General features: G+C 33.6%; 2 protein-coding genes across 2 annotated transcripts; both read left to right on the top strand.

Moving 5' to 3' along the window:
* The first annotated feature begins 34268 nt into the window (after nucleotides 1-34268).
* Nucleotides 34269-38876, top strand: LOC139847115 (UDP-N-acetylmuramoyl-L-alanyl-D-glutamate--2,6-diaminopimelate ligase MurE homolog, chloroplastic). Its single transcript, XM_071836726.1, has 6 exons — nucleotides 34269-34781; nucleotides 35923-37312; nucleotides 37532-37648; nucleotides 37740-37915; nucleotides 38257-38402; nucleotides 38502-38876. The coding sequence occupies exons 1-6, from the start codon at nucleotides 34320-34322 to the stop codon at nucleotides 38518-38520; spliced, it is 2310 nt and encodes a 769-aa protein (XP_071692827.1). The 5' UTR covers nucleotides 34269-34319; the 3' UTR covers nucleotides 38521-38876.
* A 1715-nt stretch (nucleotides 38877-40591) lies between these two features.
* Nucleotides 40592-62417, top strand: LOC139850574 (signal peptide peptidase-like 2). The gene is made up of 14 exons (XM_071840136.1): nucleotides 40592-40951; nucleotides 41533-41691; nucleotides 41809-41920; nucleotides 42061-42180; nucleotides 59349-59500; nucleotides 59592-59774; nucleotides 59883-59917; nucleotides 60043-60199; nucleotides 60279-60332; nucleotides 60413-60505; nucleotides 60596-60738; nucleotides 61540-61610; nucleotides 61717-61800; nucleotides 62049-62417. The coding sequence occupies exons 1-14, from the start codon at nucleotides 40811-40813 to the stop codon at nucleotides 62165-62167; spliced, it is 1623 nt and encodes a 540-aa protein (XP_071696237.1). The 5' UTR covers nucleotides 40592-40810; the 3' UTR covers nucleotides 62168-62417.
* The last annotated feature ends 9672 nt before the right edge of the window (nucleotides 62418-72089 follow it).

Here is a 72089-nt window from a genome sequence, read left to right as displayed (position 1 = left end):
ACTCCAAATCTCGTCCTTATTTAAGTATGCGACAGCGGAAGCTCTTAATAATCACCTGAGAATAAACATGCTTAAAACGTCAACAAAAATGTTGGTGAGTTATAGGTTTAACCTATATATATCAAATCATAATAATAGACCACAAGATTTCATATTTCAATACACATCCCATACATAGAGATAAAAATCATTCATATGGTGAACACCTGGTAACCGACATTAACAAGATGCATATATAAGAATATCCCCATCATTTCGGGACACCCTTCGGATATGATATAAATTTCGAAGTACTAAAGCATCCGGTACTTTGGATGGGGTTTGTTAGGCCCAATAGATCTATCTTTAGGATTCGCATCAATTAGGGTGTCTGTTCCCTAATTATTGAAATGTCCCGTTCTTATTGATTAAAAACGTTCCATATTAATTGATTTCGTTGCGAGGTTTTGACCTCTATATGAGACGTTTTTCAAAGACTGCATTCATTTTAAAACAAACCATAACCTTTATTTCATCAATAAAGGTTTAAAAAGCGTTACGTAGATTATCAAATAATGATAATCTAAAATATCCTGTTTACACACGACCATTACATAATGGTTTACAATACAAATATGTTACAACAAAATAAGTTTCTTGAATGCAGTTTTTACACAATATCATACAAGTATGGACTCCAAATCTCGTCCTTATTTAAGTATGCGATAGCAGAAGCTCTTAATAATTACCTGAGAATAAACATGCTTAAAACGTCAACAAAAATGTTGGTGAGTTATAGGTTTAACCTATATATATCAAATCATAATAATAGACCACAAGATTTCATATTTCAATACACATCCCATACATAGAGATAAAAATCATTCATATGGTGAACACCTGGTAACCGACATTAACAAGATGCATATATAAGAATATCCCATCATTCCGGGACACCCTTCGGATATGATATAAATTTCGAAGTACTAAAGCATCCGGTACTTTGGATGGGGTTTGTTAGGCCCAATAGATCTATCTTTAGGATTCGCATCAATTAGGGTGTCTGTTCCCTAATTCTTAGATTACCAGACTTAATAAAAAGGGGCATATTCGATTTTGATAATTCAACCATAGAATGTAGTTTCACGTACTTGTGTCTATTTTGTAAATCATTTATAAAACCTGCATGTATTCTCATCCCAAAAATATTAGATTTTAAAAGTGGGACTATAACTCACTTTCACAGATTTTTACTTCGTCGGGAAGTAAGACTTGGCCACTGGTTGATTCACGAACCTATAACAATATATACATATATATCAAAGTATGTTCAAAATATATTTCAAACACTTTTAATATATTTTGATGTTTTAAGTTTATTACGTCAGCTGTCCTCGTTAGTAACCTACAACTAGTTGTCCACAGTTAGATGTACAGAAATAAATCGATAAATATTATCTTGAATCAATCCACGACCCAGTGTATACGTATCTCAGTATTGATCACAACTCAAACTATATATATTTGGGAATCAACCTCAACCCTGTATAGCTAACTCCAACATTCACATATAGAGTGTCTATGGTTGTTCCGAAATATATATAGATGTGTCGACATGATAGGTCGAAACATTGTATACGTGTCTATGGTATCTCAAGATTACATAATATACAATACAAGTTGATTAAGTTATGGTTGGAATAGATTTGTTACCAATTTTCACGTAGCTAAAATGAGAAAAATTATCCAATCTTGTTTTACCCATAACTTCTTCATTTTAAATCCGTTTTGAGTGAATCAAATTGCTATGGTTTCATATTGAACTCTATTTTATGAATCTATACAGAAAAAGTATAGGTTTATAGTCGGAAAAATAAGTTACAAGTCATTTTTGTAAAGGTAGTCATTTCAGTCGAAAGAACGACGTCTAGATGACCATTTTAGAAAACATACTTCCACTTTGAGTTTATCCATAATTTTTGGATATAGTTTCATGTTCATAATAAAAATCATTTTCTCAGAATAAAAACTTTTAAATCAAAGTTTCTCATAGTTTTTAATTAACTAACCCAAAACAGCCCGCGGTGTTACTACGACGGCGTAAATCCGGTTTTACGGTGTTTTTCGTGTTTCCAGGTTTTAAATCATTAAGTTAGCATATCATAGAGATATAGAACATGTGTTTAGTTGATTTTAAAAGTCAAGTTAGAAGGATTAACTTTTGTTTGCGAACAAGTTTAGAATTAACTAAACTATGTTCTAGTGATTACAAGTTTAAACCTTCGAATAAGATAGCTTTATATGTATGAATCGAATGATGTTATGAATATCATTACTACCTTAAGTTCCTTAGATAAACCTACTGGAAAAGAGAAAAATGGATCTAGCTTCAACGGATCCTTGGATGGCTCGAAGTTCTTGAAGCAGAATCATGACACGAAAACAAGTTCAAGTAAGATCATCACTTGAAATAAGATTGTTATAGTTATAGAAATTGAACCAAAGTTTGAATATGATTATTACCTTGTATTAGAATGATAACCTACTATCAGAAACAAAGATTTCTTGAGGTTGGATGATCACCTTACAAGATTGGAAGTGAGCTAGCAAACTTGAAAGTATTCTTGATTTTATGTAACTAGAACTTGTAGAATTTATGAAGAACACTTAGAACTTGAAGATAGAACTTGAGAGAGATCAATTAGATGAAGAAAATTGAAAAATGAAAGTGTTTGTAGGTATTTTTGGTCGTTGGTGTATGGATTAGATATAAAGGATATGTAATTTTGTTTTCATGTAAATAAGTCATGAATGATTACTCATATTTTTGTAATTTTATGAGATATTTCATGCTAGTTGTCAAATGATGGTTCCCACATGTGTTAGGTGACTCACATGGGCTGCTAAGAGCTGATCATTGGAGGGTATATACTAATAGTACATACATCTAAAAGCTGTGTATTGTACGAGTACGAATACGGGTGCATACGAGTAGAATTGTTGATGAAACTGAACGAGGATGTAATTGTAAGCATTTTTGTTAAGTAGAAGTATTTTGATAAGTGTATTGAAGTCTTTCAAAAGTGTATAAATACATATTAAAACACTAAATGTATATTCATTTTAACTGAGTCGTTAAGTCATCGTTAGTCGTTACATGTAAGTGTTGTTTTGAAACCTTTAGGTTAACGATCTTGTTAAATGTTGTTAACCCGATGTTTATAATATCAAATGAGATTTTAAATTATTATATTATCATGATATTATCATGTATGAATATCTCTTAATATGATATATATACATTAAATGTCTTTACAACGATAATCGTTACATATATGTCTCGTTTAAAAATCATTAAGTTAGTAGTCTTGTTTTTACATATGTAGTTCATTGTTAATATACTTAATGATATGTTTACTTATCATAGTATCATGTTAACTATATATATATATCCATATATATGTCATCATATAGTTTTTACAAGTTTTAACGTTCGTGAATCACCGGTCAACTTGGGTGGTCAATTGTCTATATGAAACATATTTCAATTAATCAAGTCTTAACAAGTTTGATTGCTTAACATGTTGGAAACATTTAATCACGTAAATATCAATCTCAATTAATATATATAAACATGGAAAAGTTTGGGTCACTACAGTACCTACCCGTTAAATTAATTTTGTCCCGAAATTTTAAGCTGTTGAAGGTGTTGACGAATCTTCTGGAAATAGATGCGGGTATTTCTTCTTCATCTGATCTTCACACTCCCAGGTGAACTCGGGTCCTCTACGAGCATTCCATCGAACCTTAACAATTGGTATCTTGTTTTGCTTAAGTCTTTTAACCTCACGATCCATTATTTCGACGAGTTCTTCGATGAATTGGAGTTTTTCGTTGATTTGGATTTCATCTAACGGAATAGTGAGATCTTCTTTAGCAAAACATTTCTTCAAATTCGAGACATGGAAAGTGTTATGTACAGCCGCGAGTTGTTGAGGTAACTCAAGTCGGTAAGCTACTGGTCCGACACGATCAATAATCTTGAATGGTCCAATATACCTTGGATTTAATTTCCCTCGTTTACCAAATCGAACAACACCTTTCCAAGGTGCAACTTTAAGCATGACCGTCTCTCCAATTTCAAATTCTATATCTTTTCTTTTAATGTCAGTGTAGCTCTTTTGTCGACTTTGGGTGGTTTTCAACCGTTGTTGAATTTGGATGATCTTCTCGGTAGTTTCTTGTATAATCTCTGGACCCGTAATCTGTCTATCCCCCACTTCACTCCAACAAATCGGAGACCTGCACTTTCTACCATAAAATGCTTCAAACGGCGCCATCTCAATGCTTGAATGGTAGCTGTTGTTGTAGGAAAATTCTGCTAACGGTAGATGTCGATCCCAACTGTTTCCGAAGTCAATAACACATGCTCGTAGCATGTATTCAAGCGTTTGTATCGTCCTTTCGCTCTGCCCATCAGTTTGTGGATGATAGGCAGTACTCATTTCTAGACGAGTTCCTAATGCTTGCTGTAATGTCTGCTAGAATCTTGAAATAAATCTGCCATCCCTATCAGAGATAATAGAGATTGGTATTCCATGTCTGGAGACGACTTCCTTCAAATACAGTCGTACTAACTTCTCCATCTTGTCATCTTCTCTTATTGGCAGGAAGTGTGCTGATTTGGTGTGACGATCAACTATTACCCAAATAGTATCAAAACCACTTGCAGTCCTTGGCAATTTAGTGATGAAATCCATGGTAATATTTTCCCATTTCCATTCCGGGATTTCGGGTTATTGAAGTAGACCTAATGGTTTTTGATGCTCAGCTTTGACCTTAGAACACGTCAAACATTCTCCTACGTATTTAGCAACATCGGCTTTCATACCCGGCCACCAAAAATGTTTCTTGAGATCCTTGTACATCTTTCCCGTTCCAGGATGTATTGAGTATCTGGTTTTATGAGCTTCTCTAAGTACCATTTCTCTCATATCTCCAAATTTTGGTACCCAAATCCTTTCAGCCCTATACCGGGTTCCGTCTTCTCGAATATTAAGATGCTTCTCTGATCCTTTGGGTATTTCATCCTTTAAATTTCCCTCTTTTAAAACTCCTTGTTGCGCCTCCTTTATTTGAGTAGTAAGGTTATTATGAATCATTATATTCATAGATTTTACTCGAATGGGTTCTCTGTCCTTCCTGCTCAAGGCATCGGCTACCACATTTGCCTTCCCCGGGTGGTAACGAATCTCAAAGTCGTAATCATTCAATAATTCAATCCACCTACGCTGCCTCATATTCAGTTGTTTCTGATTAAATATGTGTTGAAGACTTTTGTGGTCGGTATATATAATACTTTTGACCCCATATAAGTAGTGCCTCCAAGTCTTTAATGCAAAAACAACCGCGCTTAATTCCAAATCATGCGTCGTATAATTTTGTTCGTGAATCTTCAGTTGTCTAGACGCATAAGCAATCACCTTCGTTCGTTGCATTAATACACAACCGAGACCTTGCTTTGATGCGTCACAATAAATCACAAAATCATCATTCCCTTCAGGCAATGACAATATAGGTGCCGTAGTTAGCTTTTTCTTCAATAACTGAAACGCTTTCTCTTGTTCATCATTCCATTCAAATTTCTTCCCTTTATGCGTTAATGCAGTCAAGGGTTTTGCTATTCTGGAAAAGTCTTGGATGAACCTTCTGTAGTAACCAGCTAGTCCTAATAACTGGCGTATGTGTTTCGGAGTTTTCGGGGTTTCCCACTTTTCAACAGTTTCGATCTTTGCCGGGTCCACCTGGATACCTTCTTTGTTCACTATGTGACCGAGGAATTGAACTTCTTCCAACCAAAATGCACACTTTGAAAACTTAGCGTACAATTCTTCCTTCCTCAATACTTCTAACACCTTTCTCAAATGTTCACCGTGTTCTTGGTCATTCTTTGAATAAATAAGTATGTCATCAATGAAAACAATGACAAACTTGTCAAGGTATGGTCCACACACTCGGTTCATAAGGTCCATGAACACAGCTGGTGCATTAGTTAAACCAAACGGCATGACCATAAACTCGTAATGACCGTAACGTGTTCTGAAAGCAGTCTTTGGAATATCATCTTCTTTCACCCGCATTTGATGATACCCAGAACGTAAGTCAATCTTTGAATAAACAGACGAGCCTTGTAGTTGATCAAATAAGTCGTCGATTCTCGGTAGTGGGTATCGGTTCTTGATGGTAAGTTTGTTCAACTCTCGATAGTCGATACACAACCTGAATGTACCATCTTTCTTCTTGACAAACAAAACAGGAGCTCCCCATGGTGATGTGCTTGGTCGAATGAAACGACGCTCTAAAAGTTCTTGTAATTGGCTTTGCAGTTCTTTCATCTCGCTGGGTGCGAGTCTGTAAGGAGCACGAGCTATTGGTACAGCTCCTGGTACAAGATCTATTTGAAATTCAACGGATCGATGTGGGGGTAATCCCGGTAATTCTTTCGGAAATACATCGGGAAATTCTTTTGCAATGGGAACATCATTGATGCTCTTTTCTTTAGTTTGTACTTTCTTGACGTGTGCTAGAACAGCATAGCAACCTTTTCTTATTAGTTTTTGTGCCTTCAAATTACTAATAAGATGTAGCTTCGTGCTGCCCTTTTCTCCGTACACCATTAAGGGTTTTCCTTTTTCTCGTATAATGCGAATTGCATTTTTGTAACAAACGATCTCTGCTTTCACTTCTTTCAACCAGTCCATACCGATTATCACATCAAAACTCCCTAACTCTACTGGTATCAAATCAATCTTAAATGTTTCGCTAACCAGTTTAATTTCTCGATTCCGACATATATTATCTGCTGAAATTAATTTACCATTTGCTAATTCGAGTAAAAATTTACTATCTAAAGGTGTCAATGGACAACTTAATTTAGCACAAAAATCTCTACTCATATAGCTTCTATCAGCACCCGAATCAAATAAAACGTAAGCAGATTTATTGTCAATAAAAAACGTACCCGTAACAAGCTCCGGGTCTTCCTGTGCCTCTGCCGCATTAATATTGAAAACTCTTCCGCGGCCTTGCCCATTCATGTTCTCCTGATTCGGGCAATTTCTAATAATGTGGCCCGGTTTTCCACATTTATAACAAACTACATTGGCATAACTTGCTCCGACACTACTTGCTCCGCCATTACTCGTTTCGACACCATTTGTTCCTTTCGTTCTATTAACCCCTGGTCCATAGACCTCATACTTCGCCGAGCTATGACCATTTCTTTTACACTTGTTGCAAAATTTGGTGCAGAACCCCGAGTGATACTTTTCACACCTTTGGCATAGCTGCTTCTGATTGTTGTTGTTGTTGCGGTTATTATTGTTGTTGGGATGATTGTTGTAGTTGCTGTTGTTGTTGTTGTTGTTGTTGTTGTTGGGCCGTTTGTTGTAGTTGCGATTGATGTTGCGATTGTTGGGATAATTGTTGCGATTATTGTTGTAATTGCTGTTATTGTTGTATTGGTGATTCTTATCACCGTTTTCCTCCCACTTTCTTTTGACTTGCTTCACATTGGCCTCTTCAGCCGTCTGTTCTTTAATTCTTTCCTCAATCTGGTTCACTAGTTTGTGAGCCATTCTACATGCCTGTTGTATGGAGTCGGGCTCGTGTGAACTTATATCTTCTTGGATTCTTTCCGGTAATCCTTTCACAAACGCGTCGATCTTCTCTTCCTCATCTTCGAATGCTCCCGGACACAATAGGCACAATTCTGTGAATTGTCTTTCGTACGTGGTAATATCAAATCCTTGGGTTCGTAACCCTCTAAGTTCTGTCTTGAGCTTATTGACCTCGGTTCTGGGACGGTACTTCTCGTTCATCAAGTGCTTAAATGCTGACCACGGTAGTGCGTACGCATCGTCTTGTCCCACTTGCTCTAGATAGGTATTCCACCATGTTAACGCAGAACCTATGAAGGTATGCGTAGCGTACTTCACTTTGTCCTCTTCAGTACACTTACTTATGGCAAACACCGATTCGACATTCTCGGTCCACCGTTTCAATCCGATCGGTCCTTCGGTTCCATCAAATTCCAAAGGTTTGCAGGCAGTGAATTCTTTGTAGGTGCATCCTACACGATTTCCTGTACTGCTAGATCCAAGGTTATTGTTGGTATGTAGCGCAGCCTGTACTGCGGCTATGTTTGAAGCTAGAAAAGTACGGAATTCCTCTTCATTCATATTCACGGTGTGTCGAGTAGTCAGTGCCATTTCCTTCAAAATAGTCAAATGGAACAAGTTAATCATACAGAATATTAAGAGTAGTTAATAGTATTTCGTAGCATAATATGAACTCATTTATAAAAGCTTTTTCTTCATATTAGCGTTTTATAAGTTTAAATTCGGGTAGTACCTACCCGTTAAGTTCATACTTAGTAGCTAATATACAATTCAACTACTACAATTCTATATGAAAAACTGATTATAATAATATTTCACGTTCAAACTTTTACACAATATTTTACAAACTTACAATACCGCTTATTTTACATATAGCATGAAATATAGCACACAATAAATTTGATACAAGATGGTTGTGAAGATAATTCTAGCTAGTACACAAGTCGTTCAGCAAAGGCAATAAAGACACGTAATTCATACGTCCAGAAACAACTCATGCATTCTGGTTTTACTAGGATTACTTCCCATCCTTGGTCTTGTGGAACATAACCGTTATGGTCGTTGATAAGACAGCGTGTTGTAACGTCGTCAAAGGGACGAGGGTTACGTAATGTCCAACAGTCCCGTAACAATCTAAAAACCTCATTTCTTAGCCCAATTACCGACTCCGTCACTTATGGGACCGTTTTGTTTAATAGTTGTAGCCCGATGTTCTTGTTCTCACTTTGGTGAGAAGCGAACATTACTAATCCGTAAGCATAACATGCTTCTTTATGTTGTATGTTAGCCGCTTTTTCTAAATCACGAAGTTCAATATTCGGATATATTGAGTCAAAATAATTTCTTAACCCATTGCGTAAAATAGCATTTGGGTTCCCCGCAATATATGCGTCAAGGTAAACACATCGTAACTTATGGGTTTCCCAATGTGATATCCCCCATCTTTCGAATGAAAGCCTTTTATAAACTAAGGCATTCTTGGAACGTTCTTCGAATGTCTTACAAACTGATCTCGCCTTAAATAGTTGTGCCGAAGAATTCTGACCAACTCTAGACAAGATTTCATCAATCATGTCTCCGGGTAGGTCTCTTAAAATATTGGGCTGTCTATCCATTTTGTGTTTTTATACTGTAAAATAGACAAGAGTTAGATTCATAAAAAAAATACTTCTTAATACAAGCAATTTTTACATATATCATAAAGCATAAGCACACTATATTACATATATTACACCACACGAATACAACTATCTTATTCCGACTCGCTTGTTTCTTCTTCTTCGGTTTTGGTTCGTTTTTCTAAGTTTCTAGGGATATATGATGTTCCCCTAATACGAGCCGTCGTTTTCCACATTGGTTTAGAAAAACCTGGTGGTTTAGAGGTTCCCGGGTCATTGTTACAACTTAAGGACTTCGGGGGTTGACGATACATATAAAGTTCATCGGGGTTGGAATTAGATTTCTCTATTTTTATGCCCTTTCCCTTATTATTTTCTTTTGCCTTTTTAAATTCAGTTGGGGTAATTTCTATAACATCATCGAAATTCTCGTCGGAATCCGATTCATCAGAGAATTGGTAATCCTCCCAATATTTTGCTTCCTTGGCGGAAACACCATTGACCATAATTAACCTTGGTCGGTTGGTTGAGGATTTTCTTTTACTTAACCGTTTTATTATTTCCCCCACCGGTTCTATTTCTTCATCCGGTTCTGATTCTTCTTCCGGTTCCGATTCTTCTTCCGGTTCCGACTCTTCTTCCGGTTCCTCTTCGGGAACTTGTGAATCAGTCCACGAATCATTCCAATTTACATTTGACCCTTCAGTATTATTAGGTGAGTCAATGGGACTTGTTCTAGAGGTAGACATCTATCACATAATATCAAACGCGTTAAGAGATTAATATATCACATAATATTCACATGTTAAAAATATATAGTTTTCAACAAAATTTGTTAAGCAATCATTTTTCAAATAAACACGGTCGAAGTCCAGACTCACTAATGCATCCTAACAAACTCGATAAGACACACTAATGCAAAATTCTGGTTCTCTAAGATCAACGCTCGGATACCAACTGAAATGTCCCGTTCTTATTGATTAAAAACGTTCCATATTAATTGATTTCGTTGCGAGGTTTTGACCTCTATATGAGACGTTTTTCAAAGACTGCATTCATTTTAAAACAAACCATAACCTTTATTTCATCAATAAAGGTTTAAAAAGCGTTACGTAGATTATCAAATAATGATAATCTAAAATATCCTGTTTACACACGACCATTACATAATGGTTTACAATACAAATATGTTACAACAAAATAAGTTTCTTGAATGCAGTTTTTACATAATATCATACAAGCATGGACTCCAAATCTCGTCCTTATTTAAGTATGCGACAGCAGAAGCTCTTAATAATTACCTGAGAATAAACATGCTTAAAACGTCAACAAAAATGTTGATGAGTTACAGGTTTAACCTATATATATCAAATCATAATAATAGACCACAAGATTTCATATTTCAATACACATCCCATACATAGAGATAAAAATCATTCATATGGTGAACACCTGGTAACCGACATTAACAAGATGCATATATAAGAATATCCCCATCATTCCGGGACACCCTTCGGATATGATATAAATTTCGAAGTACTAAAGCATCCGGTACTTTGGATGGGGTTTGTTAGGCCCAATAGATCTATCTTTAGGATTCGCGTCAATTAGGGTGTCTGTTCCCTAATTCTTAGATTACCAGACTTAATAAAAAGGGGCATATTCGATTTTGATAATTCAACCATAGAATGTAGTTTCACGTACTTGTGTCTATTTTGTAAATCATTTATAAAACCTGCATGTATTCTCATCCCAAAAATATTAGATTTTAAAAGTGGGACTATAACTCACTTTCACAGATTTTTACTTCGTCGGGAAGTAAGACTTGGCCACTGGTTGATTCACGAACCTATAACAATATATACATATATATCAAAGTATGTTCAAAATATATTTAAAACACTTTTAATATATTTTGATGTTTTAAGTTTATTACGTCAGCTGTCCTCGTTAGTAACCTACAACTAGTTGTCCACAGTTAGATGTACAGAAATAAATCGATAAATATTATCTTGAATCAATCCACAACCCAGTATATACGTATCTCAGTATTGATCACAACTCAAACTATATATATTTTGGAATCAACCTCAACCCTGTATAGCTAACTCCAACATTCACATATAGAGTGTCTATGGTTGTTCCGAAATATATATAGATGTGTCGACATGATAGGTCGAAACATTGTATACGTGTCTATGGTATCTCAAGATTACATAATATACAATACAAGTTGATTAAGTTATGGTTGGAATAGATTTGTTACCAATTTTCACGTAGCTAAAATGAGAAAAATTATCCAATCTTGTTTTACCCATAACTTCTTCATTTTAAATCCGTTTTGAGTGAATCAAATTGCTATGGTTTCATATTGAACTCTATTTTATGAATCTAAACAGAAAAAGTATAGGTTTATAGTCGGAAAAATAAGTTACAAGTCATTTTTGTAAAGGTAGTCATTTCAGTCGAAAGAACGACGTCTAGATGACCATTTTATAAAACATACTTCCACTTTGAGTTTAACCATAATTTTTGGATATAGTTTCATGTTCATAATAAAAATCATTTTCTCAGAATAACAACTTTTAAATCAAAGTTTCTCATAGTTTTTAATTAACTAACCCAAAACAGCCCGCGGTGTTACTACGACGGCGTAAATCCGGTTTTACGGTGTTTTTCGTGTTTCCAGGTTTTAAATCATTAAGTTAGCATATCATAGAGATATATAACATGTGTTTAGTTGATTTTAAAAGTCAAGTTAGAAGGATTAACTTTTGTTTGCGAACAAGTTTAGAATTAACTAAACTATGTTCTAGTGATTCCAAGTTTAAACCTTCGAATAAGATAGCTTTATATGTATGAATCGAATGATGTTATGAACATCATTACTACCTTAAGTTCCTTGGATAAACCTACTGGAAAAGAGAAAAATGGATCTAGCTTCAACGGATTCTTGGATGGCTCGAAGTTCTTGAAGCAGAATCATGACACGAAAACAAGTTCAAGTAAGATCATCACTTGAAATAAGATTGTTATAGTTATAGAAATTGAACCAAAGTTTGAATATGATTATTACCTTGTATTAGAATGATAACCTACTGTAAGAAACAAAGATTTCTTGAGGTTGGATGATCACCTTACAAGATTGGAAGTGAGCTAGCAAACTTGAAAGTATTCTTGATTTTATGTAACTAGAACTTGTAGAATTTATGAAGAACACTTAGAACTTGAAGATAGAACTTGAGAGAGATCAATTAGATGAAGAAAATTGAAGAATGAAAGTGTTTGTAGGTGTTTTTGGTCGTTGGTGTATGGATTAGATATAAAGGATATGTAATTTTGTTTTCATGTAAATAAGTCATGAATGATTACTCATATTTTTGTAATTTTATGAGATATTTCATTCTAGTTGCCAAATGATGGTTCCCACATGTGTTAGGTGACTCACATGGGCTGCTAAGATCTGATCATTGGAGGGTATATACCAATAGTACATACATCTAAAAGCTGTGTATTGTACGAGTACGAATACGGGTGCATACGAGTAGAATTGTTGATGAAACTGAACGAGGATGTAATTGTAAGCATTTTTGTTAAGTAGAAGTATTTTGATAAGTGTATTGAAGTCTTTCAAAAGTGTATAAATACATATTAAAACACTACATGTATATACATTTTAACTGAGTCGTTAAGTCATCGTTAGTCGTTACATGTAAGTGTTGTTTTGAAACCTTTAGGTTAACGATCTTGTTAAATGTTGTTAACCCAATGTTTATAATATCAAATGAGATTTTAAATTATTATATTATCATGATATTATCATGTATGAATATCTCTTAATATGATATATATACATTAAATGTCTTTACAACGATAATCGTTACATATATGTCTCGTTTAAAAATTATTAAGTTAGTAGTCTTGTTTTTACATATGTAGTTCATTGTTAATATACTTAATGATATGTTTACTTATCATAGTATCATGTTAACTATATATATATATCCATATATATGTCATCATATAGTTTTTACAAGTTTTAACGTTCGTGAATCACCGGTCAACTTGGGTGGTCAATTGTCTATATGAAACATATTTCAATTAATCAAGTCTTAACAAGTTTGATTGCTTAACATGTTGGAAACATTTAATCATGTAAATATCAATCTCAATTAATATATATAAACATGGAAAAGTTCGGGTCACTACAATTCTTAGATTACCAGACTTAATAAAAAGGGGCATATTCGATTTCGATAATTCAACCATAGAATGTAGTTTCATGTACTTGTGTCTATTTTGTAAATCATTTATAAAACCTGCATGTATTCTCATCCCAAAAATATTAGATTTTAAAAGTGGGACTATAACTCACTTTCACATATTTTTACTTCGTCGGGAAGTAAGACTTGGCCACTGGTTGATTCACGAACCTATAACAATATATACATATATATCAAAGTATGTTCAAAATATATTTACAACACTTTTAATATATTTTGATGTTTTAAGTTTATTAAGTCAGCTGTCCTCGTTAGTAACCTACAACTAGTTGTCCACAGTTAGATGTACAGAAATAAATTGATAAATATTATCTTGAATCAATCCACGACCCAGTGTATACGTATCTCAGTATTGATCACAACTCAAACTATATATATTTTGGAATCAACCTCAACCCTGTATAGCTAACTCCAACATTCACATATAGAGTGTCTATGGTTGTTCTGAAATATATATAGATGTGTCGACATGATAGGTCCAAACATTGTATACGTGTCTATGGTATCTCAAGATTACATAATATACAATACAAGTTGATTAAGTTATGGTTGGAATAGATTTGTTACCAATTTTCACGTAGCTAAAATGAGAAAAATTATCCAATCTTGTTTTACCCATAACTTCTTCATTTTAAATCTATTTTGAGTGAATCAAATTGCTATGGTTTCATATTGAACTCTATTTTATGAATATAAACAGAAAAAGTATAGGTTTATAGTCAGAAAAATAAGTTACAAGTCATTTTTGTAAAGGTAGTCATTTCAGTCGAAAGAACGACGTCTAGATGACCACTTTAGAAAACATACTTCCACTTTGAGTTTAACCATAATTTTTGGATATAGTTTCATGTTCATAATAAAAATCATTTTCCCAGAATAACAACTTTTAAATCAAAGTTTATCATAGTTTTTAATTAACTAACCCAAAACAGCCCGCGGTGTTACTACGACGGCGTAAATTCGGTTTTACGGTGTTTTTCGTGTTTCCAGGTTTTAAATCATTAAGTTAGCATATCATATAGATATAGAACATGTGTTTAGTTAATTTTAAAAGTCAAGTTAGAAGGATTAACTTTTATTTGCGAACAAGTTTAGAATTAACTAAACTATGTTCTAGTGATTACAAGTTTAAACCTTCGAATAAGATAGCTTTATATGTATGAATCAAATGATGTTATGAACATCATTACTACCTCAAGTTCCTTGGATAAACCTACTGGAAATGAGAAAAATAGATCTAGCTTCAAAGAATCCTTGGATGGCTTGAAAGTTCTTGAAGCAGAATCATGACACGAAAACAATTTCAAGTAAGATTTCCACTCGAAATAAGATTGTTATAGTTATAGAAATTGAATTAAAGTTTGAATATGATTATTACCTTGTATTAGAAAGATAAACTACTGTAAGTAACAAAGGTTTCTTGATCTTGGATGATTACTTGGAATGGATTTAGAAAACTTGGAAGTAAACTTGCAATCTTGGAAGTATTCTTAATTTTATGAAACTAGAACTTTTGGAATTTATGAAGAACACTTAGAACTTGAAGATAGAACTTGAGAGAGATCAATTAGATGAAGAAAATTGAAGAATGAAAGTGTTTGTAGGTGTTTTGGTCGTTAGTGTATGGATTAGATATAAAGGATATGTAATTTTTTTTTCATGTAAATAAGTCATGAATGATTACTCATATTTTTGTAATTTTATGAGATATTTCATGCTAGTTGCCAAATGATGGTTCCCACATGTGTTAGGTGACTCACATGGGCTGCTAAGAGCTGATCATTGGAGTGTATATACCAATAGTACATACATCTAAAAGCTGTGTATTGTACGAGTACGAATACGGGTGCATACGAGTAGAATTGTTGATGAAACTGAACGAGGATGTAATTGTAAGAATTTTTGTTAAGTAGAAGTATTTTGATAAGTTTCTTGAAGTCTTTCAAAAGTGTATGAATACATATTAAAACACTACATGTATATACATTTAACTGAGTCGTTAAGTCATCGTTAGTCGTTACATGTAAATGTTGTTTTGAAACCTTTAGGTTAACGATCTTGTTGAATGTTGTTAACCCATTGTTTATTATAACAAATGAGATGTTAAATTGTTATATTATCATGATATTATGATATATAATATATCTTAGTATGATATATATACAGTTAAATGTCGTTACAACGATAATCGTTACATATATGTCTCGTTTCGAAATCATTAAGTTAGTAGTCTTATTTTTACATATGTATTTCATTGTTAATACACTTAATAATATATTTACTTATCATTTAACATAATTAACCAAGTGTATCAATATCTTAATATGATTCATATGTACCTAGTAAGACGTTTTTATAACGATAATCGTTATATATATCGTTTTCGAGTTTCTTAAATTAATAGTCTCATTTTTATGTATATAACTCATTGTTAAAATACCTAATGAGATACATACTTATAATAAAATCATGTTAACTATGTATATAACCATATATATGTCATCGTATAGTTTTTACAAGTTTTAACGTTCGTGAATCACCGGTCAACTTGGGTGGTCAATTGTCTATATGAAACCTATTTCAATTAATCAAGTCTTAACAAGTTTGATTGCTTAACATGTTGGAAACACTTAATCATGTAAATAACAATTTCATTTAATATATATATATATAAACATGGAAAAGTTCGGGTCACTACACATAAGGTCCATGAACACAGCTGGTGCGTTAGTCAATCCAAACGGCATAACCATAAACTCGTAATGACCATAACGCGTCCTAAAAGCAGTTTTTGGAATATCATCCTCCTTTACTCGCATTTGATGATATCCAGAACGTAAATTGATCTTCGAATAAACCGACGAGCCTTGTAGTTGATCAAATAAGTCGTCAATTCTCGGCAGTGGATAACGGTTTTTGATGGTAAGTTTGTTCAACTCTCTGTAGTCAATACACAACCTATATGTACCATCCTTCTTCTTGACAAACAAAACAGGAGCTCCTCATGGTGATGTGCTTGGTCGAATGAAACCACGTTCTAATAGTTCTTGCAGTTGGCTTTGCAGTTCTTTCATCTCGCTGGGTGCGAGTCTATAAGGAGCACGAGCTATTAGTGCAGCTCCTGGTACAAGATCTATTTGAAATTCAATAGATCGATGTGGAGGTAGTCCCAGTAATTCTTTCGGAAATACATCGAGAAATTCTTTTGCGACGGGAACATCATTGATGCTCTTTTCTTCAGTTTGTACTTTCTCGACGTGTGCTAGAACAGCATAGCCACCTTTTCTTATTAGTTTTTGTGCCTTCAAATTACTAATAAGATGTAGCTTCATGTTGCCCTTTTCTCCGTACACCATTAAGGGTTCTCCTTCTTCTCGTACAATGCGAATTGCATTTTTATAACATACGATCTCTGCTTTCACCTTCTTCAGCCAGTCCATGCCAACTATTACATCAAAACTCCCTAACTCTACTGGTATCAAATCAATCTTAAATATTTCGCTACCCAGTTTAATTTCTCGATTCCGGCATATATTATCTGCTGAAATTAATTTACCGTTTGCTAATTCGAGTAAAAATTTACTATCCAACGGCGTCAATGGACAACTTAATTTAGCACAAAAATCTCTACTCATATAGCTTCTATCCACACCCGAATCAAATAAAACGTAAGCAGATTTATTGTCAATAAGAAACGTACCCGTAATAAGCTCCGGGTCTTCCTGTGCCTCTGCCGCATTAATATTGAAAACTTTTCTGCTGCCTTGTCCATTCGTGTTCTCCTGGTTCGGGAAATTTCTAATAATGTGGCCCGGTTTTCCACATTTATAACAAACTACATTGGCTAACTTGCTCCGACACTACTTGCTCCGCCATTACTCGTTCCGACACCATTTGTTCCTTTCGTTCTGTTAACCCCTGGTCCGTAGACCTCACACTTCACCGTGCTATAACCATTTCTCTTACACTTGTTGCAAAATTTGGTGCAGAACCCCGAGTGATACTTTTCACACCTTTGGCATAGCTGCTTCTGATTGTTGTTGTTGTTGCGGTTGTTATTGTTGTTGGGATGATTGTTGTAGTTGCTGTTGTTGTTGTTATTGTTGTTGTTGTTAGGCCATTTATTGTAGTTGCGATTGATGTTGCGATTGTTGGGATAATTGTTTCGATTATTATTGTAATTGTTGTTGTTGTTGTATTGGTGATTCTTATCACCGTTTTCCTCCCACTTTCTTTTGACTTGCTTCACATTGGCCTCTTCAGCCGTCTGTTCTTTAATTCTTTCCTCAATCTGGTTCACTAGTTTGTGAGCCATTCTACATGCCTGTTGTATGGAGGCGGGCTCGTGTGAACTTATATCTTCTTGGATTCTTTCCGGTAATCCTTTCACAAACGCGTCGATCTTCTTTTCCTCATCTTCGAACGCTCCCGGACACAATAGGCACAATTCTGTGAATCGTCTTTCTTACGTGGTAATATCAAATCCTTGGGTTCGTAACCCTCTAAGTTCTGTCTTGAGCTTATTGACCTCGGTTCTGGGACGGTACTTCTCGTTCATCAAGTGCTTGAATGCTGACCACGGTAGTGCGTACGCATCATCTTGTCCTACTTGCTCTAGATAGGTATTCCACTATGTTAACGCAGAACCTGTGAAGGTATGCGTAGCGTACTTCACTTTATCCTCTTCAGTACACTTACTTATGGCAAATACCGATTCGACCTTCTCGGTCCACCGTTTCAATCCGATCGGTCCTTCGGTTCCATCAAATTCCAAAGGTTTGCAGGCAGTGAATTCTTTGTAGGTGCATCCTACACGATTTCCTGTACTGCTAGATCCAAGGTTATTGTTGGTATGTAGCGCAGCCTGTACTGCGGCTATGTTTGAAGCTAGAAAAGTACGAAATTCCTCTTCATTCATATTCACGGTGTGTCGAGTAGTCGGTGCCATTTCCTTCAAAATAGTTAAATGGAACAAGTTAATAATACAAAATATTAAGAGTAGTTAATAGTATTTCGTAGCATAATATGAACTCATTTATAAAAGCTTTTTCTTCATATTAGCGTTTTATAAGTTTAAATTCGGGTAGTACCTACCCGTTAAGTTCATACTTAGTAGCTAATATACAATTCAACTACTACAATTCTATATGAAAAACTGATTATAATAATATTTCGCGTTCAAACTTTTATACAATATTTTACAAACTTACAATACCACTTATTTTACATAAAGCATGAAATATAGCACACAATAACTTTGATACAAGATAGTTGTAAAGATAATTCTAGCTAGTACACAAGTCTTTCAGCAAAGGCAATAAAGACACGTAATTCATACATCCAGAAACAAGTCATGCATTCTGGTTTTACTAGGACTACTTCCCATCCTGGGTCTTGTGGAACATAACCGTTATGGCCGTTGATAAGACAGCGTGTTGTAACGTCGTCAAAGGGACGAGGGTTACGTAATGACCAACAGTCTCGTAATAACCTAAAAACCTCATTTCTTACCCCAATTACCGACTCCGTCACTTGTGGGAACGTTTTGTTTAATAGTTGTAGCCCGATGTTCTTTTTCTCACTTTGGTGAGAAGCGAACATTACTAACCTGTAAGCATAGCATGCTTCTTTATGTTGCATGTTAATCGCTTTTTCTAAATCATGAAGTCCTATATTAGGATACATTGAGTCAAAATAATTTCTTAACCCGTTGCGTAAAATAGCATTTGGGTTCCCCGCAATATATGCGTCAAAGTAAACACATCGTAACTTATGGGTTTCCCAATGTGATATCCCCTATCTTTCAAACGAAAGTCTCTTATAAACCAAGACATTCTTGGAACGTTCTTCGAATGTCTTACAAACTGATTTCGCCGTAAATAGTTGTGCCGAAGAATTCTGACCGACTCTAGACAAGATTTCATCAATCATGTCTCCGGGTAGGTCTCTTAAAATATTGGGTTGTCTATCCATTTTGTGTTTTTATACTGTAAAATAGACAAGAGTTAGATTCATAAAAAAAATACTTATTAATACAAGCAATTTTTACATATATCATAAAGCATAAGCACACTATATTACATATATTACACCACACGAATACAACTATCTTATTCCGACTCGCTCGTTTCTTCTTCTTCGGTTTTGGTTCGTTTTGCCAAGTTTCTAGGGATATATGATGTTCCCCTAATACGAGCTGTCATTTTCCACAACGGTTTAGAAAAACCTGGTGGTTTAGAGGTTCCCGGGTCATTGTTACAACTTAAGGGCTTCGGGGGTTGACGATACATATAAAGTTCATCGGGGTTGGAATTAGATTTCTCTATTTTTATGCCCTTTCCCTTATTATTTTCTTTTGCCTTTTTAAATTCGGTTGGGGTAATTTCTATAACATCATCGGAATTCTCGTCGGAATCCGATTCAACAGAGAATTGGTAATCCTCCCAATATTTTGCTTCCTTTGCGGAAACACCATTGACCATAATTAACATTGGTCGGTTGGTTGAGGATTTTCTTTTACTTAACCGTTTTATTATTTCCCCCACCGGTTCTATTTCCTCCTCCGGTTCCTCCTCTTCCGGTTCTGATTCTTCTTCCGGTTCTGATTCTTCTTCCGGTTCTTCTTCGGGAACTTGTGAATCAGTCCAATATATATTCGACTCTTCGTTATTATTAGGTGAGTCAATGAGATTTGTGCTAGAGGTAGACATCTATCACACAATATCAAACATGTTAAGAGATTAATATATCACATAATATATACATGTTAATAATATATAGTTTCCAACAAAAATGTTAAGCAATCATTTTTAAAGAAAATACGGTCGAAGTCCAGACTCACTAATGCATCCTAACAAACTCGATAAGACACACTAATGCAAATTTCTGGTTCTCTAAGACCAACGCTCTGATACCAACTGAAATGTCCCGTTCTTATTGATTAAAAACGTTCCATATTAATTGATTTCGTTGCGAGGTTTTGACCTCTATATGAGACGTTTTTCAAAGACTGCATTCATTTTTAAAATAAACCATAACCTTTATTTCATAAATAAAGGTTTAAAAAGCTTTACGTAGATTATCAAATAATGATAATCTAAAATATCCTGTTTACACACGACCATTACATAATGGTTACAATACAAATATGTTACATCGAAATCAGTTTCTTGAATGCAGTTTTTACACAATATCATACAAACATGGACTCCAAATCTTATCCTTATTTTAGTATGCAACAGCGGAAGCTCTTAGTATTCACCTGAGAATAAACATGCTTTAAACGTCAACAAAAATGTTGGTGAGTTATAGGTTTAACCTATATATATCAAATCGTAACAATAGACCACAAGATTTCATATTTCAATATACATCCCATACTTAGAGATAAAAATCATTCATATGGTGAACACCTGGTAACCGACATTAACAAGATGCATATATAAGAATATCCCCATCATTCCGGGACACCCTTCGGATATGATATAAATTTCGAAGTACTAAAGCATCCGGTACTTTGGATGGGGTTTGTGAGGCCCAATAGATTTATCTTTAGGATTCGCGTCAATTAGGGTGTCTGTTCCCTAATTCTTAGATTACCAGACTTAATAAAAAAGGGCATATTCGATTTCGATAATTCAACCATAGAATGTATTTTCACGTACTTGTGTCAATTTTGTAAATCATTTATAAAACCTGCATGTATTCTCATCCCAAAAATATTAGATTTTAAAAGTGGGACTATAACTCACTTTCACAGATTTTTACTTCGTCGGGAAGTAAGACTTGGCCACTGGTTGATTCACGAACCTATAACAATATATACATATATATCAAAGTATGTTCAAAATATATTTACAACACTTTTAATATATTTTGATGTTTTAAGTTTATTAAGTCAGCTGTCCTCGTTAGTAACGTACAACTAGTTGTCCACAGTTAGATGTACACAAATAAATCAATAAATATTATCTTGAATCAATCCACGACCCAGTGTATACGTATCTCAGTATTGATCACAACTCAAACTATATATATTTTGGAATCAACCTCAACCCTGTATAGCTAACTCCAACATTCACATATAGAGTGTCTATGGTTGTTCCGAAATATATATAGATGTGTCGACATGATAGGTCGAAACATTGTATACGTGTCTATGGTATCTCAAGATTACATAATATACAATACAAGTTGATTAAGTTATGGTTGGAATAGGTCGAAACATTGTATACGTGTCTATGGTATCTCAAGATTACATAATATACAATACAAGTTGATTAAGTTATGGTTGGAATAGATTTGTTACCAATTTTCACGTAGCTAAAATGAGAAAAATTATCCAATCTTGTTTTACCCATAACTTCTTCATTTTAAATCCGTTTTGAGTGAATAAAATTGCTATGGTTTCATATTGAACTCTATTTTATGAATCTAAACATAAAAAGTATAGATTTATAGTCAGAAAAATAAGTTACAAGTCATTTTTGTAAAGGTAGTCATTTTAGTCGAAAGAACGACGTCTAGATGACCATTTTAAAAAACATACTTCCACTTTGAGTTTAACCATAATTTTTGGATATAGTTTCATGTTCATAATAAAAATCATTTTCCCAGAATAACAACTTTTAAATCAAAGTTTATCATAGTTTTTAATTAACTAACCCAAAACAGCCCGCGGTGTTACTACGACGGCGTAAATCCGGTTTTACGGTGTTTTTCGTGTTTCCAGGTTTTAAATAATTAAGTTAGCATATCATATAGATATAGAACATGTGTTTAGTTGATTTTAAAAGTCAAGTTAGAAGGATTAACTTTTATTTGCGAACAAGTTTAGAATTAACTAAACTATGTTCTAGTGATTCCAAGTTTAAACCTTCGAATAAGATAGCTTTATATGTATGAATCGAATGATGTTATCAACATTATTACTACCTCAAGTTCCTTGGATAAACCTACTGGAAATAAGAAAAATAGATCTAGCTTCAAAGGATCCTTGGATGGCTTGAAAGTTCTTGAAGCAGAATCATGACACGAAAACAATTTCAAATAAGATTTCCACTCGAAATAAGATTGTTATAGTTATAGAAATTGAATTAAATTTTGAATATGATTATTACCTTGTATTAGAAAGATAACCTACTGTAATTAACAAAGGTTTCTTGATCTTGGATGATTACTTCGAATGGATGTAGAAAACTTGGAAGTAAACTTGCAATCTTGGAAGTATTCTTGATTTTATGAAACTAGAACTTTTGGAATTTATGAAGAACACTTAGAACTTGAAGATAGAACTTGAGAGAGATCAATTAGATGAAGAAAATTGAAGAATGAAAGTGTTTGTAGGTGTTTTTGGTCGTTGGTGTATGGATTAGATATAAAGGATATGTAATTTTGTTTTCATGTAAATAAGTCATGAATGATTACTCATATTTTTGTAATTTTATGAGATATTTCATTCTAGTTGCCAAATTATGGTTCTCACATGTGTTAGGTGACTCACATGGGCTGCTAAGAGCTGATCATTGGAGTGTATATACCAATAGTACATACATCTAAAAGCTGTGTATTGTACGAATACGAATACGGGTGCATACGAGTAGAATTGTTGATGAAACTGAACGAGGATGTAATTGTAAGCATTTTTGTTAAGTAGAAGTATTTTGATAAGTGTCTTTAAGTCTTTCAAAAGTGTATGAATACATATTAAAACACTACATGTATATACATTTTAACTGAGTCGTTAAGTCATCGTTAGTCGTTACATGTAAATGTTGTTTTGAAACCTTTAGGTTAACGATCTTGTTGAATGTTGTTAACCCATTGTTTATTATAACAAATGAGATGTTAAATTGTTATATTATCATGATATTATGATATATAATATATCTTAGTATGATATATATACAGTTAAATGTCGTTACAACGATAATCGTTACATATATGTCTCGTTTCGAAATCATTAAGTTAGTAGTCTTATTTTTACATATGTATTTCATTATTAATACACTTAATAATATATTTACTTATCATTTAACATAATTAACCAAGTGTATCAATATCTTAATATGATTCATATGTACCTAGTAAGATGTTATTATAACGATAATTGGTATATATATCGTTTTCGAGTTTCTTAAATTAATAGTCTCATTTTTATGTATATAACTCATTGTTAAAATACCTAATGAGATACATACTTATAATAAAATCATGTTAACTATATATATAACCATATATATGTCATCGTATAGTTTTTACAAGTTTTAACGTTCGTGAATCACCGGTCAACTTGGGTGGTCAATTGTCTATATGAAACCTATTTCAATTAATCAAGTCTTAACAAGTTTGATTGCTTAACATGTTGGAAACACTTAATCATGTAAATGACAATTTCATTTAATATATATATATAAACATGGAAAAGTTCGGGTCACTACATAAATCACTCAAAACGGATTTGAAACGAGAAATGACGGGTAAAACAAAATTAGTAAAAACTACTCATTTTAGCTACGTGAAAATTTGTAACAAATCTATTCCAACCATAACTTAATCAACTTATATTGTATATTATGTAATCTTGAGATACTATAGACACGTATACAATGTTTCGACCTATCATGTTGACCCATCTATATATATATATATATATATATATATATATATATATATATATATATATATATATATATATATATATATATATATATATATATATATTGCGAAACAACCATAGACACTCTATATGCAAATGTTGGAGTTAGCTATACAGGGTTGAGGTTGATTCCAAAATATATATATAGTTTGAGTTGTGATCAATACTGAGATATGTATACACTGGGTCGTGGATTGATTCAAGATATATATTAAGTTATTCATGTATGACAAATTATGAACTACTAACATTGGACTGCTAACTGAACAACTAAAAATCATCAACACGTAATAAAGAAAATATTGTGAATATATTTCGATCATATTTTAATATATGTATATATATATTGTTATAGGTTCATAAATCAACCCGTGGCCAAGTCTAATTCTCGACGAATTAGTAATCTGTGAAAGCGAGTTATAGTCCCATTTTTACTATCTAAATTATTTTGGGATGAGAATACATGCAATTTATAAATGTTTTACAAAATAAGCACAAGTTCATGAAACTACATTCTACGACTGTTTTGTTATACCGGATATCTGTACTTATTATTATTATTCTTGGTAACCTACGAATTAGTGAAAAACACTAATTGACGCGAATCCTAAAGGTAGATCTACGGGCACCAACCACCCCCATTTTCGAATAGTGGAAATGCTTTAGTACTTCGAAGGGTTCTTGTCATACATTTGAATAGTGGAATGTATGATGTCAGATATCTTAAGCACTCTATGTTAAGGTCAGTTACCAGGCGACTCATCGTATGAATGATTTTTACAGTTGTAATGATCCTGCGCATTTGATTAAATGAAATCTTGTGGCTTATTAAATGTTATGATTATTATATAGAAATTAAACCTATGACTCACCAACATTTTTTTGTTGACGTTTTAAGCATGTTTATTCTCAGGTGAATATTAAAAATGCTTCCGCTGTCGTATGCCAACCCAAGGTCAAGATTTGGAGTCGGCATAATTATTTATATTGTTTAAACTTGCATTCAGAGTATTTGTTGTAATATATTTGATCATATTGTAATGGGTTGTGTAAAAACTTATTTATTTGAGGAGATTGTCTTTGATAGACAATCTAAATTATGTTATTAAGACCTTTATTCAATAATAAAGGTTATGGTTGTTTTTAAAAACGAATGCAAGATTTGAAAAACGTCTCATATAGAGGTCAAAACCTCACAAAGAAACCAATTAATATGAAACGTTTATAATTTATATGAACGGGGCATTTCACACGGTTCTCATCCTTGATGCTTGTAGCTTCAAGTGTACAACTCGTTGATGGTTTAGCATCACTTTTGACTAAGATTCTACCATCAATACACAATATGTTAAGACCAAGTAATAACACAACTCATTTAAGAGTCTTAGATGGATGATGAACCAATGTTACATCATATCCTTAGTCTTAACACAATTACAAGTTACATTTACAACTAAAGCTACAAACTTTACATCAATCAAACAAGTATGAACATAATCTAAGTCAAATGAGGTGATGGAACCCTAAGCTGGAGATCTTGGATCCCTTTCACATAAGTTATAAGGTCACAAAGCTAGAAAGCTTAAACCTTTAGTGTTCTTGAAGAACTTGAAGCATAAAACTTAGATCTTTAAGTTATATGAAGACCATAAACACAAGTTTTGATCTTTATATCAAAATAATGAGATCATAAGTTAGAAAACATAGATCCAACAAAAGATATGAAGATCCAAGCTAGAAAGCTTGCATCTTGATTGTTCTTGAAGATCTTGAAGCATAAAGCTTGGATCTTTAAGTTACATGAAGATTATAAACACAAGTTTGAATCTTTATAACAAAATAATAAGATTTAAAGTTAAAAGATATAGATCTACAAAGTGGGTGAAGATTTAAAGCTAGAAAGCTTGAATCTTCCATGTTCTTGAAGGATTCAAATCCATGTTTGAATCTACAAGATATAATCAAGATCAAAAGCTAAAAAGATAGACCCATGATGATGATGATGATGATGATGAATTCGTGGTGATGAGAAGGAGAAGAAGAAGAAAAGTTCAAAATACTTATACTTTTAGAGAGAGAAAGAACTAGAGAGAATTAGAGAGTGTGTGTGTGTGTGTGAATTACAAATGAAAGCAAGTGTTAAATGGATGGAATAAGGGTGGTATTTATAGGTGAATGGGGGAGGGTGGTGGTGAAGTTGGCCGTGATTTTTGGAGGGGGACAAGGGGGACAAAAGTTTACTTTTTGGTTAATGGTTGTCTAAAGTTGGTGCTTATGTTAGGATCCCATGCAACATTAAGGATAATACTTGACATAAATGCTAGCATGTTCCCTCTAATAAATGGGCATTTGTCTTACTTATTATTGGGTCACTAGTAAATTAATAAGTGGGCTAAATAAATGGGCTACTAGCTAGAGTAGGTTGGGTTTAAGTCCAACAAGGTAGAAAGTCCAACAAGACTAACTAGTAAGCATAATTAAATTACTACGCATAATTAAGCATCCAAAAACCCAAGTAATTATTATTATAAAATAATAATTAATATTTCGTAGTCATAATATTCCGATTACGACAAAAGTTAAACGTGTGGGCGGTTCGCAGTTTATTCGAAACGTCAAGTGACACTAACGGTCATAAAAGCTTCCGGTGAACAAGTTAAGTACCCTACATACTCTAAGACACGTTTTAACATATAAATGAAAGTAATCCATGCATATAAAGGTTCCAGAGTATAAAGTAGCACGGTACGCATAAATACGCAGTTTCGCAAAAATCACAAGGCACAAAAGCAAGTCGAAAAAGCCGGGTCGTTACATTATTTGTTATAGGTTCGTGAATCGACCCGTGGCCAAGTCTTATTTCCGACGATTTGAAAATCTGTGAAAGTGAGTTATAGTCCCATTTTTTTACTATCGAATATTTTTGGGATGAGAATACATGCAGTTTTATAAATGTTTTACAAAATAGGCACAAGTACTTGAAACTATATTCTATGATTGAATCATTATACCGGATATCACCCTTTCAGCTTGGTAGCCTAAGAATTAGGGAACAGACCCCCTAATTGACGCGAATCCTGAAGATAGATCTATGGGCCTAACAAACCCCATCCGGGTTACGGATGCTTTTATATACAGAAGAGTGTACCTGTATATTTGGGGATATTCTAGATGCATTTGTTAATGTCGGTTACCAGGTGTTCATTATATGAATAATTTTTATACAAATGAGTGTTCCTGTATGTTGATATGAAAAATGAAGTCTTGTGGCCTATTAATTGAAATTTGATATATATAGGTTAAACCTATAACTCACCAACATTTTTATTTACGTTTAAAGCATGTTTATTTTCAGGTGATTATTAAGAGCTTCCGCTGTTGCATGCTAAATAAAGACAGGAATTGGAGTCTGCATGCTTGTATAATATTGTTTTAAAAACTGCATTCGGAGACTTAAGTTGTTGTGTAATATTATTGTAAACCATTATGAATTGGTCGTGTGTAAACGCTATATTTTAGATTATCATTATTTAATAATCTTCGCGATGCTTTTTAAACATTTATCGATAAAGTAAAGGTTATGGTTTGTTTTAAAAACGAATGCAGTCTTTGAAAAATGTCTCATATAGAGGTCAAAACCTCACAACGAAACCAATTAATATGAAACGTTTATAATCGATATGAACGGGATATTTCATTACCTGGCCGTATCTTCCCACTCGTTATTACTCCGATGATGATTAATAAAAGATAAAAGATTGGTTGCAATTATAGATAGGCAAATGATAATTACAAATATATAGAACAAATAAATTTCTCGCCAGACCTCGAGTTAAAATTATTTAATAGATAGTTATCTTATTAATTTTAACTAGCTATTTATGTAGATAAATATGAAGGTTTAAACTATGTAAATAAATATGAAGGTTTAAAATTTCAACAAACAACGTTAACCTAAATGCAAATTATTGTCTGGAAAACATAAATTTTGAAGTGTATCACTTTTGTCTTATTTTTTTTTTCCTTTTTTTTTTTTTTTGTAACCTTAGATTTTTAACCCATCTTTTCATCCTTTTTGTCAATCAAATTTATCAAAAACATTATGTGCCGTAAAGCGAGGACTCCAAAATGTACATAATTTATATCATCACATGTTTATTGCATATATATACTTGAAAAACACACATGGTTTTCGTTTTATGTTTTTACATAACGTCGTTTGACATTGTCAATAACCGGAAAATTTTTATTTTAATTATTTTTTTTATTTACATTTCCCTCACTTTTTACTTTTAATATTTTTTTAAAACAGTTTTTTCTTCAACCCACTACATGCGGCAAGGTTGGAGATCTCGGATTTCCGAGAGATCTCGTTTTGACATTTTTGGGAGATCTCAGCATCTCGAAAAAATCTCGAGGAGATCTCGGATGTTGACTTACTTTGACTTTTTAGTGTTTATAATATAAATAAATAAATATATGTATATCTATATATATTTTTATGAGATTATACATAACAACTCAAGAAATAAGCGAGAAAACCCGAAAATTACGAGATTTTATGAGAATATTCGAGAAATGAGCGAGAAAATTCGAGAAATCGTGGCTTTGATCAAGTTTGATCTCGTTGACCAAGAAATCTAGGGAAATGGACATCTCGTCTTGGCGGCTTTTCAAAAACGAGATTTCGGAGAGATCTCGGGAATAAATAAGAAGATTTACAACACTGCTACATGTTATTAAGTTTTAATATCATTTAATTCATAGTATACCTATGTATGATGCAAAAAGTATTATTTTTTTATTAAGTAGTAAGTTACTTTATCATGAAGTCACACATAGTGGTATTTGTTTTTCATTGTGCACAAAAAACGGAATGATTTGTTCTTATGGGCCTTGAAGATTTTTGCATTATAAGAAAGAAACTGTTATGTTATTAATCATACCCTTTAAAAATAGTTTCAAAAGTAAAGGGTTCTGATCTATACCATAACCGATTGATCTTATTAGATTCTAATCTTATAAGCAACGAACTGTTATGATATTGATCATACCCTTTTAAAATATATTCGTTGTCTCTTTGCAGGTTACACCCGATCCGAAATTGTTTATTGCGAGACTTGGAACACTTATTTGAAAGATGACCGGAACCAGGAAGACCGTCATTGATTTAAAAATAGGATACAACAGATCTATTTAGGGGAATTGTATCATATTTTTAAATCAACGACGTTCTCCCGCTTTCCATCATCTTTCAAGCAAGTGTTCCAAGTTTGACAATAGACAACTTCGGATCAGGTGTAACCTGCGAATTCGAGACTTGGAACACTTGTTTGATCTATTTAGGGGAATTGACAATAGACGCTCGATTCGAGACTTGGAACACTTGCTTGAAAGATGGTCGTAAGGGGGAGACCGTCATTAATTTAATAAGGTTTTCAAAAGTAAAAGGATTTGATTTCTATCATAACCGATTGATCTTATTAAATTCGAATCGTATAAGAAAGAAACTATTATGATATTAACCATACCCTTTAAAAATATTTTCAAAAGTAAAGGGTTCTGATCTATACCATAACCGATTGATCTTATTAAATTCGAATCTTATAAGGAGCAAACTGTTATGATATTGATCATACCCTTTAAAATATATTCGTTGTCTTTTCGCAGGTTACACCCGATCCGAAATTGTTTATTGCCATACTTGGAACACTTGTTTGAAAGATGATCGCAACCAGGAAGACCGTCATTGATTTAAAAATAGGATACAACAAATCTATTTAGTGGAATTGTATCATATTTTTAAACCAATAGACGCTTTGAGACTTGGAACACTTGTTTGATTTATTTAGAGGAATTGACAATAGACTCTCGAGACTTGGAACACTTGTTTGATTTATTTAGAGGAATTGACAATAAACGCTCGATTCGAGACTTGGAACACTTGCTTGAAAGATGATCGGAAGCCGAGAGACCGTCATTAATTTAAAAAGCTTTTCAAAAGTAGAGGAACATGATTTAGATTATAACCGATTGATCTTATTAAATTCAAATCTTATAAGAAGGAAACTGTTATAACATTAACCATACCCTCGATTAGTATTGTCAGACTTGGAACACTTGTTTGAAAGAAGATCACAACCAGGAAGACCGTCATTGATTTAAAAACAGGATACGATAAATCTATTTAGGGGAATTGTATCATATTTTTAAACCAATAGACGCTTTGAAACTTGGAACACTTGTTTGATTTATTTAGAGGAATTGACAATAGACGCTCGAGACTTGGAACACTTGTTTGATTTATTTAAAGGAATTGACAATAGACGCTCGATTCGAGACTTGGAACACTTGCTTGAAAGATGATCGGAAGCGGGGAGACCGTCATTAATTTAAAAAGCTTTTCTGATGATCGGAAGCGGGGAGACCGTCATTAATTTAAAAAACTTTTCTGATGATCGGAAGCGGGAAAGCTTTTCAAAAGTAGAGGAATATGATTTCGATTATAACCGATTGATCTTATTAAATTCAAATCTTATAAGAAAGAAACTGTTATAACATTAATTTAAAAAGCATTTCTGATGATCAGAAGCGGGAAAGCTTTTCAAAAGTAGAGGAATATGATTTCGATTATAACCGATTGATCTTATTAAATTCAAATCTTATGAGAAAGAAAATGTTATAACATTAACCATATCCTCAATTAGTATTTGGATACTCATCATTATATATTAATTAAAATTTTAGTTATTCATCGATGTGGGATAAAATCTTTGTATCATGATCGCAACCAGGAAGACTGTCATTGATTTAAAAATAGGATACAACAAATCTATTAAGGGGAATTGTATCATATTTTTAAACCAATAGACGCTTTGAGACTTGGTACACTTGTTTGATTTATTTAGAGGAATTGACAATAGACGCTCGAGACTTGGAACACTTGTTTGATTTATTTAGAGGAATTGACAATAGACGCTCGATTCGAGACTTGGAACACTTGCTTGAAAGATGATCGGAAGCGGGGAGACCGTCATTAATTTAAAAAGCTTTTCTGATACCGTCATTAATTTAAAAAGCTTTTCTGATGATCGGAAGCGGGAAAGCTTTTCAAAAGTAGAGGAATATGATTTCGATTATAACCGATTGATCTTATTAAATTCAAATCTTATAAGAAAGAAACGGTTATAGCATTAATTTAAAAAGCTTTTCTGAAGATCGGAAGCGCGAGAAAGCTTTTCAAAAGTAGAGGAATATGATTTCGGTTATTATAAGAAAGAAACTGTTATAACATTAATTTAAAAAGCTTTTCTGTTGATCGGAAGCCGGGAGACCGTCATTAATTTAAAAAGCTTTTCTGATGATCGGAAGCGGGAAAGCTTTACAAAAGTAGAGGAATATGATTTCGATTATAACTGATTGATCTTATTAAATTCAAATCTTATAAGAAAGAAACTGTTATAACATTAATTTAAAAAGCTTTTCTGATGATCGAAAGCGCGGGAAAGCTTTTCAAAAGTAGAGGAATATGATTTCAGTTATTATAAGCAAGAAACTGTTATAACATTAATTTAAAAAGCTCTTCTGTTGATCGGAAGCGCGGGAAAGCTTTTCAAAAATAGATAAATATGATTTCGATTATAACCGATTGATCTTATTAAATTCAAATCTTATAAGCAAGAAACTGTTATAATACTAACCATACCCTCAATTAGGGGAATTGTATCATATTTTTAAACCAATAGACGCTTTGAAACTTGGAACACTTGTTTGATTTATTTAGAGGAATTGACAATAGACGCTCGAGACTTGGAACACTTGTTTGATTTATTTAAAGGAATTGACAATAGACGCTCGATTCGAGACTTGGAACACTTGCTTGAAAGATGATCGGAAGCGGGGAGACCGTCATTAATTTAAAAAGCTTTTCTGATGATCGGAAGCAGGGAGACCGTCATTAATTTAAAAAACTTTTCTGATGATCGGAAGCGGGAAAGCTTTTCAAAAGTAGAGGAATATGATTTCAATTATAACCGATTGATCTTATTAAATTCAAATCTTATAAGAAAGAAACTGTTATAACATTAATTTAAAAAGCATTTCTGATGATCAGAAGCGGGAAAGCTTTTCAAAAGTAGAGGAATATGATTTCGATTATAACCGATTGATCTTATTAAATTCAAATCTTATGAGAAAGAAAATGTTATAACATTAACCATATCCTCAATTAGTATTTGGATACTCATCATTATATATTAATTAAAATTTTAGTTATTCATCGATGTGGGATAAAATCTTTGTATCATGATCGCAACCAGGAAGACTGTCATTGATTTAAAAATAGGATACAACAAATCTATTAAGGGGAATTGTATCATATTTTTAAACCAATAGACGCTTTGAGACTTGGTACACTTGTTTGATTTATTTAGAGGAATTGACAATAGACGCTCGAGACTTGGAACACTTGTTTGATTTATTTAGAGGAATTGACAATAGACGATCGATTCGAGACTTGGAACACTTGCTTGAAAGATGATCGGAAGCGGGGAGACCGTCATTAATTTAAAAAGCTTTTCTGATACCGTCATTAATTTAAAAAGCTTTTCTGATGATCGGAAGCGGGAAAGCTTTTCAAAAGTAGAGGAATATGATTTCGATTATAACCGATTGATCTTATTAAATTCAAATCTTATAAGAAAGAAACTGTTATAACATTAATTTAAAAAGCTTTTCTGAAGATCGGAAGCGCGAGAAAGCTTTTCAAAAGTAGAGGAATATGATTTCGGTTATTATAAGAAAGAAACTGTTATAACATTAATTTAAAAAGCTTTTCTGTTGATCGGAAGCCGGGAGACCGTCATTAATTTAAAAAGCTTTTCTGATGATCGGAAGCGGGAAAGCTTTTCAAAAGTAGAGGAATATGATTTCGATTATAATTGATTGATCTTATTAAATTCAAATCTTATAAGAAAGAAACTGTTATAACATTAATTTAAAAAACTTTTCTGTTGATCGGAAGCATTAAAAAGCTTTTCTGTTGATCAGAAGCGCGGGAAAGCTTTTTCAAAAATAGAGGAATATGATTTCGATTATTATAAGCAAGAAACTGTTATAACATTAATTTAAAAAGTTTTTCTGATGATCAGAAACGCGGGAAAGCTTTTCAAAAGTAAAGGAATATGATTTCAGAGATCTTATAAGCAAGAAACTGTTATAATAATAATCATTAATTTAAAAAGCTTTTCTGATACCGTCATTAATTTAAAAAGCTTTTTTGATGATCGGAAGCGGGAAAGCTTTTCAAAAGTAGAGGAATATGATTTCGATTATAACCGATTGATCTTATTAAATTCAAATCTTATAAGAAAGAAACTGTTATAACATTAATTTAAAAAGCTTTTCTGAAGATAGGAAGCGCGAGAAAGCTTTTCAAAAGTAGAGCAATATGATTTCGGTTATTATAAGAAAGAAACTGTTATAACATTAATTTAAAAAGCTTTTCTGTTGATCGGAAGCCGGGAGACCGTCATTAATTTAAAAAGCTTTTCTGATGATCGGAAGCGGGAAAGCTTTTCAAAAGTAGAGGAATATGATTTCGATTATAATTGATTGATCTTATTAAATTCAAATCTTATAAGAAAGAAACTGTTATAACATTAATTTAAAAAGCTTTTCTGTTGATCGGAAGCATTAAAAAGCTTTTCTGTTGATCAGAAGCGCGGGAAAGCTTTTTCAAAAATAGAGGAATATGATTTCGATTATTATAAGCAAGAAACTGTTATAACATTAATTTAAAAAGTTTTTCTGATGATCAGAAACGCGGGAAAGCTTTTCAAAAGTAAAGGAATATGATTTCAGAGATCTTATAAGCAAGAAACTGTTATAATAATAATCATACCCGCAATTAATATTTGGATACTCATCATTATATATTAATTAAAAATTTAGTTGTTCATCGATGTGGGACAAAATCTTTGTCTGATGTCACCACGACGTCGTATGATTTATAGCGAAACCCTTTACATATCCTTATCCCTTTCGTCTTGTTCAAAATTCCTAAAACCCTCCCCCCTGTCGACTCTCTCCCTCCATTGATGTAATGTTCCCGTCTCTCTCATCACCCTTCTCTCTTTCTCTCTCTAAACCCTACCACCACAAGCCACCGTTCCGCCACCGTCTCCCACCCATCATCACACACCGATGCAACAATCTGACCCTTTTTGCCATTAAACGCGATGGAAACAAATACTATCCAAACCCAGGTGAAATTGACCCACCAGAAGCACCAGAAGACACAATGCACGGTGTATCTAAATTCAAACAACTTGATTTGAGAATTGCACGTGCACGTAAAGCTCAAGAAGCTCAGTATGAAAAAGACCAACCTATTTTCATGAAAGCAATTGAAAACGTTAAAGATGCACCTGACGATGATGATGATGATAAAGCTGTGAATAATGATGAAGGGGATTTGTATTCTGAGATTGATGATTCAATTGCTTTGAAAAGAAAGGAATTTGTTAAGAAAGGGTTGTTGAAACCTAACCCAAAGAAAATTGAGGTAACAAAGTTGATTATTTATTTGAACCCACTTGAGATTTGTGGCTAAAAGTGATTGGAAGTTGTGTAAATGTTGAAAAGATTGGGTTTTTAGTTGAACCCCCTTAAAATTTGTGGTTTTAGGTGACTGGAACTCGTTCAAATGTTAAAAAGATTGAATCTTTAGTTAAACACACTTGAAATTTTTGGTTATAATTGATTTCAACTTGCTTAATTGTTATAAAGATTGGATCTTTAGATGAGCACACCTGAAAATTATGGTTATAAATGATTGCAACTTGCTTAAATGTTATAAAGATTGAATCTTTAGATGAACACAGAACACACTTGAAAATTGTGGGTATATGTAATTGGAATCGGTTTAAATGTTATTAATATTGAATATTAGTTGAACCCACTTCAAGTTTTGTGGTTATAAGTGATTGGAACTTGTTTAAAGGTTATTGACTCTTTAGCTGTTATACTCGAATTTTTGATTTTAAGTGATACGGAGTATGAGTTTGTTTAGATAGAAAGTTGAATCATTTCGTTGGTTAGAAAGAGTTTCAGTTCTGCAGTTTAACATGAATTTTTGTATGATTCCTGTCAATCATGCATAAATATCGGTTTTGATTTTATGTCTAAGTGAAGCAAACTACGTTAGGTTTTGTGATCATAATTGTCATCTTTGATAGAAAAACTCTGCTGTTGGTTGTAATTCTTTGTAATAGACAAGTGCCAGGTGGTGATTTATATATGTATGTGTATTTCTAATTTTCTATGCTAATAATGTTTCTTGTTTAGGTTCACTTGTGAATATTCGTTCAAATTACATTAGATCCATATAGGGTTGGTAACTAATTTTGGTCAACTTTAGGACAACGAGTCGCCTTTATCTCGTTAGGTCGCTTTACTCGTGATGAGGTGCACTCATCACCATTCTTAGGTACTTGTACACATATAGTTTTGTAGTTGCATATATCCACATAAGCTTTAACAACCTCATATATAATGAGTACAGATTTTTTTCTTAACTTTACATCTAAAACCTACTTTGGATTTAGGATTATGACTTCTTTAAAGTTTATTGATTGAAAAGACTAGATAATTATCAATTATATTACTATGAAATTTAACATGAAAAATTAACATATTGGATGCAGTCAAAGGAGGAGGAAAAAGACGAAATAGTAGATGAATTGCAGTCGCAAGAAGAAGACGATTTGGAGGAAATTGAGGAGCTTGAAGAACTTAAAGTTACCGGTGACGATTCAGAAGTTGAAAGTTCAGATCTTGAAATAGATGATGATGTGGCAACTAGTGACTCATCCTATAAATCACCATTCGACACTGAATTCGATGCTTTTCGTAAAGGAGAAGTTCGAATTGTAGAACCTAAATGTAAAATGACATTAGCTGAACTTTTAGATGAGAGTAAAGTCGTACCCGTATCCGTTTTAGGTAATTTAGAGATCGAGATAACCGGAATTCAACATGATTCAAGATTAGTTGAGTCCGGTGACTTGTTTGTATGCTGTGTCGGGAAAAAAACAGACGGACATTTATTTTTAACCGAGGCTGATAAACGAGGGGCCGTTGCGGTTGTAGCTAGTAAAGAAATAGACATTGAAGAAACGTTAGGGTGTAAAGCGTTGGTTTTAGTTGAAGACACTAGTTCGGTTTTAGCCACTTTAGCATCATCGTTTTATCGGCACCCGTCAAAAAATGTAGCGGTGATCGGGGTTACGGGAACAACTGGAAAAACGAGCACCGGGTATTTAATAAAAGGTATGTATGAGGTTATGGGATTAAGAACCGGGATGATAACTAACGTGGCTCATTATGTTCATGGTGAAAATCAATTAGAGACAAAAAACACGATCCCGGATGCTGTTTCCCGCCAAAAATTGATGGCGAAAATGATCCATAACGGGACGGAAGCTCTCGTTATGGAAGTTTCGTCTCACGAATTGGCTTCGGGAAAATGTGACGAGGTTGATTTCGATATTGCGGTTTTCACAAACTTAAGTAGGGACCATTTGGATGTTCATGGGACCGAAGAAGAGTATAGGAATGCTAAACTTAAGTTATTTGCTAGAATGGTGGACCCCACACGACATCGTAAAGTTGTCAACATAGATGACGAAAATGCCCCTCTTTTTATCGCACAAGGAAATCAAGATGTACCCGTTGTAACGTTTGCAATGGAGAATGAGAAGGCCGATGTACACCCGTTACAATTTGATCTTTCTCTATTTGAGACACAAGTTTTGGTCGATACGCCTCAAGGTATTCTCGAGATTTCATCGGGATTACTCGGTAGACAAAATGTTTATAATATTTTAGCGGCGGTAGCTGTCGGGATTGCGGTAGGGGCACCGTTGGAAGATATTGTTAGGGGGATCGAAGAGGTTGATGTTGTGCCTGGTAGATGTGAGTTGATCGACGAGGAACAAACGTACGGAGTGGTGGTTGATTACGCAAATACCCCTGACGGTTTATCACGACTTCTTGATAATGTTAGAGAACTCAATCCTAAAAGAATCATCACAGGTATGAACCCTACACATTTCAATAGGGTATTAGTAAATCTACTTATATAATTGATAAATGCACTCATATCATGCATGCATTAGAAACTTGTACTGTACTTACATGTTAAGCATGATTATGAGTGGATTCATTAAAACCATGAGTGTCCCATTTTATTAGTATAAGTGTTTGACCAAATGTTGAAATGCCTAAAACACTTTTGTTGTTAATTTTATATAGTTATTGGTTGTCCGGGTGAGACGGATAGAGGAAAACGTCCGGTAATGACAAAGATCGCAACAGACAAAAGTGACATTACTATGTTGACATCCGAAAATCCAAGAAACGAGGATCCACGTAAGTATCTTTGAACTATAGATAGTTATGTAACCGGTGTTTTATTTTTCAAAAAAAAAAAAAAAATGTTTACGGGTAGTTTGTCTACCAGTTGACATATTGGACGACATGTTAGCGGGCATAGGATGGACCATGCAGGATTACCTGAAGCATCAAGCAGACGATTACCACCCGCCTCTTCCAAATGGTCACCGAGTCTTCCTTCATGATATTAGACGGGTAGCCGTTCGTTCTGCTGTCGCCATGGGCGAGGAGGGTGATATTGTTGTAAGTTCTTTTTTTTCCTTCTAAGTTGGGGTCAAGGTTGCAAATATCGCTACTCGGGAGTACTCGGTCGGGACTTTTTAGGGCATACTTTGCAACTCGGGGAGTATTCAAATGTTGACCAAGTTGACTTTGACCAAGTTTTGACCAAGTTTCCATGTAATCCCGAGTTTTGGCTGAGTTTGACCAAGTTTGACCGAGTTTGATTACTCGACTCGGTCGCTGAGTAATTCGAGTTTCGACTCGGTCGCCGAGTAATTCGAGTTCTGCAACCATGGTTGGGGTGAGAGTCGGGTTGAAATTGTGGCTTGTTAATGATATATGTTGGTTTAATTTTGGTAAAGGTGGTTACTGGGAAAGGGCATGAAACGTACGATACAGTAGGGGAGACAACCGAGTTTTTTGATGATCGAGAAGAATGTAGAGAAGCGTTGCAGTATGTTGATGAACTTCATCAATCAGGGATCGACACCAGTGAATTTCCATGGCGGTAATTAATCAGGCTTTATTAAACTCAAAATTTCTACTTCATTCTGAAATATCAAGTGTACGATTTATAATCCTGCTTTTGTTCTCCATGTTACTACAGGTTACCCGAGAGTTATTGAGCTAGTTTACAATGAAAACAAGAGTTGAAGGATTCACCGTTTGAGAAAAAGGGTATATTTGTCATTTAGTCCTGGGTGTCCGAATCTGGAGAAGAAAAAGATGTCACTTTTGCAATGAATTTAAGGTACAGTTTTGTAGGATTGAAACAGGGAAGTTTGAATCTTTGGTTTGGTTAGAGATCAATGTACAAGTTTGCAAGTGATTTGCTTGAACCTTAAGTAGTATGGGGATTTGGTATCTATAGATTAGGTTCAAATGTGTATGAGAGAAAGTCCAGTGTAGCTTGTGTAGATTTAAATTTTTGTTTGTGTTAGGCTCCAAAAAGTAATAGAACTATACAAGTATCAAGGAGGCAAATAACTTGTTCTTATGCAAATTATAATTTTCCCCTTAAATATCAAGTATTAAGTATTAGAATTAAATATTAAGTATTAGAATCAGAATTAGAATTAGAAAGATGGAGTTAATGTATATGAACATGTGTAAAAAAAAAAAAAAAAATCCTTTGATTATGGCCATTCTCTGATTTTATAGCATTTAAAAAATGTAGTATCTCAACTTCTTAATTTCATGTGTAATAATAAGTTAGGAATTTATTTCTTATATAAGTAAGCAACATGAAGAAGTTAAAAATAGATAAAAAATAATCCACTCTCAAAAATAGATAAAAATAATGTGATTAATTTCTTTTATATTCTTAATTTATGAATGTATAACATAAAATAAATAAAAGGTAAAAGGTAAAAGTGTAGTGTAAATAAAAGGTATAGTGTGATAATGAGATTTTGTATTTACTTATTGACGGAAAAAACTATAAATAATATAACAAATTGAGGAATTCTTAAAAAAATAAACCCCAAAAAACGATTACAACAAACCAAACATAACATAACATAAAACTAACACCACACAATAAATAACAAAACAACGCAAAAAACACCAAAGAGTGTAAGCAATCTTCATCGCACCGGGATGATTAAAAACCATCTCAATCGAAAGAGACTAAACCGGGAAAACCTGAAGGGAACGACATCAAACATCCTTGTTGAAAGTAGAGAAACCCTTCATTTCGGCCCCTTGGACCAGGTGCCTTTTACGTTGCTTCCTTACCTTTGGCGTCTTCAAAGGTATGTCACGAGAATTGATAAGCCTGCCCTCGACTTTTTCGGCGCCCATGCTCTCCATCATAGCATCAAAATGCGGAAAACTGATTCGTCTCATTTGATTCCTCGATCATAGGCGTTTTCCATTAGCCTTATCAAATTTGGAAGCCACGACATTAAAGTCTGACGAGCAACTAATACTAAAACTACCCGAGTAAACACCCTCGTAAAGTGAAATTGCTTCTACAAAACTTAACGAGGACAAACTTTTTTTTTTTTTACTAAATAAAGAATACTATTAAAATTAGGAAATCTTCGTCAAGAAATTAAGGATCCACATAACCAATACATCCCAAACCATCTAAACGACTCGCTAAAAGTAAACATGCTAGAATGACAGACGACTAGACCTAAATAACTCTAACCTAACTACAAACGAATCGCAAAAACCTTTACCCAAATTACGAACTAAACGGGCATAACAAGATCCTAAAGGAACACGAATGCTAGAAAAACAAACTAAGCAAACACCAAATTTTAAACAGAAACCATCACTAAAACAAACAAGGAAACCGACTTAACCGGCTTTGAAGGCACCTTTGTTATTCTTTAATCTGCGTTAATCCGTCAACCTTATTAATACGAACAACTTTGATGTCCTGATTTGGAAAAGAATACGTTAATTGAGATTTTTAACACCCTCATTAAAGTGATAATGAGATATTTTTTTTTGAATGACGAATTTGCATCAGCGGATCATTTATTTCAACGACCCTCATCATTTGCACCCACACACGCTATAAGGAAACTACTACCCGGGTTGCTTGTCAACTAATCGCAGAAAATTGGAGAGAAAACCTTCCGCCTCCAGGAATTGAACCCGGTTAAACGTTCCTTGGTGTGATAATGATAATGAGATATTTAAACAATTTTTTTTGACTATGATAAATGATAGATTGAGGAGGGACTGAGGGAGTATTTACAAGGTACAGATAAAACTTCCCCGGTTGTTCTGCTTATAAACCGGCAGGATCCAAACAAGAAGAGATCTTTCTCTTTCACAAACGTCGTCGTTTCATCTCATCCTCTACTCACTGTTTGTGGATTTGGCTCTTTCAAACGCCCCAAAATACACACTAATTAGCTATCTCACCTGCATATTTATGCTAAAGATTGTATTTTTTTCATGGGTTTCTTGAAATTTTGTTGGTTTATATCATTAATTATTGTTTTATATAATAACCCAACTCCGGTGACTGCCGGTGATATTGTTCATGATGACAAATTTGCCCCCAAGAAACCTGGTTGTGAGAATGACTTTGTGCTGGTAAAACCCTCTTTTTAGCTTTTGCTCCAATTTTGTTTCTTTCTTAATTATCTGAACTGGGTACACATTTGTTTTAGTAAAATGTTTCATTTGTGGAGTATAAATATGTTTATAATATATATCTTTACCATGTTAGTTTTTGATCCATTTATTTTCTTTGATCTGAGATCATAGCTTAATTGCATGCTATGTTTCCTGATTTGAAGTTAAGTTCAGCTGCATTATATATTACATTGATATATCTGTAGTGAGATTGTAGCTTGATTGTTTGTGCATATGTAACAATTTAAAGTATGTTAAATGCTTTGTTGTGTGATATATAAATAAGTTTCTTGACACTAGAGCTAGATTGTATGTATATACAAAATTTAGTGAAGTTTTAGTTTCTTTATAATAAATTTTTATGGATATATTAAGTGAGTTTTATTGTTTCTTCTAGTATGATTATGCACTGTATTTAGAGACTGAAACTGACATTTTAGCTTGATTGTATTTTATTAAGGTATTGAAAGTGATATCAGTTTCGAATTGCTGTATCTTATATTGTCTTATATTAAGTTGAATCATTGGTTGTTTTATAGGTGAAAGTTCAAACTTGGGTTGATGGTATAGAAAGTTCCGAATTCGTGGGTGTAGGTGCAAGATTCGGAACTACCATTGTATCCAAAGAGAAAAATGCAAACCGAACTAATCTTACTCAATCGGACCCACGTGATTGTTGCAGTCCACCAAAGAATAAGGTCTTTCTTTTTTAGTTAAATGATAAATAAATATAATGTTATTTGACAAAATCAAAGTTCAGATCTTGATACTAAGTGATAATAAATACTGACTCATTTATTTTTGTCGTATGGTAGCTTACGGGTGATGTCATCATGGTGACCCGAGGTCATTGCAAATTCACAACAAAGGCAAACAATGCACAGGCTGCTGGTGCTTCAGCAGTCCTTATTATAAATAACCAAAGAGGTATTCGGTTGCTTTAGCACAAATGATAATCATATTTTGCCAAATTCTCATAATTCAAGTCGCAATATTCACTTAAATAAACATTTTGTTACCTCTTTTTTGTAACAATTTTTTTTTTTCTTTTTTTTGTAACCCTACAGAACTGTACAAGATGGTTTGTGAGCCCGATGAAACTGATCTCGACATACACATACCAACTGTCATGCTTCCACAAGATGCTGGAGTGGAATTAGAGAGAATGTTGTCTAATCATTCGTCAAGTAAGTCCTTTTTAGGGGTGTCAAAATGGGCAGATCGGGTAAAGGGTAAAAAACAGGTGGTTTTTTGGCACAGGTTGGATCGACCCGAAAGACTTAATTGTCCAAATGTCTTGTCAATAACAAGTGTCCCATGTACACTTGATCTGACTTTTGACCCGTTAGAGATCAAACGTAGCCACTGTTGACCCGTTCATGAGTAAATAGATCGAAATTGTTACCCGTCTTTGTATTATGATTCTATCTTTTACCGGTTAATTTAATGCTACTGATAATGCTAAAAACGAACATATATTTCATAGCATTATTCCTCAAGAAAGACAAGCTTTTAGTTGCAATTGTTCTATTTACAAGTGATATTCGTTTAAATAATAAAAGGTGAAGACAAAAGACAGATTCGACGATTTGAAGACGCAAACGACCAAAAAGCTCAAAAGAACAAAAGACAATCAAAAAGGTTCCAATTATTGATAAGAAACGTCTCAAAATCACAAGAGTACAAGATTCAAAACGCAAAGTACAAGATATTAAATTGTACGCGAGGACGTTCGAAAATCCGGAACCGGGACCAGAGTCAATTCTTAACGCTCGACGCAACGGACTAAAAATTACAAGTTAACTATATATATAAATATAATATAATATATAATTAATTATATTAATTATATATATATATTTAAAACCGTCGGCAGCAGGAAACTCCAAGGGTGTAAACTGTAAATACCTCTCCGCGACTCGCGGAGTTTTAAGGGTATTTGGCCGCGAGTCGCGGAGCCCCAAAAATCAAGTCTGGCTATAAATCAACCCGAATTCTGATCAAAATCATCATCATTTTTTCTTCTCATTCATACGAAGTAATATATATTTATATTTATAATTTATATTTTAATTTTAATTATAATAATAAGGGTATGTTAGCGAATGTTGTAAGGGTGTAAGTCGAAATTCTGCCCGTGTAACGCTACGCTATTTTTAATCATTGTAAGTTATGTTCAACCTTTTTATATTAATGTCTCGTAGCTAAGTTATTATTATGCTTGTTTAAAACGAAGTAATCATGATGTTAGGCTAATTATTAAAATTGGGTAATTGGGCTTTGTACCATAATTGGGGTTTGGACAAAAGAACGACACTTGTGGAAACTAGACTATGGGCTATTAATGGGCTTTATATTTGTTTAACTAAATGAAAGTTTGTTAATGTTAATATAAAGATTTACAATTGGGCGTCCCTATAAATTACCATATACACTCGATCGGACACGATGGGCGGGGTATTTATATGTACGAATAATCGTTCATTTAACCGGACACGGGAATGGATTAATAGCCACTAGAATAATTAAAACAGGGGTGAAATTACATTCAAGGGTAATTGGTGTAATTGTTAACAAAGTAGTAAAACCTTGGTTTACACGCAGTCGATAACCTGGTGTATTCATTAAACAAAGTATTAAAACCTTGTTACAATTCGAATCCCCAATTAGTTGGAATATTTATCTTCGGGTATAATAATAATTTGACAAGGACACTTGCAATTTATATTTATGACTGATGGACTGTTATGGACAAAAACCAGACGGACATATTGAATAATCCAGGACAAAGGACAATTAACCCATGGGCATAAAACTAAAATCAACACGTCAAACATCATGATTACGGAAGTTTAAATAAGCATAATTCTTTTATTTCATATTTAATTTCCTTTATTTTATATTTAATTGCACTTCTAATTATCGCACTTTTATTTATTGTTATTTTATTTAATCGCACTTTTAATTATCGTACTTTTTAATTATCGCAATTTAATTTTATCGCATTTTTATTATTCGTAATTTCATTATCGTTATTTACTTTAAGCTTTAATTTAAGTCTTGTATTTATTTTATATTTTACATTAGGTTTTAACTGCGACTAAAGTCTTAAAATCGACAAACCGGTCATTAAACGGTAAAAACCCCCCTTTATAATAATAATATTACTTATATATATATTTGTATTTTTATAAAAGTAAACTAATATAGCGTTGAGCTTTGTTTAAAGATTTCCCTGTGGAACGAACCGGACTTACTAAAAACTACACTACTGTACGATTAGGTACACTGCCTATAAGTGTTGTAGCAAGGTTTAAGTATATCCATTCTATAAATAAATAAATATCTTGTGTAAAATTGTATCGTATTTAATAGTATTTTCCTGGTAAAAATTAATAGTATTTTATACCCCTCTGCTTTAACATCAAGTATTTTTTTGGCGCCGCTGCCGGGGAATATCTTAAAAGCCGGAAGCGCAACGCTAATATAAAAAAAAAATTTTAGTTACTTTTATTAAAAGTCGTTTTTGTAAAAATACGTTTTAATTATTCAAAAATATAAAAAGAAAAACAAAAATATAAGCATTTTTAAGATTTTGTTAAATATTTAAGTTTTATAAGTTTCTTTATTTTTATTTTAGTTTATAAAAATATAAGTTTTAATTTTAATATCTTTTATTTAATTAAAAAAACAGAAAACAAAATAAAAAAAAAAAAAAAAAAAATATAAAGAAAAACGCGTAAAAAGTGAAACCTGTCAGCTCAAATTCTGAACCCCGCGACTCGCGGGGTTTTCTTCTTTATTCGCCGCGACTCGCGGAGGCCCTCTGACACACGGACAAAAACCCTAATTTCGCATTGATTACGGGTTATAATTTATTATTATTATTATTTAACTTAAATATTATTATTATTATTATTAATTTTAGTTTTATTTTTACTTTTTACTTTATATTTATGTATTTTGTTTAATTAGTTTTATTAAAATTGTAAAATTAATAGTTTATTAAATAAATAACATAAAAATTATATTTTTATAAAAATTGTACTTTTTACAATTTTTTGTATATTTTTATATTTTTGTACCTTTTTAATCGTTGTAGCGTAACTTTTGTATTTTTAGCTCATATTTAATTTTAAACTTAGTTTTAGCTATAGTTATTTTTACTCCTAGATTTTTAGGCTTTGTCGTAGAATTCCTTAAGTGCTTTTTCTTTAGACTAAGATTTAGGTGCTTTAGAATTTTGCGACGCCTTTTTAAGTTTTAGTTTCTTTTTAAGTTATTTCCATTTGGAATTTAGTTTTTCCTTGTAAGCTTTAATATTTTTAGACCTTTTACTATGTATCAATTATCATTCCAATTAGTAATTTCAATTTGCGATTATAATTTTAAGTTAGTTGTAGTAATAAGGTTAAATTAGTTAAGTATTTTTAAGTTTCTATAAGTTTCTTTTATTTTTCCGTCACCTTTTATTTTTCAACCATTTTTTTTTCTTTTTCGACCTTTTTCGACGAACTCTTTTTCTCTCTTATTTCTCGCCATTCTAGTTTTTAGGACTTAGAATTTTATTCTACTTCTTATCTAAATTTCTTAAAATTACGAAAATTTATTTTAAGTGGTTAAATTGATAGACATCAAAATTTTCTGGTTCGTAGTAATAGTTGGATTTGTACGTGGACCGGGTTATTGGAGCCAAACAGTCCTCAATTATATTGAGACCAAACGAATCCTGCCCCTCTGCTGCATCTTTTGGCTATTCGAAACGTGGGCAAAATCAGAAAAGTCTATTGATTGGATAACTTATTATAATTTTTCTTTCCTTTTAAAAACTAATAGGATATTCTGTGAATGCACCGAGCAAGACGTTCACCACCTTTTGTACGTTCACCACCTGTAACTCGATCAAGACATCGTTTAACAAATATAACCGCCGTTGATTTTTCTTTAGAATCGTCATCCAGTCGACCAAGTACTTCAGTTCAAAATACCGATAATCCATTTTTTGAACCCGACCTCACAATTGAGAATCCAGAAAATATTCAGGAACGGTTCATAGATCCTGAACCATTAAACTTTCCTCCGGAACCACCAATCATTCAAACAGAGATTGTTGAGGAACGAACTATTAAATCAGAATCATCTAGTGATACCGGCTCAACAAATTCAATTATGGAGAATCTGGAACCTTTAAGTATGGAAGACCGAATGAGAGCTAAACGCACTGGCCAAGGTCACGCAATTACTCATCCAGACATTAATGCGCCAGATTATGAAATCAAAGGACAAATTCTACACATGGTGACTAATCAATGCCAATTTAGTGGTGCGCCGAAGGAAGATCCAAATGAACATCTACGTACCTTTAATAGGATCTGCACACTATTTAAAATCCGAGAAGTGGAGGATGAACAGATATATCTCATGTTATTTCCCTGGACTTTAAAGGGAGAAGCCAAAGATTGGTTGGAATCGTTACCTGAAGGGGCGATCGATACATGGGACGTTTTAATTGATAAATTTCTTAAACAATTCTTTCCTGCATCAAAAGCCGTAAGACTTCAAGCAGAAATTGTTACGTTCACACAAAAGCCAAATGAAACTCTATATGAGGCGTGGACAAGATATGGGAAGTTATTAAGAGGATGTCCGCAACATGGTTTAGACACCTGTCAAATAGTACAAATATTCTACCAAGGATGCGACATCACTACAAGAAAAGACATAGATATAGCAGCTGGTGGCTCTATTATGAAGAAAACCGAAACTGATGCTTACAAAATTATTGATAACACTGCTTCCCACTCACATGAGTGGCATCAAGAAAAAGATATCATTAGATCATCTAAAGCAGCTAGAGCCGATTCTAGCCATGACTTAGATTCCATTTCCGCAAAGATAGATGCTTTCGAGAGACGAATGGAAAAAATGACTAAAGATATTCATGCTATACGAATTAGTTGTGAGCAGTGTGGAGGACCACATTTGACAAAAGATTGTCTCAGTATTGAATTAACAATGGAACAAAGAGAGAATATTTCATACATAAACCAAAGGCCTGGAAATAATTATCAGAATAATTATCAACCGCCAAGACCGATTTACAATCAAAACCAGAATTATAACCGAAATATTCCATACAACAACCAACAAGGTCCTAGCAATCAACAAGTATCCAATAATACTTACAATCAGCAAAGACCTAATTTTCAAAACAAACCACCACAACAAACCGATGATAAAAAGCCGAATTTAGAAGATATGATGACGAAGCTAGTTGAAACTCAAACGCAGTTTTTCACATCTCAAAAACAAACCAATGAACAAAATGCTCAAGCATTTAGAAATCAACAAGCTTCTATTCAAAATCTGGAACAAGAAGTGAGTAACCTAGCAAGGTTAATAGGTGAAAGAAAACCGGGAAGTTTACCTAGTGATACAAATGCTAACCCTCGGAATGAAACAGCTAAAGCTATTACCACAAGAAGTGGTACGACACTTAAATCACCTGAAATACCTGTAACTTCTGAGGAAACTATTCCTACTACACAAGAACCACAACCTGATCAAGATAAGGGAAAAGAACCGGTAGTTGAGAAGGTTAATGAAGATAACACAGTTAAGGCTAAACCTTATGTTAAACCATACCAACCACCACTTCCTTATCCGAGTAAAATGAAGAAGGAAAAACTTGAAGCCGAGCAATCCAAATTCTTGGATATGTTTAAACAGATAAATGTAAATCTTCCTTTCATTGACGTAATTTCAGGAATGCCAAGGTATGCTAAATTCTTGAAAGATCTAATCACGAATAGAAAGAAAATGGAAGAACTCTCGGCTGTTACTATGAATGCTAATTGTTCAGCAGTGCTGTTGAATAAGATACCAGAAAAACTATCTGATCCAGGAAGTTTCACAATTCCATGTTTTCTGGGTAGTCTTAGTTCAATAGAAGCATTGGCTGATTTAGGTGCTAGTATAAATTTAATGCCGTATTCACTATACGCTAAACTAGACCTTGGAGAATTGAAACCAACCAGAATAAGCATACAACTAGCCGATAGATCAATAAAATATCCTAGAGGGATAATGGAGAACATGCTAGTTAAAGTTGGTACTTTAGTATTTCCAGTAGATTTTGTTGTTTTAGACATGGAAGAAGATTCTCAAGTTCCTCTCATATTAGGAAGACCATTCTTAAACACGGCTAAAGCAATGATAGACGTGTTCGGTAAGAAACTGACCCTAAGTATAGAGGATGAGAGTGTTACCTTTTCAGTTGATAGAGCAATGCAACAACCACAATCTGCAGATGATACATGTTATTATATTCAAACTATAGATGCACATGCGGAATTATTAGAAGAATTTCCAGAATTACAAGGAACAGGAGAATGTTCTTTAGGAGAAGGAAATGAACCAATTGATGAAGCTGAAATGTTAGCTACACTTATAGCTAATGGATATGAACCAACAACAGAAGAAATTCAAATGCTAAAAGAAGAAGACAGATATCGATATAAATCATCGATAGAAGAACCTCCGAAATTAGAGTTAAAGCCACTTCCAAACCATTTGGAATACGCTTATTTACATGGTGAATCTGAATTACCTGTAATAATATCGTCTTCTCTTACTGAAAATGAGAAATCACAACTCATTTCTGTGTTGAAAGCTCATAAACCAGCCATTGCATGGAAGATTCATGATATTAAAGGAATAAGTCCTTCGTATTGCACACATAAAATCCTTATGGAAGAAGGTCATAAAACGTATGTGCAACGCCAACGAAGACTAAATCCTAATATGCAAGATGTAGTTAAGAAAGAGATTATTAAGCTGCTAGATGCAGGTTTGATATATCCAATTTCTGATAGTCCATGGGTAAGCCCAGTTCAATGCGTGCCTAAGAAGGGTGGCATGACTGTCATTACAAATGAGAAAAATGAGCTTATTCCTACTAGGACTGTAACAGGATGGCGTGTATGTATTGATTATAGAAAATTAAATGACGCCACCAGAAAAGATCACTTTCCCTTACCTTTCATAGATCAAATGTTGGAAAGATTAGCCGGAAATAGTTACTATTGTTTTCTAGATGGATTTTCCGGATATTTTCAAATTCCAATAGCACCCGAGGACCAAGAGAAAACCACATTCACGTGCCCTTATGGTACTTTTGCTTACAAACGCATGCCATTTGGACTTTGTAACGCCCCTGCAACCTTTCAAAGGTGTATGATGGCAATTTTTCACGACATGATAGAAGAATGCATGGAAGTATTCATGGATGACTTTTCAGTCTTCGGTGATACATTTAAATCATGTCTAGTTAATCTGGAACGAATGCTAATTAGATGCGAAAAATCAAATCTAGTACTTAATTGGGAGAAATGCCATTTCATGGTTAAAGAAGGCATAGTTCTTGGACATAAAATTTCAAAAGAAGGAATTGAAGTGGATAGAGCTAAAGTAGATGTAATTGCTAAACTTCCACATCCCACAAATGTTAGAGGAGTTAGGAGTTTTCTAGGGCATGCCGGTTTTTACCGACGTTTCATAAAAGATTTTTCTAAAATTGCCACTCCTATGAATAAACTCCTAGAAAAGGATGCGCCATTCATCTTTTCAGATGAATGTATCAAATCTTTTAATATTCTTAAAGAAAAACTCACTAATGCACCGATCATGATAACACCAAATTGGAATCTACCATTTGAACTAATGTGCGATGCAAGTGATTTTGCAATGGGAGCCGTTTTAGGACAAAGGATTGAAAAACGATTTCAACCTATATATTATGCTAGTAAGACATTACAAGGAGCACAAACGAACTATACAACTACTGAAAAAGAACTCCTTGCTATTGTCTTTGCTTTTGACAAATTTCGATCATATCTAGTTCTAGCAAAAACGGTGGTCTATACCGACCATTCTGCTCTTAGATACCTATTTTCAAAACAAGATGCTAAACCAAGATTAATCCGTTGGATCTTACTCTTACAAGAGTTTGATATTGAAATCCGAGATAAAAAAGGAGCAGAAAATCTCGCCGCTGATCATCTTTCTCGTCTTGAAAATCCCGAATTAGAAGTTCTGAATGAATCGGCCATACAAGACAACTTTCCTGATGAATATCTATTGAAGATAGATTATAAAGAAATCCCATGGTTTGCAGACTATGCAAACTACTTAGTTTGTGGATTCCTTGAAAAAGGATTATCATACCAAAGACGAAAGAAATTCTTCAGTGATATAAAACACTATTTCTGGGAAGATCCACATCTGTTTAAAAGTTGTCCCGATGGAATAATACGCCGATGTGTATTTGGAGATGAAGCTAGTAAAATTTTAAACCATTGTCACACAGGACCAACAGGAGGGCATTATGGGCCTCAACTAACAGCAAGAAAAGTTTATGAAGCTGGATTCTATTGGCCTACAATTTACAAAGACGCACACCTTCTTTGCAAATCCTGTGATGCATGTCAAAGGGCCGGAAAAATAAGTCAACGTGATGAAATGCCACAAAATGTCATCCAAGTATGTGAAGTATTTGACATTTGGGGTATTGACTTTATGGGTCCATTTCCAAAATCTCATAATAATCTATATATACTCGTAGCCATTGATTATGTATCTAAATGGGCGGAAGCACAAGCTCTCCCAACTAACGATGCACGAGTTGTAGTCAACTTTTTAAAACGTCTTTTTGCAAGGTTTGGAACACCGAAAGCTTTAATAAGTGATCGGGGTACTCATTTTTGTAATAATCAACTTGAGAAAGTTCTTAAAAGATATGGAGTAACTCATAAAATCTCCACCGCATATCATCCACAAACAAGTGGACAAGTTGAAAATACAAACCGAGCTTTAAAACGTATTCTTGAGAAAACCGTAGGATCAAATCCAAAGGAATGGTCCATTAAATTGGAGGATGCACTCTGGGCTTTTAGAACAGCCTACAAAACTCCAATTGGAACCACACCTTTTAGACTTGTTTATGGAAAAGCATGTCATCTTCCAGTAGAAATTGAACACAAAGCATTTTGGGCTTTGAAGACATGTAATCTTGATTTACATGAAGCCGGACGTCTACGATTAAGTCAACTAAACGAATTAGAAGAATTAAGACATGAAGCATACGAAAATTCGTTAATCTATAAAGAAAGAACGAAGAAATGGCATGATAAAAGAATCAGAAGTTCAAAAGAATTTAAAGAAGGAGACAGAGTTCTTCTTTTCAATTCACGATTCAAGCTATTTCCTGGAAAATTGAAGTCAAGATGGTCTGGACCATTCATAGTCAAAAGAGTTTTCCCATACGGAACGATAGAATTGATAAATTCAAATGGGATTGAATTTAAAGTTAATGGTCACAGAGTTAAACATTACATACATGGTCCGATGGAAGTCGACAACGAAGTTAATCACAATTTCGACACCACAGCTAACTAAGTGTGGGGAGAATCAAGTGTTTAAGGGATAATATGTATTTCTGTTAGAGTTAGATTATCTGTTTTCGTGTAGTTCTCGAAAATGGAACACGTATGGTCTTTCCCTAGCAGACCCTAAAGAACTAGTCTTCTCCCCCCATTCTGAATTTTTATTTTTTTAGGTTTTTACAAAATGAAGACTGCCTGTGAACTAAACCATGGTCTAATGCTACACGCTTTGATCACTAAAAGAAATAATGACATACTACCGAGTGAAATAGTATCAGTAATCAGAGAAAGAATGGACGGAGTTAGAAAAGGATCCAGATGCGAAGATAATAAGTTACAATTTGGTAAAGGAAAATCAAAATCCGCAGCGAAAAGAAGAGCACGACACCTAGAAAAATGTCACAAATGCGGAAAATGGTCACATGGAGGTAAATGTTCAAATAATCAAACCTATTCAAATACCGAATTTGTTACTTTATGCAGAGACGGACCGTTCATATGTTTAGAAGAAAAGACAATGAATGCTCGAGGTTACGCCTATGCAGCCATGGAAAACCAATTAAACCGACTATCTTATGAATATAATAGATCATATAACTAAGAAATCTATTTCACAGGTATGTCTGTACAGTTTTTATTTTTATTTTTATTTTTAACCTTTTGATAATAAACGCTAATTTGTTCGCTAAAAAGTATTAAATTAGTATTAAATAAAATTAGGTTTGGCGACCGAAATTTAACGTTTATTCTTAAGGTATAAATATCTTTAATCAATCAACCCAAAATATTTCAAAAATTCGTCATGAGTTAAATTAGGTCTTGGAACCGAAATTACTTTACCGAAAAGAGGGGCGCATATTTTTGATAATATTTGATTGATTAAAGTGGGATAAAAAGACAAAAAGATTTTTAATTTTATTTTTACCGTGTTTTTAAAATTAATATTTAAATCTTAAATTAATATTGTAAACTTTGTAAAAACAATATAATTAAAATTGTAAATATTTGAAAAATTAATATAAGTTTGGTATGAATCTATTAATTTTTAAATTAAGTTTGGTATGAATTTATAAATTTATAAATTAAGTTTGGTGTGAATTTTTAATTTTTAAAATATGAAATTTTAATTTTATGCATTTCAAATTTTAAGTTTGGTGTGATTATTTTTTTTATTAATTTTGAATTTTATATTTAAGTTGTGTGAATTTAAAAACAAAAATTTACTTTATCTCATTAAGTTAAAAATATGATTTTTAAAATTCGTCGTAAGTTGAAGACTAGGTCTTTGAACCGAAATTGCTTTACCCGAGGGAGGGACGAGAACTTTTATTATCATTATTTTTAATCTTATTGATTTAAAGTATGCCAAAAACATTAAAAAACCCAAAAATCTTAGCTTTTAAAACAATCGCTACAAAAAGACAAATTTTAAAATTTTGTCGAGGGACGGACTAGGACATCGATCCGAAACGACCTCGTCCTAAATAACAAGGGAAACAAAATTTTAAAATTAATTTCTTAATTGTTTTATAAGTTAAAGATTATAAAAAAAAAAAAAAAAAAAAAAAAAAAAAAAAAAGGGTAAACTCCGCGACTCGCGGAGTTTGCAGTGCAAACCTCCGCGACTCGCGGAGGGACAAAATTACAGAAAAAAAAATAAAACTAGCTGCACGATCAGTTCACTCCCACAAACAAAAACACAGCAAAAATACTGCGAAAACACCTCGAAAAAACCCGAAAATCACCCCCAAAAATCTCAATTTTTAACCGTTAATCACCAAATTTTTTGCTAAAATCATGTTGAGAAGGATGATATCTAAGAACTACTCAAGAAAAACGGTAAATTTCTACACCTAAACACCATTTAATTCGAATTTTAGTGTTCTTGAGCTATTTTTCCCCAATTTGATTTTGATGCTTTTTAGTGTAATTAGACTTAAATTGTTTATGTATTATGCTTGTATAACCTAGATTGATGCTGTTTAACATGATTAGAAGCCTTAAACTTCAAATTTTGAATAATCTAGGGTTTGTGTTCTTGAGCAAATTTGGGGCTTTTTGATATAAACAGGTTATGGCCGATTTTTGTCATGAATTGTTGCTAAATTGAGTAGTGTAACATGTCTAGGTAGTTAAATGATCCAAACTTTGAGCCTAAACATGATTTTGAGAATTAAAGTGGACTTTTTCAAGTCCAAAATTCGTGAACTTGATTTTTGAAAGATAATGCCATTTGAGACTTGTTTATTTGCTAGTAATGATTATTTTGACATGTTATTTGAGTTGAATGCTTATGAACTTGGCAAAAATTTTCGTATATGCTTATTTGAAAAAGTGTAGATTTGATAAAAATGTGAAAATAAGCTTAAGTTTGATATAAATTGATAATGTCATTGTAATTATTTTGATTGATGATTTTGCTGACACTAATGCATATTTGGATGCACAAAATTTGTGTTTGATGTGTTTTGCAGAATGAAAGGGGTGAATCTTCATCCCAAGCCCGTCATGCTCCTGCTGAGAACTTGGAACAACAGGAGGTAGATAACTACTACAAGCAGGATGTACCTCATCCAGTCATGACCTTTTCAGATATGCACTTGGAACAGTTGCACCCGAACCTGCGATTTGACAGACTTTGGATAGATTATCCAAAATATCAACGGGGTTTGCATACTCTTCATTCCAAGGTTGTTGAGGTACCAAGGGTCATAGAATGGGGACCCTTGGAAGCTGTAGAATTGGCCGGGCCAATTAGGGAATTACTGGTACAGAGGTATGGTAATTCTTATTTTAATGACTGGATATGTTTATTCACCATACGCAGACCTGTATATAAAGTATGGTGTGAAGAGTTGTTATGTAGTATAGAGTTGAATGATCGGGTAGCTAGTTTAACCGATCGTTCTTTTATTAGATTTTTGTTAGGCGGTTCGATGCGCCACATGTCTTTACTGGACATGGCTCAGGCTTTACGTATATATACGCCTGAGGAATTAGCGTCTGCCGATTGTAGAGGATTGATACTAAACGGTAGGAAAATAGATGAGAATTTTGATACACATGGTGTGTGGAGTCAAATGACAAGCCACCACCGTTTCAAAGGGGGAAACTACTCTTATTTGGATATAGATAGAGCCGAATTAAGAGTAATACATAGGTTTTTAGCTAATTCGATTACACAAAGGGGTAAAAACAAAGAAAAGGTAAATGAACAAGATTTGTTTTACCATATGTGTATTCGAGACCCACACAGCGCTGTAAGTATACCATATTGTGTGGGTTATTATTTATCAGCTATGGTTCGAGGGATGCGTCCACATAGCATAATAGGAGGTGGTATTTTTATTACTTTGATTGGTGAATATCTCGGTGTGGATATAAGTCGGGGGGGATTATTAGTAGAAGAGCCGGAACCCCGCGACACTATAGGTTTAAATGTATACCATGGTGCAAAAGTGTTGAAGCGGCGAAATAACGCCGCAGTACGATACAATGGTAGACATCCACAGGTAGAGAGAAACCAGGAACAAGGTAATGTAGGAGGGGGGAATGAGATGCAAGAAATGCATAGGTTTATAGCTTCTCAGGAATACGAAAATGCTAGACAGAGAGCATTTGAAGATTGGCAAGTTCATCAGAACCAGATCATAGCGCATTGCCAACATATAGGTAGAAACTATATTCCTACTCCGAAACCCGTCTTCCCTCCTTGGTCGATAGAGATGCAGCCACCATATCCTACGTATGACCCTGCCGAAGCATTCTATAGCACTTATGGTTATGCGTGGAACCCCTATTGGTACCAATATCATCCTTAGTTTACTTATTTTGTTTTATTATTTTGTAATTTGTAATTATTGATATGTTTAATACTTTTGTTAATATTGTAATCATTTTTATAATTATCTAACTTTTATTCTTAGATTTTAATAATTTTTGAATGTGGGGTAATATACCAAACTTCAAAAATATGTATATATGTTTGCAATTTATCTTATGTACATAACAGGGTAAAACAACGCATTTTCAAAGACTGGCATTAAGTTCAGCAAAAGCAAGTAATTTTGACGACAAGATGCAAAATATATGTGAAATAACAACAAGACGGAATGAACAAATGACGTGCACCATTTATCATTCAGCAAACAAACGCCAATATATTTGGAAACTTTGGTAAAAATTTAATCATTTTCACACAAATCACCCTCAATAATTTAAATTGTTACTGATTTCTTGCAAATGAGGGCATTGCAAGATCTTAAGTGTGGGAAGGGGTTAAATTCTTTCGGATTTTAAAAATTTTTATTAAACACTTGGTTACCATTAAAATACTAGTAAAGCAGTAGTTGTATTAGAATCTAGTGCTCTCTGATAAAAAAGAACAGCCCTAGTCTTATATACTGACTACCCAATTCTAGTAAAATTTTTCAATTAAATGAATTCAAATCATGTTTATACATATTTATGAACGATAAAACTAGGTTTTAACACCGAAATTATTGTTACCTCGGAAAGGACATAAATTGAGAAACAAACTAAAATGTTAAAATTCATTTAAAATGGAATAGAGGACGATAAAAAGAAAAATAAAAAGCCAAGTGTGGGAAAATTTACCAAGTTATTTTAAACATATGTCACATATATTTGTAACAAATAACTGAAAATACTTTTGCTTTGAACTAAACTAAACTGTTTTACCCGATGAAAGAAAAGAAGAGATGGATCTACACGATGAATCAATTCCATCATTAAAAGGAAGTAAAGTCTTCCGAAAAAAGACACGCGCTTCTTGATTTAGGTCATGAAGTTGTCGTTCAGACCAGCTGTAGGTTGACGAAAAATCTAGAAAAGTCATCACTAAAATCAGCAGGAAATCCACGGACCTCAGCATTAAACAGGGTCGCCAAGTGGTCAGATTTATCCTAACCATGAGAAGGATTTATCTCGTACAATGGGGAGGCACCGTGCAAATTAGCTGGATAAGACTAATGAATCAGATCCCCAGAAAGGATAATCTCCTTAAAGATTAAAAATCAGCTTTTAAGACTGATATTACTCAATCCTAGAGATTGACCTTAAAGATTGAGAATTACAAACTCATGGAATTCAATGATATCTAAACTCGAGCTTGAACGAGAAAATATTTTGATCAAAATTATAAACCGATTTGTTTTCTGAAAACCCTATTTTCAATGCGTTCATTACCATTGAACGTAAAATCCTAGGAATTCACCTGGAATTCATTAGGTCACCTGAACCAAATCGGGTGTCAACCGTAAGAACGGTGGTTGCATAGCATGGTCAAAAGACAGGACCTTGTGCCAGACCGAAAAATTATAAGGGTGAGCTTTACTACTGCTCCTACCAAGGATAGTAATTGCGTCCGACACGTTATAGACCATAATCAAAAGCATGTCACGGGACATTGCCTTAAACAGTTGCTTGTTCAACGCTTTCCTTTACAACCGGACGGTAGTTTGCCGAAAGGTAATATACGGAACAAGTAAACTGGACGTGTTGCTTTCCAAATACAAGGTTAGCAAGTGGGTGACACAAAACCGCAAGTTTTGAGCTAAAATTTTCAAATCTGAAACCCACCAAACCCACAAATATTTTGCAAACACCGGTAAAGGGTTATTCCGGAAAACTTATCTAGGGTAAAAACTAGATTTAATTTTCAAAAGATCAAATGTTTTCATAAAGATCCAATTTCCTTAATGGATCTAAATTTTTATAGTCATGTGGGACTGTAAACCATATCGTTACTACCATTGTTTATACCGCCGTATAGAAATCACTGATGTACAAAGTGTGAAGAATAAAGAAGTGATTCTAGTATTTCAAGACAATATTGCTTGAGGACAAGCAACGCTCAAGTGTGGGAATATTTGATAATGCTAAAAACGAACATATATTTCATAGCATTATTCCTCAAGAAAGACAAGCTTTTAGTTGCAATTGTTCTATTTACAAGTGATATTCGTTTAAATAATAAAAGGTGAAGACAAAAGACAGATTCGACGATTTGAAGACGCAAACGACCAAAAAGCTCAAAAGAACAAAAGACAATCAAAAAGGTTCCAATTATTGATAAGAAACGTCTCAAAATCACAAGAGTACAAGATTCAAAACGCAAAGTACAAGATATTAAATTGTACGCGAGGACGTTCGAAAATCCGGAACCGGGACCAGAGTCAATTCTTAACGCTCGACGCAACGGACTAAAAATTACAAGTTAACTATATATATAAATATAATATAATATATAATTAATTATATTAATTATATATATATTATATATATATATTTAAAACCGTCGGCAGCAGGAAACTCCAAGGGTGTAAACTGTAAATACCTCTCCGCGACTCGCGGAGTTTTAAGGGTATTTGGCCGCGAGTCGCGGAGCCCCAAAAATCAAGTCTGGCTATAAATCAACCCGAATTCTGATCAAAATCATCATCATTTTTTCTTCTCATTCATACGAAGTAATATATATTTATATTTATAATTTATATTTTAATTTTAATTATAATAATAAGGGTATGTTAGCGAATGTTGTAAGGGTGTAAGTCGAAATTCTGCCCGTGTAACGCTACGCTATTTTTAATCATTGTAAGTTATGTTCAACCTTTTTATATTAATGTCTCGTAGCTAAGTTATTATTATGCTTGTTTAAAACGAAGTAATCATGATGTTAGGCTAATTATTAAAATTGGGTAATTGGGCTTTGTACCATAATTGGGGTTTGGACAAAAGAACGACACTTGTGGAAACTAGACTATGGGCTATTAATGGGCTTTATATTTGTTTAACTAAATGAAAGTTTGTTAATGTTAATATAAAGATTTACAATTGGGCGTCCCTATAAATTACCATATACACTCGATCGGACACGATGGGCGGGGTATTTATATGTACGAATAATCGTTCATTTAACCGGACACGGGAATGGATTAATAGCCACTAGAATAATTAAAACAGGGGTGAAATTACATTCAAGGGTAATTGGTGTAATTGTTAACAAAGTAGTAAAACCTTGGTTTACACGCAGTCGATAACCTGGTGTATTCATTAAACAAAGTATTAAAACCTTGTTACAATTCGAATCCCCAATTAGTTGGAATATTTATCTTCGGGTATAATAATAATTTGACAAGGACACTTGCAATTTATATTTATGACTGATGGACTGTTATGGACAAAAACCAGACGGACATATTGAATAATCCAGGACAAAGGACAATTAACCCATGGGCATAAAACTAAAATCAACACGTCAAACATCATGATTACGGAAGTTTAAATAAGCATAATTCTTTTATTTCATATTTAATTTCCTTTATTTTATATTTAATTGCACTTCTAATTATCGCACTTTTATTTATTGTTATTTTATATAATCGCACTTTTAATTATCGTACTTTTTAATTATCGCAATTTAATTTTATCGCATTTTTATTATTCGTAATTTCATTATCGTTATTTACTTTAAGCTTTAATTTAAGTCTTGTATTTATTTTATATTTTACATTAGGTTTTAACTGCGACTAAAGTCTTAAAATCGACAAACCGGTCATTAAACGGTAAAAACCCCCCTTTATAATAATAATATTACTTATATATATATTTGTATTTTTATAAAAGTAAACTAATATAGCGTTGAGCTTTGTTTAAAGATTTCCCTGTGGAACGAACCGGACTTACTAAAAACTACACTACTGTACGATTAGGTACACTGCCTATAAGTGTTGTAGCAAGGTTTAAGTATATCCATTCTATAAATAAATAAATATCTTGTGTAAAATTGTATCGTATTTAATAGTATTTTCCTGGTAAAAATTAATAGTATTTTATACCCCTCTGCTTTAACATCAGCTACTCTTAATTGAAGGTTTCCAACCACACTTTAGTTTCTGTGCAGTTATACTCACCACGAAGACCAGTTGTAGACATAGCCGAAGTATTTTTATGGCTAATGGCGGTCGGTACCATCTTGTGCGCCTCTTATTGGTCTGCATGGAGTGCAAACGAAGCAGCTATTGAACATGATAAATTACTAGAGGTAAGTTACGTATTCTTTTTGTAAACTTGGATGTCCTACTTGGCGCTGACGTGGCACACATTGACGTATGAAGTATCTTATGTTTTTGTAGGACGCTTCGGAGGATCTTTCCAATGCAAAATTTGTTGGTACAAGTGGCATTGTAGAAGTCAATACAAAATCTGCAATCTTGTTTGTAATCGTTGCTTCTTGTTTCTTGATTCTCCTTTATAAGTTGATGTCCGCTTGGTTTATCGAACTTTTGGTCGTCATATTTTGCATAGGTGGCGTAGAGGTATGTTTCCGTGTTGTAAATTATCCAAAAAAAAAACATTTTTTTTCTTTTTAAAAAAAAAAAGCAATACTCAAAACAAATTTGATAAAAAAGACTCTTTTAATGCAGGGATTGCAAGCATGCATAGTTGCTTTGCTATCAAGGTGAAAGATTTCTTCTTGTATTATTCATTTTCTCATGTTGTAAACCGAAGAACTAATTATTTAATAAAGTTTAAAACTTGGATACTGATATGTAACAGTTGAAAGATATGTATTAAAATTTTCAGGTGGTTCAAACATGCTGCACAATCGTATATTAAAGTGCCGTTCTTTGGAGCGGTTTCATATCTTACCTTAGCTGTTATGCCATTTTGCGTGGTTTTCGCTGTTGTTTGGGCAGTATATCGCGAATCCAAGTTTGCATGGATCGGTCAAGATATACTTGTAAAGTCAACTTTACATCTAATGCATTCTCTAAAACTCAAAAATGTTTTACTAATGATAATTATGTTTGTTCCTACAGGGAATTGCGTTGATAATAACTGTACTTCAAATTGTGCACGTACCTAATCTTAAGGTAGCCATTTTTCTTATTCAAGAAATGACATTCTAACAATGACAAATTCAAAATAATGACATTTGTGTCTTGTAACACAGGTTGGGACGGTTCTGCTAGGTTGTGCTTTCTTCTATGACATTTTTTGGGTTTTTATTTCAAAGAAATTGTTCCACGAAAGTGTAATGATTGTGGTATGTTAACCTTGATCCTAAGTTATCACTAATCAACTTTTGGTTTCGCCTTAATTGCTTAATTAGTTATGGGAGATTATATCTTTTTAGGTGGCTCGTGGGGACAAAAGTGGGGAGGATGGTATCCCGATGCTACTGAAGATACCGCGCATGTTTGACCCGTGGGGCGGTTTTAGTATCATTGGCTTTGGTGATATCCTTTTACCTGGTTTACTAATTGCATTTTCCCTCAGGTTTGTATTCTTATTTAATTAAATAGTGTATAAATTATTGATCACAATTCTTAATCTTGATCATTTGGATCATCCTATCAAACCAATCATTCCCCGACACTTTATCCACCAAACTATCTAAGGGGAGAATAGAGTTTATGAGTGCTTGCATATGAGCTTCGGTGTTGGTTTCTTCATCTGAAATAACAAGATCATCAAATGAAGGACTCACATTGCCAAAAGTGGTTGCATAAAGGTCATACCTTTTTGATCATTTTGGTATTTCAGATGTAGAAAATAACACCTAAGCTCAAGTACAATCCCGTAACCCCATGGTCCCTTTAAATACTTCGTTGGATAAAGTGTTAAGAGGGTAATTGGTTGTAGAAGATGATCCAACGGGATCATGAAATAAGGAGCCAACTTGTTTTGACCCGCCTCAAGATGATCCAACTGATTTGTCATCTGACATGCTTATTCTCCAACCATTAATTAAAAGATTGGACCTTTATTTTTCTTTAAATTTTTGGTAACATTCTTACCTGGTTTTCGAGTCACGTTTTACCTCAGGTTTGTTATCTTATATAAAAATATACTTTTTCTTACCACAATCTTCATGAAGACTTTTTTATCGATGGTTCTTGATTCTTGATAATGTTGGAATATGTTCTGAAACCAATAATCCTTTGTCCATCGAAGGTTTCAACGGGACAATAGATTTCACCGGTGGTTGTGTTTGAGCTTGAGTGTTAACATGCTTATTCTCCAACTATTGATCTAGATATTGGACTTTTTTAGTTTTGCTTGAAAAACATCATGCAGATATGATTGGTTGGCGAAAAAGCACGTTCGAACTGGATATTTCTTGTGGGCAATGTTTGCTTATGGATTAGGTAAGAGCCTTAATTTTTCAGGTTTTTTCTTTTTGTAGACACTGCATGTAAAACGCATTGATCCTCGTTGAGATGTTCTAATGAAATCGTTTGGCATTTTACACAGGTCTCCTTGTAACTTACGTGGCGTTAAATCTTATGGATGGTCATGGTCAGCCAGCATTGCTATACATCGTTCCTTTTACTTTAGGTAATTTTTGGATTTTAATTTGATTTTTGAGTTATATGATTTGTGTATAATAGTCAAGTTAAAAGATGGTCTCTTTCTGTAAAGAAAAAAAGAGACTCACACATCCATTACACACGCATATGTATATGTCAATTGAGGCTTGAACCCTCAACCTATTGGCTTACTGTTGATGGGCCACTCAGATATTGTTAAGCCAATGCCTAAATGGTAGGTAAGTGATACTAACGAGTCGAGCGCATGTGATGCAGGGACCTTTTTGTCATTAGGAAAGAAGAGAGGGGATCTCAAAATTTTATGGTCGAGCGGTGAACCCGAAAGGGAATGTCCACATGTTCGGCTTGAGCACACTCATGAAGCAAATGAGTAGAATTGAGTTATGTTTATTATGTAATTACAAGTGTTTCATTGTAAAAATGTTCATCTATCTATGTTGTAAACAAGCCAATGGTGAAAAGATCATGGCTTGTTAAGTAAAGTTAAAAAGTTAGGGTTGTTAAGTTAAGCCCAACTTTAATGAGCAGGAAGTGCATATGTTGTTTTTAAGTATACATTTCTTATTCTTCGGTGCATGAGCAATGAAATCGACTCAATGAGTTAACTCGTGAAATTATAGATGTTATTGATCCTTCATTGAGTCGACTCATAACCCTGAATCTTCAATTGACTCGGAATGTTGATCAAAAAGTGACATCGCCCGGTCACTGTTCATCTTTGATGTTTGGCTATGTTCCCGAGTTTTATGAAGAAGAATAAAAGGGAAGGAATTGATCCTTTTGATTGTGGATCATGCGGTGGTATATTAATCATCACCTTTAAATAAAAGAATATGTTGTCATCAATCGCTTTTGTAATTATTTTATTTTGGTAATTATTACTCCGTATTAAATTTTTTGATTAGACTTTTAATACTATTTAAGATTTAAGATGATAAGCATTACATTAAAATAGACAAAGGTCTTTAAATAAAGTTATCAATAAAGAATCTGCAAAGCAATCCATGAAGCTTGTATGATAATCTATTTAAGTTATTATTTATTCTTCTAAGCTTCTGTCATTTGTTCTGAGTTCCATATAATATTTGTGTTGATAATGTATTAATACCAACTTCGATACATTATGTCGTTACAATAATTAATTAATATTTAAGTCAACAGTTCACGAGTTATAACCATGTGTCACGGTTTTTATAAAAAATGATATGTATCGATAATTCGATATAGAATTGCTACTACTACAATTTACGAAATATTCTAGTTTTACTATCTTATCATGCTGTTGAATTCAGAAGAATAAAGAAACTGAAGGAATTATTTTGAACAGAAAAATCTACATCTATCTCACATTTCATATATTTTCTCCTTTTCGATTTTATTGTCCTGGACAAGAATAAAATACTACTTTGTATTACGACATTGTACTTTTGTGTTAACTTTACATTTTTACGTTTTACGTTTATCTATATTTTTATATTAATTTATATACAATAAATGTATAAAAAATCTTTCCATTATTATTATTATTATTATTATTATTATTATTATTATTATTATTATTATTATTATTATTATTATTATTATTATTAAAATGAAAAATTAATTTGAGTCACTTTAAAAATAATATACAATAAAATTGAGCCTAAAGTACATAGAAGTGATCCGCTCGAATTGTTGATTTTAGGAAAAGGAAACGTTCCTAAGAGCTCAAAGAAAATAAATGGAAAGAAAAATAATGGTTTTGTTTGCCTTCATATATTCATCTAGTTATTCCACGTGTTATTGGTCACGTCCTATTTATGATGATGCATTTGGATATGAAGTTTATCTATACATCGAAAATGGATACAAGTTGTAAATTGACCGCATGTTTGTTATGCTTAATTGTGATGTAGATACAAACCGACCTTCGTTATTAAAATCCGTTTTAAAATGTCAAACGTATTCAGAATAGGGAAATTTTCATGTGTTTTACTTTTCTTTCATACATAAAATAAATAATATAATCATTTGTTCGTAAACAAAAACTAATTTATCAATGTTACCAATTGAAAATATATAGTAATAAAAATCAACAACAATCCTTATTGGTAACAAATAAAGGCTTAACATATGACTATGTGATCGATGTATCTAAATCGAAATATTAGTTAAACTACAAGCATTTTGTAGGCGCTAAACTTATAAATGATCATCATTCGTAAATACTAAATTTGAAACTTGACGTCGGATAGTGCCACATGGAAGCATGTTTGTGGTATGGACGGTTGGAATGACGTGTTTGGCAGAATTTGTGTGAAGATTTGTAGACTTTCAGGTTACAATATACCAACACTAAAAACTTGATCTCATAAACCATGGGTAACTAATGAAAGCATAAATGGTATTAATGATTCACGATTTGATTCTCTCAACTCGTACCCCGATGTAAACCCACTAACCTTCACTTTAATTTGAAAACTTTCCACCTTTTCAAAATTTCCACCGTCTACCACCAATTACCATCATTCAACCACCCACCATCTTCTCCGATCAATTTTTCATATACTTAAAATCCATTACAGCTCAATTGAATTTGATCAGTCTGTTAAATATGCATCCCTCTTCTTCATCCGATCACCTCAATACTAGCAGAATATCCACCAATATCTTCGTCACAAATTTTCCACATCACTTTGAATCGAAAGACTTACGCGATCTCTGTTCTAAACATGGAAAGGTTATCGACGTATATATAGCCAAAAAACTCACAAAAAACGGCCGTAGATTTGCGTTTGTCAAATTTATTAATGTTTCTTCGATTAAAACCCTTGAAACTTCGATCTCTTCAATTTGGGCGGGTAACTTTCATGTGTATGCGGCACTGGCCAGATTTGGTAAACCTGAATCTAGAAACTCAAACGTTAAGAACGGTTTCCAGAAACATAATAATAATAATAATACCACTAAACCGTCTAACATAAAAACGTCTGTGAATGGACAAACTTATGCTTCTATGGTAGATGCATCTCGTGTATCTATCCCGGTTAAAGCACCTATGAAGAAAATCTCCATTGAAGATGATGAATTGCTTTTGTTGGAGAGCACAGATCTTATACTATTCGGCAAAGCTGCCTTACCATCTCAGATTCCTTTTCTTAACCGCATGTGGCACGAAGAAGGTTTTGATTCCCTTATGGTGCAATATATGGGAGGGTCTTGGGTGTGGATCGAATTTCCCAACATACAGTCTCGTGATAACTTCAAGAAAAATCTTCTTGTTCGTAACTCATTATCTGTTATCTGCCCCTACTCTGAATCGTTCACCATTAATGAAAGAGCTATTTGGATTGAAATTATCGGGTTACCGGCCATAGCATGGCACTATGACGCTTTCAATAAGGTTGCATTTCATTTTGGTAAAATATTGTTTCAAGACTCTGAAATAGATGACAAAAAAGGTAATGGCAAGGTGTGTATTGTGACAACTTCACTAGATCACATTCATGAAAAGGTTACTACCGTGGTTAAAAAGAAAGAGTACACTGTGCTTGTCAAAGAAGTAGAAGATTGGTGTCCATCGATCTTGAAAGTTTTAAATGATTCGGTATTTGATCAATCGGAAGATGGTTCCAAAGGTATTGATCTAAACTCCGACTCATCTAGTCACGGGACTCTTGAAGATGGTGAATATGTTAAAGACTCTTTCTGTGATTATTATTCGACGGCTCTCAATAAGGAGAATGGGGAAACTAAAGAAGGAATAGAAGAAGTCCACACTCATACACCGTCTATGGCGGTAAACTCAGACAAGATTGATGAAGAAAATAGTGAAGTTCAAAAGGAAAATAATGTAGATGGCACAAGTAACACATCTGCTAAAGCTAAGCATGTGGAATCTCATGCCCCTGCAAATTCAGAATCATCATACTCAAAGCCACCTGGATTTAATGGACAACGTTTTTTCTCACCAAGTGTTTCTGATGATGCACAATATTTTCCAAAGAAGTCACCTCATGTAGCAACTAAACAGACCTTTTCTCATTCTGACACAAACCTAGTTGAACAGGTTGACAAAATTATCGCAATGGGTTTAGCACTCGGTTTTGATATGATGGGAAGTCAGGCGGATCTTAATCGTATGTTAGATAGAATGGGTGTGAAGAAACCCGTTTAATATGCATATTCTATCCATCAACATTGGAGGAGGGGTGTCATACAAGATCAAACAATCTTGGATCCGTAAAATTTGTAACGATTTTCAAGTTAATGTGTTAGGTATTCAAGAAACAAAACTTACCAAACTAGATTTATTTATTGTAAAATCTTTCTGGGGTAACACTTCGTTTGAAGTGGCTACTTCATGTGCCCGTGGTAGATCTGGGGGTCTCCTTACCGTTTGGGACCCGAATTGTTTCATCAAAAAACGTATTTTTTCCTTTGATCATGTTCTTATTGTGGAAGGCTGTAGGCCAACCAATCCTACTAGTTGTTTCTTAATTAATGTTTATGCTCCTCAAGATCGTGTTAACAAAGCAAGGTTATGGTCAATGCTTACTGATTTCATGTTTCGTCATCAAGGTGAGTACATTCTATTTGGTGATTTCAATGCGGTTAGGTGCTCTCAGGAAAGGCAAGGTTCTTCTTTTTGTGCTCTTACTGCGAGTGATTTTAACAAGTTTATCTCTTCGTGTGGCTTGGTTGATGTTCCGTTGGGAGCTCGGGCTTTTACTCGATCTAGTAAATCGTGTGACAGTAGAGCAAAACTGGATCGTTTCCTTTTATCTTGTTCGTTCATTGATTCGTGCCCGGATCTTATTGGTCGTGTTCTTCCCAACTTATGGTCTGATCATTGCCCGGTTATCCTCTTTAACGAGAATGCGAACTACGGGCCTACCCCATTCAAATTATTCGCCTCATGGTTCTTGATAGAAGGTTTTGAAGATGTGGTTAGAAACGCTTGGATTGAACATTCTGCTTTGGCAGAGTATGAGAACTTGAACCCTTTCATTAAGTTTAAAAATAAACTTAAATTTGTTAAAGATAAGCTCAAGTCTTGGCACAAAGATTTTTTGATTACTTGTAATCAAAATAAGAGAAATCTTTTATCTACTATTGACCAAATCGATGATCAGCTTGTTAATGGTGGAGATAACATTGAATTATCGGTGCAACGTATTAATGCTTTAAAAGATCTTGCTTCAATCAACAAAATAGAAAGCATGAACCTGACTCAGAAGAATAAGAAACTTTGGAATAGTTATGGTGATGAAAACTCCTCACTTTTCCACTCATCCATTAACAAGAAACGAAAAAAACTAGAAATCACCGGTGTGCTCGATAACGGCTCTTGGGTTTCTTCTCCAGATCTCGTCAAAAACACGTTTCTAAAATTTTTCAAAGAAAAATTCACAAATTTAAATACTGTGAAATTGAGCAGGCCGAGTTCTCATCTTCTTCATATGTCAGACGAGATGTCGAATGGGATGGAGATGCCGTTCACTGAATTGGAAATTAGAAAAGCAGTTTGGGATTGCGGTGACGACAAAGCTCCCGGGCCAGATGGGTTCTCTTTCCGTTTTATCAAGTTTTTTTGGGACCTTGTAAAGGAAGATGTTTGTGCTTTCGTCCATAACTTTCATGCCTCGGGATACATTCCAAAAGGTTGTAACTCTTCCTTCTTTACTTTGATTCCCAAGATTGATAACCCGCTTTTTGTCAAAGATTATCGCCCCATTAGTCTCATTGGCATTCAATATAAAATTCTTTCTAAATTGCTTGCTAATCGGCTTTCGGTTGTAATTGGTTCCATTATAAGCAAAGAACAATCTGCCTTCATCAAAGGTCGTCAAATCCTTGACGGTCCTTTGATGATTAATGAAATCATAGATTGGTGTAATAAGAAAAAGAAAAAGGCGATGCTCTTTAAAGTAGACTTTGAAAAGGCATTTGACTCGATAAGTTGGGATTTCTTGGTTACAATGCTTTCTAATCTTGGCTTTGGGCGTAGATGGATTATGTGGGTTAAAGGTTGTCTCAATTCCTCTTTTGCGTCGGTTTTGGTTAACGGTAGTCCAACCGAGGAGTTTAAAATTGGTCGTGGTCTCCGACAAGGTGATCCTTTGTCTCCGTTTCTATTTATTATTTGTATGGAAGGCCTTCATGTGGCGATGTTGGATGCTATAGATCAAAACTTGTTTAAATGCATTTCGGTGGGTAATATTGGAAGTGTAGTTAATATATCTCACTGTTTTTTCGCCGATGACGCTTTATTTATAGGAGAATGGAGCGACGACAATATTCGGAACCTTATTTGTATTCTCAAATGTTTCTTTCTTGTTTCGGGTCTCCAGGTTAATATTCACAAATCCAATATTATGGGGATTGGCATTCCTTTGAACGAACGTAATAGAGCAGCTAATGCCTTCGGGTGCACTCCAGCCACTATACCTTTTACTTATCTTGGAATCCCGATTGGTGCCAACATGAGACGCATAGAAAATTGGAATACGATAGTTAATAAAGTTGGAAAACGTTTAGCTAAATGGAAGGTGAATCTCCTTTCATTTGGAGGTCGTTTAACGTTGATAAAATCGGTTCTAGGAGCTCTTGGGACTTACTTCCTTTCTATGTTCAAAGCTCCTAAAGGAGTTATTAAGCGCCTAGAATCTCTTCGAGCTAACTTTCTTTGGGGTGGATCTAAGGAAGATCGAAAAATCCATTGGGTTAAATGGAGTGAAATTATTAAGAGTAAAGAAAAGGGGGGTCTCGGGGTTGTGAGCTATGACTCTCTTAACAAAGCTCTCCTATATAAGTGGCGTTGGAGATATGTTACTTGTAGCGATTGGTTATGGGTTTCGGTTATCAAAGCTTCTCATGGTGAACAACGAGATGGGTATTCTCCTTTGGTTAACAAAAATGTCACAGGTTCATGGGCTCATATCAATCGAGCCATTTCTGATATCCATGTGCAACATCCTTCTGTTGGTAGTTCTTTATCTCTCAAACTTGGTAATGGCAATAACACTCTTTTTTGGTTTGATAAATGGTTAAATGGGTCATCTCCTAAGATTTGTTTTCCTCGTCTCTTTGCTCTTGAATCGGACAAATTTTGCAAGGTTAGTGATAGGCGCTTACAAGATGGTTGGTCCTGGAACTGGCGCAGACAAATCCGATCGGGTACTGAATCCCATCAGCTCAATGATCTCTTAGTTGCAGCTGCGAATATTCAAATGTTCGAGGCTACTGATGCGTGGGTTTTCAATCTTTCTCAACAGGGCACTTTCTCGGTTAGTTTACTTCGAAAAATTATTGATCAAAATGTTACAGGTAATCCGGCGACTTATTGGTGCAAATACGTCCCCCCAAAAGTTAACTTTTTCCTTTGGCGTGCCCGCCTTAATAGGCTTCCGGACAAGTGTAGTTTGTTGGTTAGAGATGTTAAGATTGATAACGTTTTGTGCCCTTCATGTTCTACGCACGCCGAAGACTTCACTCATATTTTCTTCGAATGCAACATTGCATCTCAAGTTTGGACGTACATTGCCACTTGGACCCAGGTTGACATTCCCATTTGCAATACCTTTGAAGACTTGTTGAAGTGGATCTCTACAACTCATAAAAATTTGAAGGCTGCTACCAGTATGGAAGTAATTTGTTTCGCAACCATGTGGAATATATGGCGTTTCAGAAACGGGAACATTTTCGAGCCAAATAAATTTAAGAAATGTCAAATTATCGACTCTACTGTTTTATCCTCTTTTGATTGGCTTTCGTCTCGTTATAAGAAAGCTAATCTTAATTGGATAACGTGGTTACAAAATCCTTTACTGTCTTTGTAATTCTCTAGCTACTTGCTAGTTTTAATAAAATTTTCAGCTGTTATAAAAAAAACAATATACCAACACTACTAGATTGGAGTATTATATTAGCAAAATCCCATTAATAATTATGGAGTGTATAGTTAGTACAGTAACTGTGATATAAGTTAAATTAACTAATTAATTGTAACATAGATACCTTGTTTATAAAAAGGGTAAATTGTAATGACTTGAGTTTGAGGGCTTATATGAAATTTATTTTTAATAATTGGAGTATTAGGTTCTGTTTGATTACCTCTTAATTGAATGATTAAGTCATTTACTAACATTCAATATATGCGTTTTCAGACATCTGAATAACATATGATGTTAAAAAATTCATCATTCAGTGTCCACGAAGAAAATCGAACTCACAACCTCAAGGTTAATGATTTCCCTTAATATCGCTAGACCGGAAGCCGATATCAAGTATCAAGTACACTTATTAAACAACTATAATATTTTTTATTAATTCAAAAAGTTAATAAGGTAATTTTACATTATTCACATTGTTCATTCAAAATAATTACGGAGTATCAAACATGTTATAGTCATTCGGAACTTTTGAATAATTCAGATTATGGGTGTGTTTGGACGAAAGTAGCTGGAGCTTATAGCTGGAGCTGGAGCTTATGAGCAGGAGCTGGAGCTGGAGCTTATTTTTGAAGCTGGTAGCTGGAGCTTATTATTTTTTATAAATGTTTGGTAAACTAGGTGGAGCTTATTTTTTAGTTCATAAGTTCTACTTTTTTTCATAGGGTGTGTTTGGCGCGTAGCTTATTGGAGCTTATGGAAGCTTATGGGAGCTTGAGCTTATGATTTTAATAAACTTCAAATCATAAGCTTCGTTTGGTAGACAAAAAAAGTAGAGCTTATGAAAATCATAAGCTCTGAAAAAAATAAGCTATTTGTAGTAGCTTATGAAAAAAAAGTAGAGCTTATGAACTGGAAAATAAGCTCCAGCTAATTTACCAAACATTTATAAAAAATAATAAGCTCCAGCTACCAGCTTCAAAAATAAGCTCCAGCTCCTACTCATAAGCTCCAGCTCCAGCTATAAGCTCCAGCTCCAGCTACTTTCGTCCAAACACACCCATAATCTACCACAAGTAGCTTATTTTATCAGAGTTTATGATTTTCATAAGCTCTACTTTTTTTGTTTACCAAACAAAGCTTATGATTTGAAGCTTATTAAAATCATAAGCTTAAGCTCTCATAAGTTTCCATAAGCTTCAATAAGCTACGCGCCAAACACCCTATGAACAACTCACCACTTAATTAATCAATTTTATTAAACGCATCCTAATTTTTAGCATGTTAGATCCCTCCTTATTTTTTACTTTTTGAAATTTTTACTTCCGTCAGCGCCACATCAATATCATATTAACATAGACATCATTTCACTAACCCTAAACCCCCCAATATATTTCACAAATACCCACAAATATATTCATAAAAATGTAATATGTACAAATTGTAAAATACAAAGTACAACCACCAAAGAATTAGTTCTCACACCTCACGTCAACTCACGCCACTCATTTCACACATTTATTTACGCTTGACTTTGACCAAATTGTTCCTATCTTGGCCTAAAGTTTGGCTCACGCTAAGTTCAAAGTCTGACGTAGATAGAGAATGGCCTTAGCTAATTCGAGTTGGTCTAAAATTTGACAAGCTTTTTAGAGTAGGGTTAGTATTTTGAGTTTCTTTAGAACTTTTAGAATTGTAATACAAAATACTTGTTGTGATAAACACAGACAGTGGCTGACAAAAATTGAATATGATCACGGGTATATTATTATTCTATCTAACTGCACAGTAAATTATTGTATTATAAATATCAAAGGATGTAATTTGCATAAGATGCACACATAGAATATATTTCATATATCACCATCCTTTTACTCTCTCTTATTTTAAGTTTATTAGTAGCCTATAGTCAAGAACAAACCCACTAAAGGTAGTTATAAGCCTACTGAATTATAACACGAACCAAACTACTAAAGGTAGTTATAAGCCTACTGAATTATAACACGTTATCAGCACGAAGTGCTCCGTATAATCAAGGTTTATCTAAGCACGTTATCTGTATTACATCATAGGGGAAACTGTTTAGTTTATATATTCTGAAAACCTTCAAGTTTAAATTATGAATGTTTTTGAAGTAGTGTTGGAAGCTGATGCATGAGTTAGTATAATATAATGACACTTGATCAACGTGATTATATTACAGTAAGTCATGCGGAGTTTCTAATGGAACGTGATGATTCACAGATTATAACGTCATCATGTGCCATGTTACACGACTCTTACATTCCACTAAATCTCTAAACAAAATCAAGAATATATTTTCTTGATAATTCTATCTTTTCTAGTGACTTCTGATAATTTGACAAATGTTTCGAAAATATGAATTGATGTATAAAAGATGAGAGTTGTGGAAATAATGGAACGA

This window comes from Rutidosis leptorrhynchoides, chromosome 5, assembly GCF_046630445.1.
Source record: "Rutidosis leptorrhynchoides isolate AG116_Rl617_1_P2 chromosome 5, CSIRO_AGI_Rlap_v1, whole genome shotgun sequence".
Lineage (NCBI taxonomy): Eukaryota > Viridiplantae > Streptophyta > Magnoliopsida > Asterales > Asteraceae > Rutidosis > Rutidosis leptorrhynchoides.
Note: the sequence above shows the minus strand (reverse complement) of the source record. Positions and strands in the feature narration are given on the sequence as shown.

Coding starts and splice junctions, on each gene's coding strand:
- LOC139847115 (XM_071836726.1), top strand. CDS start 34,320: ATGTTCCCGTCTCTCTCATCACCCTTCTCTCTTTCTCTCTCTAAACCC. Junction 34,782..35,922: donor CTAACCCAAAGAAAATTGAG/GTAACAAAGTTG, acceptor TATTGGATGCAG/TCAAAGGAGGAGGAAAAAGA. Junction 37,649..37,739: donor TCCAAGAAACGAGGATCCAC/GTAAGTATCTTT, acceptor TTTGTCTACCAG/TTGACATATTGGACGACATG.
- LOC139850574 (XM_071840136.1), top strand. CDS start 40,811: ATGGGTTTCTTGAAATTTTGTTGGTTTATATCATTAATTATTGTTTTA. Junction 41,692..41,808: donor GCAGTCCACCAAAGAATAAG/GTCTTTCTTTTT, acceptor GTCGTATGGTAG/CTTACGGGTGATGTCATCAT. Junction 59,501..59,591: donor AACATGATAAATTACTAGAG/GTAAGTTACGTA, acceptor ATGTTTTTGTAG/GACGCTTCGGAGGATCTTTC.